The sequence below is a fragment of the Schistocerca cancellata genome, chromosome 1 (assembly GCF_023864275.1).
Source record: "Schistocerca cancellata isolate TAMUIC-IGC-003103 chromosome 1, iqSchCanc2.1, whole genome shotgun sequence".
NCBI classification, from domain to species: Eukaryota; Metazoa; Arthropoda; class Insecta; order Orthoptera; family Acrididae; genus Schistocerca; species Schistocerca cancellata.
The window spans coordinates 366217753-366289841 of NC_064626.1; the positions used below are offsets into that span (position 1 = coordinate 366217753).

At 42.3% G+C, this 72089-nt stretch overlaps 1 protein-coding gene and 1 long non-coding RNA gene across 2 annotated transcripts; one reads left to right on the plus strand and one right to left on the minus strand.

Moving 5' to 3' along the window:
- Positions 1-4944: 4944 nt before the first annotated feature.
- Positions 4945-49304, plus strand: LOC126174769 (uncharacterized PE-PGRS family protein PE_PGRS54-like). The gene is made up of 4 exons (XM_049921110.1): positions 4945-5073; positions 30823-30885; positions 43297-43554; positions 47345-49304. The coding sequence occupies exons 1-4, from the start codon at positions 4980-4982 to the stop codon at positions 48889-48891; spliced, it is 1962 nt and encodes a 653-aa protein (XP_049777067.1). The 5' UTR covers positions 4945-4979; the 3' UTR covers positions 48892-49304.
- LOC126174775 (uncharacterized) lies at positions 48999-58632 on the minus strand. The gene is made up of 2 exons (XR_007535483.1): positions 53491-58632; positions 48999-52075 (listed from the first exon to the last, which is right to left on the minus strand). It is a non-coding gene; the product is annotated as an uncharacterized LOC126174775 (long non-coding RNA).
- Between the last annotated feature and the right edge of the window lie 13457 nt (positions 58633-72089).

Consider the following 72089-nt stretch of genomic DNA (forward strand, 5'->3'; position numbering starts at 1 on the left):
CTGTTGACTGACAGAAACCGCCGACTGTTGAGGAGGGTCGTAATGTGTAATAGGCAGACATCTATCCTGACCATCACACAGGAATTCCAGACTGCATCAGGATCCACTACAAGTACTATGACAGTTAGGCACGATGTGAGAAAACTTGGATTTCATGATCGAGCGGCTGCTCATAAGCACACATCACGCTGGTAAATGCCAAACGACGCCTCGCTTGGTATAAGGAGAGTAAATATTGGACGATTGAACAGTGGGAAAACGTTGTGTGGAATGACGAATAACGGTACACAATATGATGATCCGATGGCAGGTTGTGGGAATGGTGAATGCCCGGTGAACGTCATCTGCCAGCCTGTGTAGTGCCAACAGTAAAATTTGGTGGCGGTGGTGTTATGGTTTGGTCATGTTTTTCATGGAGAGAGTTTGCACCCCTTGTTGTTTTGCGCGGCGCTATCACAGTGCAGGCCTACACTGATGTTTTAAGCACTTTCTTGCTTTCCATTCTTCAAGAGCAGTTATATGATGGTGATTGCATCTCTCAGCACGATCGAGCACCTGTACGTGATGCACGGCCTGTGGTGGAGTGGTTACACAAAATTAACATCCCTTAATGGACTGGCCTGCATAGAGTCCTGACCTGAATCCTATAGAACACCTTTGGAATTTTCTGGAACGCCGACTTCGTGCCAGACCTCACCGACCGACATCGATACCTCTCCTCAGTGCAGCACTCCATGAAGAATGGGCGTCCATTCCCCAAGAAACGTTCCAGCACCTGATTGAATGTATGCCTGCGGGAGTGGAAGCTGTCATCACGGCTAAGGGTGGGCCAACACCATATTGAATTCCAGCATTACCGATGGAGGGCGCCACGAACTTGTAAGTCATTTTCAGCCAGGTGTCCAGATACTTTTGATCACATAGTGTATTCAAGATTCGTTACGCCACTCCAATCCTCGGCAGGTGGGATGGTGGCCTCAGTCTCATGAATGTCCACCTTAAAGCTTTGTCCCTGTTCATGTAGGCGATGCTCAGAATGTGCCACTGTCGGACGAACTAATGCCATCCTCTTAAGTGCTCCCTTTGCCAGTTGGCAACATTTCGTTGATGCTTGCTCACAATGCAACGTTTCTTATAGACTACAGCTGCGTCATAGTATGTTCTAGTTAATCACAGGTGTATGACATGGGCCAGAGTGCACGTAATAAACATCGTTGATTCGTCCTTGTGCACACGTTGTGGGATTAAGGACATAGATGAACACCATTTAGTGTGTAAAAAGTCGATGGAGATTTGGACTCTGAGATGACGTGCCTGAGCATTTCTTAGCCGTACCACTTACACAGTGACCAAATCGACGATAATTTTGTACCCAGATGTGATATACTTCCGCGAAAAAAAAGAAGAAAATTATTGATCAACTGGATCGCTAGGATATGGAATAGAGGTGTTGCAATTTTGGATGCAGTTCCACGATTAAAACGAGAATATACAGAGCAGAAAGAAATATGTGCCAGTGTCTTAAGAAGAGTATTCATGGATCCTCCCAACGGTTGGGTGGCCCAGTTCTGAGAAGTTTTACTGCGTAGTTAGATTCGACTGGATACACATACGTGTACTTAGAGACTGTGGATTCCGAGAAGCTGACTGGTATTCATCTGTTCGCGACTTGGAGACTCGGGGTTCTTTCTGATCGGCATAATGTCGAAAGTCTATTATTTTCACTTATTGCATCAGTGTGTACCTGATTATTTTGTTACAATTTTGTACCTGTTACGGCATTTTTATGAGATTCCTTGTGAATTGTGTGGAATAAACTTGAAACATGTTATGCTCTGTACATATCGGGAGCCAAAATAATTTAATACTTACGGGCGCTGTATCGAACAATAGCACGGTGCCTGTTCTGTCGAATATGTCCGACAGAACATACACCACACTTCTATATACACTTTTTAATAGAATTAGAGGAACACATGCTTCAACGTCCGAAGGGTGGCCCGTGGGATCGAAAATTGCTGGATTTTCGGTCGTTTTGCTGTAGATGCCAGTGCTTGTCAATGTGTCATCAGTAGGTTGTGTACACGCTACAGGGGGACAAGTCATAACACAAGTCGAGTTGCGCAAGATCGCCGTCGCTCGTGAAGACCGATTTCTGGCCATCTGTGCGTTGCCGGCGTCACATGGATCCCACCAGAGCACTGAAAGACAATCTCAGAGGGACACTGGAGCCGCTGTGTCTAATCAGACTATAATGAATACGTTAAGAGGACGTATCTTACGACTCAGACTTTCTGTTCAAGTATTCCACTTGACACGACATCTTGCATGTCGCCTTCAGTTCTGGCAGTTCTCATGACAACTGGTAATTTCGCTGCTGGCGAAACGAGTTATTCGCGGACGAGTTCAGATATCCTCGGACGTGAGGTAATGGCCGTGTTCGTGTGCAGAGACACGTGGTGAGCGGTACCTGCCAAATGTTGAGCAGGAAATAGATAGATTTGTCCAAGCCTCTGTGATGTGGGAAGGCTTCAGTGTTGACAGCTATACGAATCTTGTTGACCATGGTCGTTTTACTGCCAGGCAGAACATCGAACAGATCCTGTTGGATCATGTGATGGCTGCTGCATACGATGGTGGCTGTGAATTCCTTGCAATGGCAGGGCCCACGTATCGGGCGTCAGCAGGGATGTCTTGCGAAGCCTGGACATTGAACTAATGGAATGGCCGGCGGCGAGTACCGACGTAGACCACATAGTGCATGCGTGGGACACTCTTGTCGGGCGTGTAGGTGGTTGTGCTGCAAGAACTCTCATATGCTCTCATTGAAGAACGGGAACAGATGCGGCAGGGTGACCTCCAAGGAGTTACACGGACCGTGCCACATAGGTATCAGGAGTGATAAATGCTCCCAGAGGGCATACACGTTACTGAAGCCCTCAAAGCCCAATGCAAATGATGGTATGAATGATTGTTTCCACTTTGGTCTCATACCTACAGGAAATAACAGGTTTTTTTATGTAAACGATCGAGGAGGCAATAATGTTTTGCTTTGTATTTAATTTGAGGTAGATAAACATATAATGTGGTAATACACCCAGTCCTCAACTATTGCTCAGTCCCGTATGACAGACACCCAGAGTCGTGTTCACGTAATATACAACTGGGCATTAAAATTGCTACACCACCACTATGACGTGCTACAGACGCTAAATTTAACCGACAGGAAGAAGATGCTGTGATATGCAAATGATTAGCTTTTCAGAGCATTCACACAAGGTTGGCGCCGGTGGTGACACCTACAGCGTGCTGACATAAGGAAAGTTTCCCACCGATTTCTCATACACAAACAGCAGTTGACCGACGTTGCCTGGTGAAACGTTGTTGTGATGCATCTTGTAAGGAGGAGAAACGCGTACTATCACGTTTCCAACTTTGATAAAGGTCGGATTGTAGCCTATCGCGATTGCGGTTTATCGTATCGCGACATTGTTGCTCGCGTTGGCCGAGATCCAATGCCTGTTAGCAGAATATGGTATCGGTAGGTTCAGGAGGGTAATGCGGAACGCCGTGCTGGATCCCAAGGGCCTCGTATCACCAGCAGTCGAGATGACAGGCATCTTATCCGCATGGTTGTAACGGATCGTGCAGCCACGTCTCGATCCCTGAGTCAGCAGATGGGGACGTTTGCAAGACAACAACCATTTGCACGAACAGTTCGACGACGTTTGCTGCAGCTTGAACTATCAGCTCGGAGACCATGGCTGCGGTTACCCTTGACGATGAATCACAGACAGGAGCACCTGCAATGGTGCACTCGACGACGAACATGGGTGCACGAATGGCAAAACGTCCATTTTATGGATGAATCCAGGTTCTGTTTACAGCATCATGATTGTCGCATCCGTGTTTGGCAAAATACCGTTGAACGCACGTTGGAAGCGTGTATTCGTCATCGCCATACTGGCGTATCTCCCGGCGTGATGGTATGGGGTGCCATTTGTTACACGTCTCGGTCACCTCTTCTTCGGATTGACGGTACTTTGAATAGTGGACGTTACATTTCAGATGTGTTACGATCCGTGACTCTACCCTTCATTCGATGACTGCGAAACCCTACATTTCAGCAGGATAATGCACGACCGCATGTTGCACGTCCTGTACGGGCCTTTCTGGACACAGAAAATGTTCGACTGCTGCCCTGGACAGCAGATTCTCCAGATCTCTCGAGAATTGAAAACGTCTGGTCAATGGTGGCCGAGCAACTGGCTCGTCACAATACGCCAGTCACTACTCTTGATGAACTGTGGTACCGTGTTGAATCTGTATGGGCAGCTGTACCTGTACACGCCATCCAAGCTCAGTTTGACTCAATGCCCTGGCGTATCAAGGCCATTATTGCGGCCAGATGTGGGTGTTCTTGGTACTAATTTCTCAGGATCTATGCACCCAAATTGCGTGAAAATGTAATCAAATGTCAGTTCTAGTACAATATATTTGTCCAATGAATACCCGTTTATCATTTGCATTTCTTCTTGGTGTAGCAATTTCAATGGCCAGTAGTGTACTTTTGAGCAGTGTTCTGTATAGGGACAAATGACCCACGTAATAAAATAAGATAAATCAGAGCTTAAAAGGAAAGATTTAGGTGCTACTAGAGACTGGAGTGGTCGAAAAATAGTTTGAAAGTAGTTTTACGAACCATTTGCCAAGTACCAAAGTGTGATTCGCAGAATAATCATGTGGATGCAGTGATGGTAAAGAAAAGTTCAAGTCTGAGAAAAGTTGTGTATGTTTACAGCCGAATGACGTGTGTGGTGCAGGCCCCCTGGCTCGTTAACCTTGGGCTGAGGACAGCCCGGTGGGCGGGAGCGGCCAGTGATCTGAGCGAGGCGTCAGCGTGCTGAGTGTTGACCGTGGTCGCCGGTATATAGCAGAGGCGGAGGAAGCGGCCGCCAGTCCAGCGGCGACAGCGCGCCATGGCGTCCACCGCCCACAGGCTGCTGGAGGCAGCCTCACCACTACTGCTGATGCTGCTGCTGCCTCTCGCTGTCGCTACAGCGAACCGACAGGGTGAGTCGGACGAATGCACTCAGCGTTTCTCTTCCGTAGCATGAACGCAGTTCCGTACTGCGGGATTTCAGTATTACGGTCCGCTCTTGTTCGAAGTGTTAGGAACATCGGAGATGGACGTAACAGTCTTCACTAGATGCTCAGTTCGAAAGAAACGTAGATAAAGAAAGACGAGTCGACACGATGTCTCTTTCCTAGTAGGCACAGATGAAGGCCTGGAAGTCATCACTGTTACAATGGCTCCAATGCATAACACGTTCTCAAAATTCAAATGGCTCTGAGCACAATGGGACTTAACTTCTGAGGTCATCAGTCCCCTAGAACTTAGAACTACTGAATCCTTATAAACCTAAGGACACCACACACACCCATGCCCGAGGCAGGATTCGAACCTGCGACCGTAGCGGTCGCGCGGTTCCAGACTGTAGCGCTTAGAACCGCTCGGCCACCCTGGCCGGCTAACACGTTCTCAGTAGTTCGTTTATTTAATGATATATTTTAAACTTCCTTCAATAAAAATAATATACCTTATAATTATAAGAGACAGACAAACGAGACTGATGGAAAAAAAAGTAAGTAAGCTGTTTCATTATCTCAAAAGTTATCGCCCTCAACTCAGGCGTGGCGTGTTTCGACCGTGGGTTCTGCTAGCGAGGCATTTTGCAGTCCTCCCGACACAGCCAATCCGCACTCACCACGGAGTGACTGGCGGGTAGTAACGCGATTGTGTCGCTCTGGGCAGAGAGTCAACGTCAGGACTGGCCGTCTGACCCCGCCGTTTCACTGTCCATGTGGAAAACTGCCTGATTGACAGCGTCAGAGTAGGCACACGAGGAAAGGGGCTTGCTAGTTAACGCGATCTCCAATCATAGGAGCTTTATAGAGCCCCTTAAGGAAATAGCATCCTGGGCTGGATAGAAGTCCAATCTACACGTGGTACATCAACCGGAGGAGGGCGACAGTCTCATCTAATACATTTATCCCACTGTGAGACAAGACAGTGAATGTCTTCATAGAAAAGTGTTTGTGGTTGCCTCTGCAATCATGATTGTACTCAGGCGTGTACCCCTTCGTCCGAAGTAAGTCGACGGCCACTAATGTCTTCCTTCGGGGCTCCAAAAACATAAAAATTGCATGGGAAGAGATCGGGACTGTACGAGGGATATGTAGGTCTTCACATGCGAACATTTTACGTTAGGCTTTACCGTGACTGTTATTGACATTAAATGAAACAACAAGTTTACTGTTACTAGTCACCGCTATGAGGAAAGGTGTGTAGAATGTGTGTTTCTTTCGGCTGTTTTGGTTCAGTTTAGGAAGTAATTCTTGCTTTATAAGATTGGCTAGTTTTTTCTTCTGTGTAGCTTTCGTTTCCTGTACGATGAACTCGGTGTACTCTTTGACTTTTTTGGTTATGGAATCATATTCTAATCTATGAAGCAACTTTCCACTAACGGATATGTAGGTACTTTCCATCGAAACTTCTGCAGTATTATGGAAACAATCTAAGATCAAAATGATCGCCCATATGTTACCAAAGTCGTTTAGAGTACGAGTGCCCTGAAGGAAGACATTCGCCGTCGTCGATTTGCTTCGGACGAAGAGGTGCACGCTTGATTCCTTAGGTAACCGAAAATATTTTTCCATGAAGGCACTGACTGTCTTATTTCACAGTGCGATAATCGTATTAACAATTACAGCGATTATTTATGAAATAATAAACAGTTTACTCACTTTTCCCATCCATTTGGTTTTCATTTGACTCACCCTTACACAAAGCCGTGCGAAACGAAGTAGAGAAACAGCACGGAAAAGATGTAAACACAAAGTTTGAGTCTAATAATCAATGATATTGATTCTCACCAAAGTACTTACAGTATATATGCTTACTACTACTGCGTGTAACGAAGAAACTGAAAGAAAGGACGATGAAATTAAAAATATAATTCATGACATTAAGGGAGACGGAAATGTAACTTTGGTTGGGAAGTGGAATGCGATAGCAGCAAAAGAAAGAAACTGAAAAATACCAAGAGAACACAGCTCGACGGAAAGGAAAATTATGCGAAGATAAGCTCAAAGCACAATTTAACATATAACACCTGACTTATAACATGCAAGACTTTTTGTACATGGAAGATAGCGAAGGGTTTCGAATTATTTATATAGTGGTAGGACAGAGACTGGAAACTCAGATTTTAATCATCAAAAGATTTCCAGGAGCAAATGTGTCAGTTATAAACCACCGTACAACTTCCATAACAACGACTTGTGCACTGTAAAAATATTAAAAACTATCAGTCGTTAATCAGGACAGTTTCTAACATATATTTAGTGCCAGTCCAATGTCCTGGAAATGAATATTCGGATACCCGTCTCCAATGCGATCCACGAAAAGAAGCCAATCCTGACTCGCACAATATCTTAACCAGTTTTTCTAGTTATCCACCAGCTTTGTTTGTCGCAGTAATTGACTATTAGCGTACCTGTAGTTTGAAAATTACACGTTCCGCCGAAGCGATTAGTATGTTGTATAAAGCACTGTTATTTGGAAAACTTCTGTCGTTTATACTAGAGTTCGTTTTAAGCTATCGTTTGATGTGATAATTTGAGATATCTCTACATATCTCGCTTTGAAACTATGGATACTGGCCCATTTTGGTTATGCTTTGGTTAGAATCATCGCGCTATCGATTAGTCAGCCCGCATCTCGTGGTCGTGCGGTAGCGTTCTCGCTTCCCACGCCCGGGTTCCCGGGTTCGATTCCCGGTGGGGTTAGGGAGTTTCTCTGCCTCGTGATGGCTGGGTGTTGTGTGATGTCCTTAGGTTAGTTAGGTTTAAGTAGTTCTAAGTTCTAGGGGACTGATGACCTAAGATGTTAAGTCCCATAGTGCTCAGAGCCATTTGAACCATTTTGATTAGTCAAACAGACACGTCAGCAGTTGGACATTACTTACAGGCAGCTTCTGCACTTCATTACATTCCACTTCTGCAGTTACCCTAGGAGACGTAGCGTATTCTACGTGTTATATGTTACCGAAAACATTCTACCAGAGTATCTGAGCGACTGCTTGAGGTGTATCATCCCCTACCAGATTAATTGAAAGTGTCGCGTGTGGTCGAATATCCGTTTCGATTATTGCGTTCCTTAGGTTTATTATTAAGTACGGGTAAATTTCACATTACGGGAATGACTGTGCTGAACGTCATCGTTTCCAAGTAAGTACCCGGACCTACGAAATATTTTTCGAGGGATAGATACTTAAGTTTTTCATGTACGTTCTTCACAAGTCACGCCGCTTTCATGCGGCTCGATTTGTAGGGGGCATTATTAGCATTTTAAAGAGCCTGATGACATCAGCTCATCTTTAGACTTGTCACAAACATAGTTCTGCGAGTCATACGGAATGACAGTGCAATTCGGTTGCGAGAAGGCAGCCCACATCAGTATCACTGGCAAAAGGAAGACATGTGGCGTAGACGAAAAGCGTTCTTCACAGTACACACCAGTTACGAAGAAGACGTACCAACCACTCAAAACCAACAACACACAGTTTTTCTTCCCTGCCAGCAACTTCTTTCATTGGAAGATTAATTAAACGCAACTTATCATGTCATTATGACTGGAAACGAGTTTTACAGAACTGCAATCTGTGTTGCTTGCTTTTTCTCAAAACTTTCAAAATTTTCCCATTCATTGAGTGCCCCACTAATACCCGTTTGTGATTTGAAGTGATTTATCCACGGGCTACCGATCTTTCACGGAACGATGCAAGCCTATTTCACGACCGCTCCTCCATGTAAATTTACAGCACCGTACTAGTGCTGCTTCTTCCTTTCAGAGACGTAGTTTATACATTGTTTGGAGCACCACGTATGTTGTTACATAGCATGTATCGGAAAGAAATGTAAATCAGTACATCATTACACTCCGTGGCTGAAGGACCATGCCGGAATTAGAGGTAACAAAATACTATTAAACTTCCTGGCAGATTAAAACTGTGTGCCCGAGTTCGAGTTGGTAGAGCACTTGCCCGCGAAAGGCAAAGGTCCCGAGTTCGAATCTCGGTGGGGCACACAGTTTTAATCTGCCAGGAAGTTTCATATCAGCGCACACTCCGCTGCAGAGTGAAAATCTCATTCTGGAATCACCCCCAGGCTGTGGCTAAGCCATGTCTCCGCAATATCCTCTCTTTCAGGAGTGCTAGTTCTGCAAGGTTCGCAGGAGAGCTTCTGTAAAGTTTGGAAGGTAGGAGACGTGGTACTGGCAGAAGTAAAGCTGTGAGTACCGGGCGTGAGTCGTGCTTCGGTAGCTCAGGTGGTAGAGCACTTGCCCGCGAAAGGCAAAGGTCCCGAGTTCGAGTCTCGGTCGGGCACACAGTTTTAATCTGCCAGGAAGTTTCATATCAGCGCACACTCCGCTGCAGAGTGAAAATCTCATTCTAAAATACTATTAGGTTAATTTCATTCCGGTCTTACCTCATAATTAAAAATTATAATTAATTAAGGCGGTGACAGCCAATGATCCCTTCAATGCAGATGCACACCAAGCTCAAACTCTTATGGGAATCAGTGAGATGCCGCGAGTAAATGAGGATAATGAGCAAGGGCGCTACATCAGTAGTGTGTGCTGTAAGTTGAGAATTATGTATGACATGAGGCGTACTAAGGATGTTCGTGTGGTTGTGGTGACCACTGCGTCTGGATGCCCTAGATTCGAATATAGCTCTGGAACAAATTTCAACTCGCCCCATTGATATAAGTCAATGCCCATTGACAGATAACGACTTTAATTTCTTTGTGTCAGAACAGAAAACATTTTTTCAGTGCAGGAAATTTCTGCTCACTGTCTTAACTGATGTCCTATCATCCTATTTCTTCTCCTTGTCAGTGTTTCCACATATCGCTTTCCTCTCCAATTCTGCGCAGAACGTACTCAAACCTTACCTCACCAGTCCACCTAATTTTCAACATTTGTCTGTAGCGCCACATCTCAATTGTTTCGATTCTCTTCTGTTTCGGTTTTCCCACAGTCCATGCTTCACTACAGTACAATGCTGTACTCAAAACATACATTCTCACAAATTTCTTTCTCAAATTCAAATGATTCAAATGGCTCTGAGCACTATGGGACTCAACTGCTGTGGTCATAAGTCCCCTAGAACTTAGAACTACTTAAACCTAACTAACCTAAGGACAGCACACAACACCCAGCCATCACGAGGCAGAGAAAATCCCTGACCCCGCCGGGAATCGAACCCGGGAACCCGGGCGTGGGAAGCGAGAACGCTACCGCACGACCACGAGATGCGGGCCTTTCTTTCTCAAATTAAAGCCAGTATTTGATACTAGTAGACTTCTCTTGGCCAGGAATGCCCTTTTCGCCAGTGCTAGTCTGCTTTTGATGTCGTCCTTCCTCCATCCGTCACTGGTTATTTTGCTGCCTAGGTAGTAGAGTTCCTTAACATCATCTACTTCGTGACCATCAATCCTGATGTTAAGTTTCTCGCTGTTCCATTTCTACTACTTCTCATTACTTTTGTCTTTCTTCGATTACTCTCAATCCATATTTTGCACTCATTAGACTGTTCACCCTATTTAGTAGATCATGTAATTCTTCGTCACTTTCACTCACGATAGCAGTGTCATCAGCGAATCGTATCATTGATATCTTTTTGCCTTGAATTTTAATTCCACACCTGAATCTCTATTTTATTTACATCATTGCTTTTTCGATATTCAGATTGAACAGTAGGGGCGAAAGAATACACCCCTGCGCTTACACTCTTTTTAATCCGAGCACTTATTTCTTACTCGTTTACTCTTATTATTCCCTCTTGGCTCTTGTACATATTATATATGACCCGTCTCTCCCTATAGCTTAACCTTGCATTTCTCAGAATTTCAAACATCTTGCACCATTTTACATTGTCGAAGTCTTTTTCCAGGTCGACAAATTCTATGAACCTGTCTTGATTTTTCTTTAGTCTTGCTTCCATTATTAACCGCAACGTCAGAATTGCCTCTCCGGTGCCTTTACCTTTCCTAAAGCCAAACTAATCGGCATCCAACACATCCTCGTTTCCTTTTCCATTCTTCTGTGTATTATTCTTGTCAGAAACTTGGGTGCATGAAATGTTAAACTGATTGTGCGATGATTCTCGCACTTTTCAGCTCTTGCAGCCTTCGGAATCGTGTGGATGATACTTTTTCGAAAGTCAGATGGTATGTCGCCAGATTCATGTATTCTACACACCAACATGAATAGTCAGTTTGTTGCCACTTCTCCCAATGAGTTTAGAAATTTCGATGGAATGTTATCTGTCCCTTCTGCCTTATTTGATTTTAAGTCCTCCAAAGCTCTCTTAAATTCCGATTCTAATACTGGATCCCCCATCTCTTCTAAATCGACTTCTGTTTCTTCTTCTATCACATTAGACAAATGTTTCCTTTCATAGAGGCTTCCAATGTACTCTTTCCACCTACTTGATCTCTCCTCTGCATTTAATAGCGGAATTACTGTTGCGCTCTTAATGTTACCACCCTTCTTCTTCTTTCTTCTTTCGATTTCGGCCATCTTTGGACCACGTTCAACAATTCACTTGCCCGGCTTTTTGATCTTTTTTTCTCTCTTCCCAATATTTCCTCATCATTTTCGAGTGGTTCCTCCTCCGCTCTTCCAACCATTTCCTGTTATTATTCTTTAGTTTCGTTTCTTCTGGAAAACACTTAATTTCGTTCACTATTTGTCTAAACTTTTCCCTGTCCCTGATTGACTCACGGGTGACATTAAAATAGGCCAAATCCTTTTTCACCATCTGTATCCATTTATTGTTGGTTTTTTCGTTCCTGTTACTATGTTCAAACACTTTTCTTCTTAGTCTGTTTCCATCCATCCTCGACAGGTGACCATAAAACGTTAGTCTGCGTTTACGCATTGCCTCACTCACTTTCTCAATAGTTTTGTATATTTCCTTATTACTCTTTAGCTTGTACTCTTCCCCAATCTTTCTCGGTCCTAATATTTTTCTCAAAATTTTCCTTTCTTTCTTTTCCATGTTTTCTATTTCCCCCTTTTTGTTAAGAGTTAGGCACTCCGATGCATACAGGCATTCTGGTCTAATGACAGTTTTATAATGTCTTAATTTAGCTTGAATCGAAATGTTTTTTTTGTTATATATGTCTTTGGTTTTTTGAAAAGCAAATTCCATTTTCCTTGCTCTCGCCTGGTTTGCACTCTTGTCTAAACCATTCACTTGAATTATTTCACCTAAATACTTAAATTTTTCTACTCTCTTTTAATTTTAGCTAAGGTTGTTTTGACTTTCCTATATACTGAGTCTATCCTTTCGCCAGTCATTTCTTTCTCGATTTCTTCACATTTTTCATGCAGCCATTTCGTCTTAGCTTCTGATTCCTCAACGACTTGTATTTCTGTATTGCTGAATTTCCCTGAACATTTTTGCACTTCCCTCTTTCGTAGGTCAACTGAGGTATTTCTTCTGTTACCCATGGTTTCTTCGCAGTTATCTTCTTTACACCTATGTTTTTCTTACCAACTTCTGTGATTGTTCTTTTAGACATGTCCATTCCTCTTCAACTGTACTGCCAACTGAGCTATTCTTTATAGCTGTGTCTATAGCTTTAGAGAATTTGAAGCGTATCTCGTCATTCCTTTGTACTTCTGTATCTCACTTCTTTGCGCATTGATTCTTGCTCACTAATTTCTTAAACTTCTGCGTGCTCTTCATCACTAATACATTTCGATCTAAGTCTATATCCGCTCCTGGGTAAGCCTTATAATCCAGCATCTGATTTCGGAATCTCTGTCTGACCATGATGTAATCTAACTGAAATCTTCCCGTATCACCCGGCCTTTTCCAAGTATACCTCCTCCTCTTGTGGTTCTTAAACAGATTATTCGCTATTACTGGCTGAAATTTGTTACAGAACTCAATTAGTCTTTCTCCTCTCTCATTCCTTGTCCCAATTCCATATTCCCCTATAACCTTTTCTTATACTTCTTCCCCTACAACAGCATTCTAGTCCCCCACGACTATTAGTTTTTCACATCTCTTTATGTACTGTATTACCCTTTCAATATCCTCATACACTTTCTCTGTCTCCTGTATACAGCTTGCGACGTATATACTTGAACTATCTCTGTCGTTGTAGTTTCGCTATCGATTCGGATAAGAACATCCCTGTCACTGAAATGTTCACAGTTATACACTCTCTGCCCTGCTTTCCTATTCATAACAAATCCTACTCCCGTTATACCAATTTCTGCAGCTGTTTGATTACCCTATACTTACCTGACCAGAAATCCAGGTCTTCTTTCCGTTTCACTTCAGTGATTCCTACTATACCTAGGTTGAGTCTTTGCAATTCCCTTTTCAGATTTTCTAGCTCACCTACCACGTTCAGACTTCTGAAATTCCACGCCCGACTCGTAGAACGTTATCCTTTCATTAGTTATTGACTCTTTTTCTCTTGTTCACCTCCCTCTTGGCAGTCCCCTCCCAGAGATCAGAATGGGGGACTATACCGTAATCTTTTGTCAATGGAGAGATCATCATGACAGTTTTTCGGTTACAGGCCACGTGTCCTGTGGATACACGTTAAGTGTCTTTAATGGAGTGATTTGCAGTGCTTTCTGCATCCTCATGTAGTAGATCATTGCTGATTCTTCCGCCTTCAGGATAGTTTCCCACCCCAAGGACAAGAGAGTGCCCTGAAGCTCTGTCCACTCCTCTGCCCTCTGTCAAGGCCGTTGGCAGAATGAGGGAGACTCCTTATGCCCTAAGTCTTCGGCCGCCAATGCTGATTATTAATCAAAATTTAAGCGAGTGCAGGTTTCGAACCCAGGACCGATATCCTTGTGGTTACTAATCAAAAACGCTACCTATAGACTATAGGTGCCACCCACAGCGGCATAATCTGATCAGAGGCACACAACAAAGAGTTTGTCCACACAGGCGACGGCAGTTGAATGGCTACACAGCCCCAGTCTCGAACTACGGACCTCCAGGGGCGTAAGCTGGCAGTAACTGAAATAGGTTCTCCAGGTGTCCCGCCGATTGGACAGCACTACGTCCACAGTGTAGGACTTGGCACCAGCAGCAAAGTCGCAGCTAGTAGTGGCAGAGTTCGGAGAGGTCGATTATTTGTGCCATATATACTTGTAGACTCATAAATTGATATATTGACTTTGGTCCGTCCTCGGAACTAATGACCGGGAGACTGTGATACATTTGGCTAAAAATGATGAGTATTTATACAGTCTTGGCACGTCCTTGCTTTGCTACAGCATTTGTGTTTACCATGTAAGTCACAAGCATGTGTCTCTGATGTGAAGTAACCAGGACTTCCGGACTATGGGGTCTTTCCGTTTCTGCTGTATCGATGTTGTTTACGCTTGTAGCCCCTCTTCTTGAAGACAACATGAGGTAACCCCCTCGACACTTTATAAGCCTACTCACCCTGTCAGCAGGTAGCCCTGGTGTAACTCTGCTCTGCCATCTGGCTTGACCAACTTCTCTGCCTTCCTGCATCAACCCAGAAAGGCGTCTTAGTGCTAACCAGCTGCACCAAGTGAATTATTAGCAGAAAACATGCCTTCCTTTTTCAGAAAATTCGTCCTCCGGTTCCTGCTCATGGGTCCTCAGAAAAAAAAAAAAAAAAAAAAAAGGTTCAAATGGCTTTGAGCGCATGGGACTTAACTTATGAGGTCATCAACCTCCTCAGAAAAATCTTGACATATGTTTACAAGTTGGAAATATATACAGCGACCTATTTTTCTACTTAAACTAGCTCACCTTAAACCAAAAGGTTCACTGTCTGTACTCCTGATTCTAAACATTATTTTCCAGATTTAGTTCATTGGACTGCCTTGCTTCACTACAGGAATATGACCCCACTGAATCATTAGTTGCAGAACAGTATAGCGCATTATCAAATTTTATCATCTTTCCAAATTCCTCAGCCAGCATTTGACAGTTTAAACAATCTGTCTCAACTGTTCATTATGTTTTGCACTACTTTTTGCTTACGAAGTAATTCTCTAGTTACTTCTTCCATAACTAATCCGTAATTTTCTAAAATTTATTGGGAGTTCATCAGGGTGAGAGTTTTCCTGCTTCAAGCAGATGTACATTACACAAAGCAAAATCAGAACCACTACAGTACTAGAAACTGGTATATGCTTATCGCAATACCCTCTTACATATTGGAATATTCGCTCAGCGGTGATTCGGCCGTCTAGTGAGGCGATAAACTCATTCAATAAGTGAATGACTTCTAGGTTTATGGTGTGGTTTAAACTAGTTAGCTTCTTGGTTGGTAGCATACCTAGTAGCTTATCCAGCAAATACACAAAGGCCGTGTCAGATTCGTTATGGCTGTTACAGTGACAGTAGCAGGAATAAATAACGTTGGACAAGCTTTGTTATAAGTCATACGATCAATTAACATCCCACTAGATCTTCATTCGAATCTCATCATTGCTTTGGGCCTTCCGCATTTGTAGCAGTTTACTATAACAATCTCTATAGTAAAGATAGAGTAAATCCAATGCATACCTGCCTTCTAACACTTCCCTCTGACGTCCTGCTGCTTTCCCCTTACCTAAGAATAACAGAATTTCACAGGCTCGTGTGTCAGTCTGAACCAACCTACATAGACTGTGCGGCTGGTCCCGGCGGAGGTTCGAGTTCTCCCTCGGGCATGGGTGTGTGTGTGTTTGTCCTTAGGATAATTTAGGTTGAGTAGTGTGTAAGCTTAGGGACTGATGACCTTAGCAGTTAAGATTTCACACACATTTGAACATTTGAACCAACCTAGTCGGACATATAGTAATCCCCTCTATTTCTCTCTGCCACAAATGTAGCTCATCTACTAACATCACTACAGACTAACATTTGTCCTTGGAGATTGACAACACTTCCTGTGTTTTCACTTGTACAAATTTGCTGATGGTTTACGACTTCTGAACTTCCATGAGGGTAACGCAACCTGAGGGAATGGAATTTGCACCATTATCATTAACATAAAGAAGCATAACAACTACGTTAAGATATTAACATAATTTCCCAGTTTTCCCCGATTTGGGTTTAATCTCTTCAAGATGTGATGGTTTCTTTCTACCATATACCACCTCAAATGGCGAAAATCCAACACTTATATGGACATTACAATAATATGTAGCTGTGATGTAAAATGAGTAAATGTCCCATTTATTGCGACAGCTGTTTAGATAATAACTTAAAATCTTGCCAAGCGTACAATGGATGCATTTCGTTCTTCTCTGAGCTAGATCTGAGCTTCCAGATCCGCAACAGATAGCATAGCTGCATAACAACATTGGACATAATGTTAGTAATCTGATTTGTAACTATAGTGCTGCAAATGCCAGACTTTAATTACCAGCTGTTTACCATGGCATGTGCCACTGTACTCGCTTGTGAGTCTGGATTGCAACCATCGTGACATAATGTGTAAAGTGTTCTGTGATGTTTAGCATGTAGAGCTACCCACCAATGCTAAACTGAATGGAAACAAAATGACCATTCCCACCACTTCAAATGGCTTGAATGCCTCCATAATCTTTGCAGCAGACTCATTGATGACTGAGATCAGCATGTTGTATGCACGGCATACAGTTCCTCACATTCTGGTTGACGTCTTACCTCCTTGTCCTTCATCAGTACTGCTCAGCTATTTGACAATCAGTTGTTCTTTTGCCTCTGTGACTTGCTGATACATGGTCATGCATTTCCCTCATCAGTTCATCCTGTAAAGTTGTAGATACCACAACACATGTTTTTTTTTAGCACTATGGGACTTAACATCTATGGTCATCAGTCCCCTAGAACTTGGAACTACTTAAACCTAACTAACCTAAGGACATCACACAACACCCAGTCATCACGAGGCAGAGAACAACACATGTTGCGTACTTCATCATCCTATAAATGAGCCCCTCGTGTACTGCAAACTGCGACTGTGTCCGAAATAAATGGCAGTCATTGTCAGCAGTCTGTGTTTCTTGACAGGGAGCAAGGCTTCTGCCAAGCACTCGCATGACCCTAATATTTACTGCTCTAGCCATCGGCAATGCTATGTTTCTTGCGGTGTTCACGTACTGTCTCATATTCGAATCCACTGAACTTTAACGCCTGATGGGTTAACCTACTCAAAGAATCTTCCAGTCCTAGTAAACATTTTGACACCATGTCAATAGTAACTGATCTTCCTACAATATATGTAATATATGTAATACCATATATCACACTTCACCTCTTTCTCCATGGTTGAGTAATTCCATTCTGCTTTATTCAACTGTCTTAGCCCGTACACTATTTGGTGTTTCTTGCTCTCTATATCCTGACTTAAAACTACATCTACATCTACATTTATACCCAACGGTGTGTGGCGGAGGGCACTTAACGTGCCACTGTCATTATCTCCCTTTCCTGTTCCAGTCGCGTATTGTTCGCGGGAAGAACGACTGTCTGAAAGCCTCTGTGCGCGCTCTAATCTCTCTAATTTTACATTCGTGATCTCCTCGGGAGGTATAAGTAGGGGGAAGCAATATATTCGATACCTCATCCAGAAACGCACCCTCTCGAAATCTGGCGAGCAATCTACACCGCGATGCAGAGCGCCTCTCTTGCAGAGTCTGCCACTTGAGTTTGTTAAACATCTCCGTAATGCTATCACGGTTACCAAATAACCCTGTGACGAAACGCGCCGCTCTTCTTTGGATCTTCTCTATCTCCTCCGTCAACCCGATCTGGTACGGATCCCACACTGATGAGCAATACTCAAGTATAGGTCGAACGAGGGTTTTGTAAGCCACCTCCTTTGTTGATGGACTACATTTTCTAAGGACTCTCCCAATGAATCTCAACCTGGTACCCGCCTTACCAACAATTAATTTTATATGATCATTCCACTTCAAATCGTTCCGCACGCATACTCCCAGATATTTTACAGAAGTAACTGCTACCAGTGTTTGTTCCGCTATCATATAATCAGTCACATTGAAACGTCCCCTTAGAACAACTTATACACGACTGTGCTGATAAACCTCTTACACTATTTGCTTTTCAAACAGCTGAGCAAAACTGAACATACTCAAACATTCACTAAAGTGACACACAATATTTTTAGCACAACGCAATCTGACTTTCAATAATCCCTACAAAACAATGGCCCTGACTAACTTTAACCTATACCTTTCACAAATCACTTACCTCACAAAAATCTTCGTTACTGGAACTACTGCAATACAGCGAGCGCCACTACTGCCAGCTAAATAAAAGATTCAAACTACTGAAGGCACTAACTACTGATAGGGATAGTTAGCAAATGAAAGATATTAATAGAGAACAAACACTGTATTTACCTCAATATTCATAATATATACAGCAGTTCATGACATTTTTCAAAACTCCGCCATCTCTCTCCCCACATCCACCACTGCTGGCGGCTCACCTCCAACTGTGCTTGTTCGTCCCAGTTCCAAATAGTATTTTTTCCAGTGAGAGAACAAAGTTTTGGTGTAACAAGAATTTGCATATCCAGAAAACGACGGTAAAAATTTACGAGACCTAGAAAACTACGGACTGAAAACTACGGCTGAATGCCTTCAGAAGAAATTATATGTCCCAAAAACTTCACCTTTGTCCTACCGAATTCAGACTTTTCCAAGTTAACTGTAATTCCAGATTCTGCAAAAATACGTAACAAACTGTTGAGGATGCGGTTGTGTTGTTCCCATGAAGCTTCTGCTATTAGAATATCGTCCACATATAAGGTGATGTGACGTTTTAAGAACTCAGGTAATGTGGAATTTAACCCACGAATGAATGCTGCCGAAGAAATGTTCAAACCAAAAGGAAGTTTCCGAAACTGATAACAAACGCCGAAACAAAGGAAAGCTGTGTATTTTCTGCATTCTGGATGAAGTTCGATCTGATAAAAGCTGGATCTGAGATCAATGGAAGACAACACTTTTACACCATTAAAATTTTGAAGAAGTTCTTCCATCGTCTGCGGCCTGTCTGTTTCAGGAATGATGATAGTATTGATTTGTCTCGAATCTAAGACAAGTCTGATCGATCCATTTTTCTTCTCAACAACATGTAACGGATTGTTGTATGAGCTTACTGCAGGCTCAATAATGCCCTCGTCAAGCATAGATTGTATTTCTGTTCTAACACGGTCCCTATAATGCGCCGGAATTACGTATGGTCTAACACAAAATTTAGTATGCTCACGAACACGAAATTGGTATTGAAATTCCTTGATTGTTCCTGTTTTGTGAGTAAAAACTGTGGAATGTGCTTGTAAAATCTCAAAAAGGTCCTGCCTATCAGTGTCATTACAATTCTCAATTGTTTGAATTTTATTCTGAATTAACTCATTAATTTCAAATATGCCGTCGATGTCATCCCTGTCAGTACTTGCAGAGTGATTGTTAGTGTCTAGTTCCGTAGAAAATTCCAAACTGTTATCTAACAGAAGGTAAAGCCGATTAATTTCCTCATCATGGTTTGAGAGCCAGTCTTCAAATTTCAAAGCTATTGACCTACCCTCTTTCTCTAAACTTATTTCAGCATCGTGAAAGCTTAAAATTGCTTTGTATTCATTCAAAAAGTCTACTCCCAGTATAATTTCCGTCGACAATAATGGAACAATAAGAAAGTTCATAGAGAAGCTGTGGCTTTGGCAAAAGAATTCTAAATTGGTTTGTTGGCGTACATCTACACTTTTTCCAAAGATTGCACCTTGTAATTTAATCTTACGTAACGGAAGTGTGGGGCAATCGTTCGATTTGTTGCATTTGCTAAAAGCTGTTTCACTAATTACTGAAATGGGACTGCCAGAGTCAAGTACTGCCGTAAATTTTACGTCATTTACAGTAATGTGAATCACAGGATATGCATTGTTGTTATGTTTTACGTCGTGTTCTTGGAGTAAGATGTCCCTAATGTCTTCCATTTTTACGTAATTACTAGCTACGGCAGCTGCGTCGTCAGTTTAATAAGTACGTATTGTGGCTGCCAGTGGAGTGAGTCATTGCCTATTTTCTCTTTGTTGGCGCGCGTCGTTATTGGGATTTGGAGACCTAACTTCTACAAATTCATCGTGACGAGAGTTCTCTGCTCTGTTTAAATTTCGCCAGTTCTGATGCAATTCAGGTCTGTCGTTACGATCATATCGTCTGTCGTCATGTCGGTAGATTCGATAGTTTCTTTCTTGTCGGTCATGTGGTGGAGAATTTCTCCCTGAATCGTAACTGCGCGCTGGACCGTTGCGTCTAAAGTTATTCTGTCTCCCTTGATAATAATTATTTTGGTTCCCATGTTGTCTGTTTCTCTGATTGTCTCTGTGTTATTATTTTGTGGCTGTTCCGCATTTCTATGTCCCTCTTCCCTTATTGGGGCGCGAGTGTCCTCTGAAATACGTAATTCTTGTATAACCTGTGTCAGCTGATCTTGTACTTCCCGCATTTCTCTTTTGTATTGCGTATTAATTTGATTCTGCTTTTGTTTGAATTTTCTTATTTGTTCATACTCTTCTGTGTCAGTTAAGGCTACGGGTCTTGTGTCATTCAGATCATCATCTACCTTTGTAAATAAGTTAGTGACCTGATCCGAAAGTTCGGCTACTTTCTCTGATAATGAACTAATTTCCTCCATGTGTCTTTCTACTGTGTCATTTAAGTTTTCCTGAGTTTTTGCAAGTTGCGTAACCGAATCGGTAGATGCAACTGAGTCCATTTTAGCTTGCAAGGTCTCATGATTTTCATGAACAATAGTTTGCAGTTCTTTTATGGCTGCTTCGTGATTCTGTAATGCATTTTCATGCCGCGAAAAAATAGGTTGAAAATGTTCACAAATTTGTGTTTTTACGTCATTACAGACCTTTTGACATTTCGATTCGATGTTATGTAACTCAGTAGTTAAATCTTCACGTGTTTGTTCAAGTGTGGTGTCTAACTTTTGAAGCTTTTGCTGTGTTTGTCTCTGATTTTGTTCCATTGTGTCTAACTTTTGCAGCTTTTGCTGTGTTTGTCTCTGATTTTGTTCCATTGTGTCTAACTTTTGAAGATTTTGTCCCATTGTGTCTAACTGTTGCTGTGTTTGTCTCTGATTTTGTTCCATTTGTTGCATTAGTTGTAATAACAATGCATTAGTGTCTGGAATCTGTTCCTCTACTCTTTTCGGCAGTGCATTTGCACCGGCAACATTCACATTTTGACAAGCTGAGAATGTGTCTTGACTTATTTGAGAAAACGGTGAGGACGCAAAACCTGAATCTACAGTATTTGCAAAATTGTGTCCTATCATTTCGGATTCCTGAGGCGAGCTGTTGCCGACCGATCGATCGATAATGCTTCCCTGTTCACTACCTGTTTGACTGTCTACGCCATTGTTTGACGCCGTGCCTTCAGTAGTTTGAATCTTTTATTTAGCTGGCAGTAGTGGCGCTCGCTGTATTGCAGTAGTTCCAGTAACGAAGATTTTTGTGAGGTAAGTGATTTGTGAAAGGTATAGGTTAAAGTTAGTCAGGGCCATTGTTTTGTAGGGATTATTGAAAGTCAGATTGCGTTGTGCTAAAAATATTGTGTGTCACTTTAGTGAATGTTTGAGTATGTTCAGTTTTGCTCAACTGTTTGAAAAGCAAATAGTGTAAGAGGTTTATCAGCACAGTCGTGTATAAGTTGTTCTAAGGGGACGTTTCAACATGATTGCCTCCACCACAGAAAAGGATAAATTATTTTTGTAATTAGGTGATATCAGACTTGAAATTACAATGAAATGAATACCCCTTGCCGAATACAGGCGTTGATATAAGTCAATGGGGACAGTTGGAAATGTGTGCCCCGACCAGGACTCGAACACGGGATCTCCTGCTCACATGGCAAACGCCCTATCCATCTGAGCCGCCGAGGACACAGAGGATAGTGCAACTGCAGTGACTTATCTCTGGCACATTACCGACATCCGCAACTTATAGTTCCACACTATTTTCATAGTGCCCCTGCCCATTATACTCATTACTTGCGGCTTTACTGTTGATTCCCGTAAGAGTTCGGGCACTCTTTGTGCATCCACACAGAAGAAGATGGTCAAATGGCAGGTGAGCCCTAACTATTTATATATGAAGATGGTATCTGTTCTTTTGGACATGCCCGAAAGAACTGATACCATCTTCATATAAATATTAGATCTGTTGTTAACAGCTCTTTCAATTTCTCAAATGTAGTCTGACAGTCATTTGACTACTGCAATATCATAGCTTTTTTCAACAAATGAGTTAATGTGCTAGCAATTTCAGCGAGTTTTCGATAAGAATTACACACTACTAAAATTAGTGAAAGTAATTTGGTTGTTTGTGGCAGCAGGTAATCTCAGACAACACATTTCAACCCTAGATCAGTCTTCATACCATTTTGGCTGATCACAAGACCTGTTTAGTTCACCTTTGTACATGTAAAGTAACATTTTTCAATACTTAATGTTAAATGTCTTGAATATAACCTCTTAAACACTTCCTTCAGTTGTTGCACATGCTTCTCTACATTCTTAGAAAATACAATAACACATAAAAATAGACCATACACTGCTGCGGTTTTAATTCCCTTAGCGCTCCATCCAAGAGCCTATGGAATGTGGCTGGTGTTGGAGGCCATACCGCATCCATCGATACTGCTAGTGACCCAAGGAATGGTAGATACAGTTTTCAGGTTGTCTTCTGGATGCACTGCCAACTGTTGATATTAACTCTTCAAGGCTATCTTGGAGAAATATTGACATTGACCTAGGCTGACTAAAATCACTTCAAGTCTCTCTTCAAGAAATTTTTTCATTGACCATGGCTGCCCAAAATATCTGTTGTCTTTGGTAAAGGATACACATTCGTGATTGTTCTTGCATTTAGGTATCGAGAATCACAACAAGATCTATATTTCTTCACTTCATCCAGTGACTTCTTTGGACCAATGGCAGTGGTTGCTTCCCATGGATTATCACTTCCTCGATAATGCTACTAAGTGATGAATTCTTCCATTACAGTTTCAAAGTGTGTGTGTTTTTCTTCCAGCTTCCTGTAAGCTGGGGAGTTATTATCAACCAGTATTTTATGCTGAGACAGGTGTGGCTCTTAATGGTCCCCTAGGATTCAAAAAATCTGCGAATCATTTGCAATGTTTACATATCTTATTTGGCTTTCCCTTTTAAATACAGATACATTGATGGTGTGAGTGTAGCAAATCATCCTCATCAAGGAGGTACATATTTGCAACCACAGAACCCTTTGGTAGATCTACTTCATCAGAACCAAAATTTGCTACACTCACTAGAAACATGTAATCTCTATGTATTGCCTGCATGAATGACATTACTTTCCGAAGCACAAAACAGTGTGAAATATGCAACTCGCCATTGTGATTCAACGGCCCTGTATAACACAAATGGCTTGGTTCAAATGGCTCGGAGCGCTACGGGACTTAACTTCTGAGGTCATCAGTCCCCTAGAACTTAGAACTACTTAAACCTAACCAACCTAAGGACATCACACACATCCATGCCCGAGGCAGGATTCGAACCTGCGACCGTAGCGGTCGTGCGGTTCCACACTGTTGCGCCTAGGACCGCTCGGCCATTCCGGCTGGCTGTATAACACACAACACGTTGTTTCGTAGGTCAGTACCCACATTTCCCCAGAGTAATTTTCACGTATCTCTTGGTACTTTATCATGCAAATCTAGCTTTAATGAACGTGTACATTGTTTATTTGATGCCACGTTCATGATCGGCGAACCTTACGCCAGTGCATCATTTTCAGAGGTCCTTCTCACTTGGAGAAACATGCCGCTGTCTTCGTTAGTATACTGCGAAAGATCAATTTTAGCATGATCTTTATTAACAAAATCTAGCACTAGGATTGCGCAGTACCTCTCACTGACACGGAGTAATACTATATATATTCCTGAAGATAGAGCATTCCTGAGTCTAATGACGACACATCACTGTCCTTTATTCCACGTAACGTATACTGTGAGGACTTCAGCCTCTTCCTTCCCAGGAGTTCAAAAATGGTTCAAATGGCTCTGAGCACTATGGGGCTCAACTGCTGGGGTCATAAGTCCCCTAGAACTTAGAACTACTTAAACCTAACTAACCTAAGGACAACACACACATCCATGCCCGAGGCAGGATTCGAACCTGCGACCGTAGCGGTCGCGCGGTTCCAGACTGTAGCGCCAGAACCGCTCGGCCACCAGCGGCCGGCTTCCCAGGAGTTCCAGACTAGTTACCGACACATGAATCCGTGCGTTCACTAAAAATATATATCCTGTTCCATTTACCTTGGCCACCAAGCAGAAATCCGCTCCGGCAAACACTTTTGCACCACATGTTTGTATTGGGAATGCCATCCGGCACTTGAGAATTCTCGTTAGCGCCTAATAAGCGCTTATTATTGTGCTGTTCACTTTCATTTCTGTTTACAGAGTCTCGTGCCCAGTGTCCCATGACCTTCCAACATCGTCATTTTCACGTTTCTGAATGCAGCCTGTACGTCCAAACCCATAGCGTTTTACCTCTGAGGAGAAAACGCTCCACTTACCCTACACTCGAGTCACTATATCCACCTCCTCTAGCTGTGTAACAACTTTAATGATAGCAGAGAAATCCTTTTTATTTTCCATTCATACTCTCCTCGACAAATCGATTGGAAGCCCCATTAAAAATGCCTCTAGTAGCCTGTGTCCCTCCTCCTGCAGGACAATTTTATCAGACTCTTCGTTTTGCGTCAGCTCATTGGACGATTTTTCTGATCCTACACAAAAAGTAGACACTCATTTTCCTGGGGCAATAGGACTTAGGCCACAGCCGTCGTGCTAGATGGCCTAAGCTGCGGCTGAGAGGTGTCTGGGGGAGAGCCCTTAACTGGAGTACGTGGTATCGGGATGGACCTTTCGTTCATGAAACTTATTTAATTACATCAAAATAATGAGCATTTTGTTTAGCCGTGTCGTCAGACAGATATACAAATTTCACTGGTAGTTGTAACCTCACTGCTTTTTCTAATGTGGCTACCCCATGGAAAGAGGAACAATCCAGAGATCTGGGAGCGAAACAATTTATCCAACACTCGAATTGTTGGGGATATTATTACTGTGAAAAAACCATTATTTTTTTTAAACATGTGAAGACAAATTTCGAGAAGTTGACTCATTGGGAAAAATTCACAATGGACTGCTACTGATTAAAGCCGTCACTGATGCATAGTTTGCAGCTTTCCTGGTATGTGAATCTCTGGGTTACATACTAGTGTCTACTGCACCACATAACAGTTTGAATATGGCTGAAGAAATCATCTTCCACGAAGACTTTACGCTTCAAACAGACGCGAAGCTACAGGTTAATTTTGAGTGACGAGGTGTACATTTTGCGTGATGCATTCAAAATGGTCCCAAATATAATAGAATAGATACAGAATGTCCGAAAGAACAGAGACAATTTTCATCCTGCAGCCATTAGAAATCAAAACATAAGGGAATTAAAGACATTATTTGCCAGTGGGCATTGATTTATACGTATTTATACGTATCGTATCAATGAAACATGTTGAAAGTTTGTGTCGGACTGGGTGTCCTGTTTACTAGGCAACTGCGCTGACCACTACGTCACCCTTACACAGTGGTCACCACAACCCCTGGGCTACCCTAGCATGCCTCGCTTAAGGCCGCTGTGGCCGAGCGGTTCTAGGCGCTTCAGTCCGGAACCGCGCTGCTGCTACTGTCGTAGGTTAGAATCCTGCCTTGGGCATGGAAGCGTGTGATGTCCTTAGGTTAGTTAGATTTAAGTAGTTCTAAGTCTATGGGACTGACGACCTCAGATATTAAGTCCCATAGTGCTTAGAGCCATTTTGAACCTCTCCTCAGACCCAAATTCTCAACTTATACATAGTGTACCTGTTCTTTAGTTTCATTACTCGCGGCATCTCGCAAATTATCGCAAGAGTTCGTGCATCTGCATCTGCACTGAAGGGATCATTGCACTCCATCGCCTGAATTATGCTTATGGTGCCTGTTCTTTCGGGCGTCATCAGTGCAAATGCGCACCAAGCTCGAATTCGCGTAAGAATCGGCGAGATGCTGCGAGTAACGTGGCTAATGAGCAGGGACACAATACCAGTAGTGTGTGGTATAAGTTGAGACTTTGGGTCTGGCGGGTGTAGTGGTCAGTGCGTCTGCTTAGTAAGTAGGAGATCGTGGCTCGAATCCCAGTCCGGCCTAAAGTCATGGGAAGAAATTGGGACGTGAATCGGTGATTCCGTTGCTGAAGCTATACGTTATATTTATCTCCGTACAATTCTGGTGGAGACGGTTCCTTGACGCCTTACATTCAAGTCGGCGGCAGTCTGCCGAACACTACACCCAGGCGACGTGACGTTGCGCCAGTTTTCGCGTGTGTAAACACTGTCTCTGCGATGTTCAAGACACGCCCTAGACGCCGTTGATATTGGAATCCCGAATTCTTGTGCAATATTCAGTGTGCTGCGACACATCCGTCTTGCACCCTCTACCACCCAACTCGCGAAATACCGCCACGTTCACTACACAGTACCTGTAACGGACTGACCAACCGTCGTGTCTACACTGAAGCCATACGCAGCATGTATTCGCAACGTTAGAGCCTAACTGACGGCACATCTCCAAGTCGGACAAACCTCTCCGTGACTTTTGGCCATTCAGTTTATATTTATCGAGACGAGAGTTGCAAACACGCATCGAAGTTGCCGCACTGTATATACGAGGTACGTTCAATAAGTAATGCAACACGTTATTTCGTAAAGCAATTTTGTTTTTATTCGGGATTCCAGTACACCACATATTTCTCACTTTTCTGGCTGCAAAACCCTATTTTTCAATGTAATCTACGTTGAATGCGGCGGCATTACACCACCTAACTAGGAAGGCCGTAATGCCCGCATGCTGCCGCTCTACTGGTCGACGTCAGAGATAACATCTTGCTGCAGCTGTAAGCTCCCCATCATCCACATACTGCTTTCCTTCGAGAGCCTCCTTCATTTGCCAAACAGATGTAAGTCGGAACGTGCGAGATGTGGGCTGTAAAGTGGATGAGGAAGAATAGCCCAATGAAGTCTCAGGTGCTACGGTTGCAGTTTCGAATCCTGCTTCTGGCATGGATGTGTGTGATGTTCTTAGGTTAGTTATGTGTAAGTAGTTCTAAGTCTAGGGCACTCAGACCTCAGATTTTAAGTCCCATAGTGCTCAGAGCCATTTGAACCATTTGAAGTCTCAGGTGTGCAGAATTGTTTGCGGCCTTGCGTTCCCATGGAGAAGTTCGTTTGTATTTTTGTGACAACTTATTGCTCAAGTCTATTTTGAATTTCCTGAGGGTAGCGCAATACATTTCGAGTTGATCGTCGCACTGTGAGGGGAACGAGTGTGTCACCACTGCCAACGAAGACGTCCAGTCGTGCAGCGAGCTGTTTGATTGTGATACGTAGATCACATCGAATGAGACTGACCGCGTGTTCCAGCACTGTAGGAGTCACAACTGTGTGCAGCTTGTCGGCGTGCAGGAGATCGGACAGGTTTGCGCCACCTCAACGACTCACTGTGCCTTTGTTCACTGCCAGGTCTCTGTAGACATTCTGCAAGCGCCTTTGAATATCTGTGATGCTCTGGTTTCCCGACACAAGAAACTCAATGACTGTTCTCTGCTCGGGACACGCCTTCGTTACAGACGCCGTCTTAGAGGCTACACATAGCGCCACCACCTATCGGAACTCATGAAACCATAGCGGCTGAAGCGGGAATATACCACCATGTCCCACAACAAATTTCGCATTTTTCTCAACCGAAATTGGCCGAGAAAAAATATGCCACATTGTTTATTGACCACCTCGTACAGATGGAATCTGCAGTTGCAAGGCAGCAGAAAGGATGAGCAAAGACCATTTCGTGGTCAACGAATATGTTAATAATATTCCATGCGTCTAACAAATCATTCGCCTCCCCTGCTCTGTAGTCGATGTTGTTAACGCCTGCTTATGTGGAAGCACAGAAATCCAAATTTTCATTGGCAGTATATGGCAAGCAAGGGGAAGTGAGGAAGGTAGCGAAAGGTTCCTTATTATTGTCTTTGTTTCAATGTATTACGGTAAATTTCTCTTCCACTCTGTGTCTCTTGAAGGTTTTTCTTAGTGATCCGTTTGCCGAAAGGAAACGATAAGCACGGTGCCCTTTTCTTTCGTCTAGAAAAGTATGCTATGAGTCGACACAGATTTCATTCTCTTCCTCTTTTCTCCCCCGCATCAAATCAGTCAGAAGACTGACAACTCAAAAATTAATTGTAACGTATTTCTCGACAAATAGACCAATTACTTTCGATAAGCCATACATGTAACTCTCACACTGGACGAAGTGCCTTGTTTGATACTGTAATATTATAGAGTAGTTACTTCCCAAATCTGCTTCAATGTATCCGTTTCACTCCAACTGCAGTCCTCATGCACCAAATACGTAATTCTGACTGCTTGTGCACAAGGTGTAACCAAATTTCCTTTACAGACTTTGAGGACTTGTAGTGGGGATCAAGACGGTTAAGTTTAGCGTAAGTTCTCATGTCCAGGGAAGTACCGTTTGCCACCACACGCAAAATAGTGCAATATACGTTGTTCTCTGACTACTGCAGCTTGTCGTCTCGGTCCACTTACTAGTAGGCCTCGATGTGGTGATCACCGCCGTCATCGCTGATACTTCCGTATCATGTTCCAGCACGCAAGATCACCAATTCCTCGTCCACTATTCTCTGCCGCCGTAATAATAAGCACTAGTAGGTCTACCTCGGATGTCACAGGGCTCTTATAAATAAAGTATTTCATGTGACTCAACTGTTTTGATATAGTGGATTCAAATCGGAAGGATGTGCAAACCAAGCAATAGTGTCATCACGACCTATCCACTGTTGCTCAGACGATCAGGGCCAGCACATGAAATTGAGGTGGTGTGCTGTTCTGTTGGAACCACATGTTTCGACTTACTTGCAGTGCCACATTTTCCAAGAGCCCATGCAGTATCCCATCAAGGAATCGCAAATTCATGGCACCTTCTGATGTGGAGGAAGAAGGTACGGCGCAGCCACACATCCATCCAGGATCCCTGCCCAGATGTTCAGACAATGTCGTCCTGAAACCCATGGGGCGTGCGGCATGCGGGTTTTATCAGCTTGCACAGGACTATTGTAGGAATCGAGAACACATTTCCTGGTGAACTTGGCTCCATCCGTGAAAACAACTGGCCATAGCACAATGGGCTCGTCTACACAACGGTGCAAGAACCACCTAGAGAAATTGGCTCCTGACGAAAAAATCCTGTAGCTGCATTGCCAATACCTTTCAGAGGGGAGAGGGGGTTGTTACTGGTATAGTTGCTGCCATCCAGAACACGGCGGACAGTTGGTCGTTCCACATTCAGTCTACTTGCTATGTTTCTGGTACTCGTCGTCGCATTCCCTTCAACTGCATTGAGTACAACCTCCTCAAATTCGGTTGTGCGGTACCGCTATGATGCACAGCAATCGGCCAGTCAGCTCTACTGGTGGAGAACATACCCGTCTCCGAGGCCTGCTGGTATTTCGTAGTAAAGAGGCAGTGAGAATGTGTCTGGCGGTGTGGAAAACGCTCCGTACACAACTGACGAGCAACTCTCCCAATGCACCGAGATTCTCCGTTCTATACCATAATGTCGGTATTCCACAAACGTGTAGTTCACCATGGTCACCAGCAACACACTAAAAATGAAATGTTGGCACCGCTTGCATTCTGTACTGCAGTGAGTGATTACTACTGTACAGTAGGAACAAACATCACAAGTACAACAGCAGGTAAAAACCTCCATGGGCAGATCGCAAACTCAGTTGAATGGCGTGTAAATAAACCTGTGGTGAGCATGGGGCATCAAGTCATCGGTGAAGGATGTTGTAATAACCTTGTCAGCGGCGCCAGAAATTTGGGATATAAGAACGTGTGTTGTGGTATTTTGCGTGCAACGGGAAAACGGTACGTTTCCAAATATGAGTTCCTACGGAAAGCTTAATCATCCTGCTACACAATACAAGTCCTCAACGTTAGTGAAGGAAATTTAGCTACACCCTGCACTGAGGAAAGAAGTGCTGCACCGCTTCGAGTAGACTTTCTCGTAAGGACAAATGACTGAGCCGTTCTAGGTCTTCGCGTCCATAATCGAAGACTAAAATTTAGCAAATGCACAAAGTGAGTCGCCCACACTATCACAATAAACATCGCTTTCAGTGTAGTACGTGAGTTAATCGCAAAGCAAAGCGGCCTTATTGTGTGGAAATGAGGATACAGCTAACACGTAGTTGCTATTGAGAGATAAAATTCATCGCAAATTGCTAAATTTAACAACTGTATTGTACTATTCGAGTGCAGAATACGTCTGTATATGCTTACTGTAGAAGCACTGCATGTTTCCTGGACTGATGAACGAAACGTGATGCGACTAGTCACGATCAGTTCTCTTCTGCAAAGCGCAACGCTGGTATTCGACGAATGAAGTCATGAAGTGTGACGTCATGCAGTGGTCTTACAGCAAGACCGAGCTCGCAGAGCGAGCGCCACTGCATGCGCATGATGACGCAAAGGGCAATTGTTGACGTTGTTGTTATGTTGTTCTAGGTGGCGTCAAGGGCTGGGACGTATTGGGAGAACACTTTGGAGCTGTGCCCTTCGTTTCTGATAGTAAGTATATGTACTTTGTTTTCCACTGGAAAGTAGCAGAATTCTATTTTTAAAATGTTCAAATGTGTGTGAATTTCTAAGGGACCAAACTGCTGAGGTCATCGGTCCCTAGTCTTACATACTAATTAAACCAACTTATGCTAAGAAAAAAAAAACCACACACACACACGCACACACACACACACACACACACAAACACACACACACACACACACACACACACATGCGCGAGGGAGGACTCGAACCTCCGGCGGGATGGTTCTATTTTTCCATCCACAGCTGCGGAGAGGAACTGTGAACGGTACATAGAACCTATTTTTTTCTTTAACTTTGTACCACCGTAGCTCTACCATAACTTCCTATGCTCCCGTTAGAGAAGGACATGACACTTTGCATCCTTTTCTCCAATTGGAGCGATACGATGCTAATCATACATCACGATTTGTTTGTATACTTCTCCAGCGTTTAATAGTATACAGTCGTGAAGTTTTATCTCCCTAATTTATTTGCTTATGCATGTACGTACCATCCAGAAATCGACCTTGATTTGAGTCTCATTAATTCAACTCATCTCGCTTTCTAAGGTTTTCGATAACTTGTGCGGTCTGGTAAGTGAGAATTAATGATTAACTGAAACGTTGTAGTGGTCAGTGAGAAGTTTCCAGACAACTCAAGTGATAAGTGCACAGTACAAAAGAGAGTTCCTGAGTTGACCTGAGATACAATGTCAGTTTCTATCAGATTCGAAAGATCGGTGAGTAATCGTATATATCCCCCTCGTGGACTTCACACCTTTAACCCAAAACTGATCAATCGAATTAATTAGCTCAATTCGATATGTCCTCCTTTTCTTCTAGTTCTGTACTCCCTCGATGCCCGCTAAAGAAGAGATGTGACTAAGGCCTGTAAATGAGGATTTAAGAGAACAATTCAAGGCACACAGCTGATTGTCCCAGTCGGGAGTCATTATCAGACTGAGAACGCACTTTCGATATGGCCACAGAAAGATGCTGCCGCAGCTTCGCAAATAACGTTATTATCTTCAGTAGTGTTAGATAAACATGGAGCACGAGTATTCAATAAATATTAACATTATTTCAATCTCGTCCGATGTTTGCTGAATGGTCTAAACATAGAGAAACATAGCTTTATACCCCTGAGAATCGTAAATATTTTTTCAGCACTATCCACATTTTATGACATGCGAATAACACACACATATGGGCTACAGAGTGCGTGCCCAAATTGGTTGAATAATGAATACAAGAGACAGCCTCAGGATTAGTGAGAGATAGGACACTGTCCGTGCAGCAAGCAGCCGTTGCAACTTACGTACCAGCCACACAGAAACTCTAATCAAGCGGGAACGTTCCGATCCAGACTGAACTGACACGTGGCTTCATAAACCACAGAGAGCCTCGCGAATTTTCTTACGTTTCTACTCCTACAGGAGAGTGAAAAATATGAATTGACAAAAGCTCTAAGGAAGATGACAATCATTTTACAAAAATCTATTTATTTTTTCGTATTAAAAAAGCAAAAAGTGCTCTCTAATCTCAGCGGTATATTTAAGAGTAAATTAAGTACAAATCGCACTGTGGCACACAAACAGTGGATCATCTTGAGGGTCTGAAGCTCACTACTTCGTTTTGTAATAACAAGCACATTTAAAATAATTTCCTAAAATAATTCACCGATAACAACACATAGTATATGTGGTTGTAAACGCAGATGAAGAAACTATGTTCTACTAGCATCGTTGATCTCAAGAAAATATTTTGTTTGTAAACGGTCATCAGCCGGCCGGAGTGGCTGTGCGGTTCTAGGCGCTATAGTCTGGAGCCGAGCGACCGCTACGGTCGCAGGTTCGAATCCTGCCTCGGGCATGGATGTGTGTGATGTCATTAGGTAATTAGGTTTAATTAGTTCTAAGTTCCAGGCGACTGATGACCTCAGAAGTTAAGTCGCGTAGTGCTCAGATCCATTTGAACCATTTTTTTAAACAGTCATCATCTCATTTTACAGTCATGAATAAACATTAAATTTATAGTGTATAAAGAATGTGCTCTCTGCTATGCGCTTCCAGATCGGTGAGCAGTAAGCTTTGTATTTAATTTACCCCGCGCGGTATGGCGGGGGTACGAGTCCTCCCTCGGGTATGGGTGTGTGTGTTTGTCCTTAGGATAATTTAGATTAAGTAGTGTGTAAGCTTAGGGACTGCTGACCTTAGCAGTTAAGTCCCATAAGATTTCACACACATTTGACATTTTTGAACATTTAATTTACCTTACTAGTGTCTGACTCTAATAATACAGTGATTTTCCACAGTCTCGCTTTCGAGAAGGCATGTATAACTTGCAGCAGACTCGAATCTTCTTTCGTTGTTCGAATACTCGTGAAACTGTTTTAATAAAATCTGCAAGACTCACTTTCATCTGCGAGACGAGTTACAAGTCTCTTACTTCACTGGCTTGATGCCTGCTTCTGTCTGAATTGAAAACTGTCCACCACTAACACTCTCACCTTGCCTCCCGAATTATTCCTGGAATATAAGAAAAGAAGAGAGTCGAAGTGATACTGAAAACTGTTCAGAGTTAAGTAATGAAAGCTCACTTACGTTCTGATGGCACCAATGTAATTTATTCACACTTGTACAAACTTAACTAAGTCAGTTCCTCAACAACTACTCCAGTTTTCTACGAGCCCTAAGACGCGTCACATGGTTACCGCGGAACAAGCACACTAAAGTAGAGCCCTCAATCTAAAAAATCGGAAGGGTCAAAATCATATCCACTCCTTCGTGGCGAGCACAGGGTCTCAAGCTTCTGCAGCACCTTCTTCCTGTCCTGTAATGCTATCTGTCATCTCTGATTATCTATGCTTCTCTTGCTCTCTTTCTCTTGGAGGCAACCATTTATGTTGACCCAGCTATTCTTTAGGTTCTGCCTTCCTCTCTTGGAATGTTCTTTCATTCACCATTATTCGGCTAAAGTAATTTGTGCTCCTCTTCTGAGTTTGATCTTCATTTTCCAAATCTTTCTGTAGAGAATACCGACTGAGGAAGAACACCTTAAACAGTCTGTTACCACCCTTCTTTCTCTGTCAGATTCCATCGATCAAGTTGTGCAAGATGTGTCCAACGCTATCATCCACGCTGCTTGAACTGCTATTGCCGTTTCCGCTGGTCATCTACACCGCTGGCTAATGTCATGGTGAACCAATGGCACTGCAGTAGCTGTTTAATGTTGGTGAAGAGCCCTACAACATTTCAAGCGACATCCTTTGCAGACTAACGATATGATTTTTAAGTGATTTCATTGTAAGGCTCGCTATCTAATTAAACATAGCATGAAGAAATGGTGGGAGCATTGTGTCTATTCCCTGCAAACGAACGCCTTTTCATTCCAGGTGTGGACGAGGCTCCATAGTCTTCTGGGCTGCCAACGACCAACAACTGTTGTGGATCTTGTTCTGGGGGCGGTCTTTGTACTGATACATCAGTTCTTGGTGAACAACGTCTGACCAACTTTGCGAAAGCATCAGCGTCCCTTCTTATCCAGCTGCCTTTCCACTGCAGAAACGACACCGAACTGAATCATACAATGAAATTTTCGCTGACTGGGAACTGTTTCAGGCTCTTGGCTCATTCAGTTCACAATCAGACGAACAAACATCTTCTACGGGATCTTCGACAGTATTTGGTTCGAATGACGAGATAGTATGGTCGTCCCAAGTCAGGCAATAACCCATCATATCTCGAAAGCTACCGACTGACTAGCCGCGCCAACATGATCTGCAAACAACTAGAAACGATGGTTGCCCATACATTACGCTGGGCTCTCGACCCATCAGTGTAGCTTCTGGGAGCGATGATACATAACCAACCATCTGGTGCGTTGAAAACCGCGATCCGGCCCTTCACTTCACTGTAGCTTTTTATCTACATAAGCCATAAGAAAATTGAGAATTTTTTAGATGACGATCAGTTTGGCTTTAGGAAAGGTAAAGGCACCAGATAGGCAGTTCTGACGTTGCGGTTTAATAATGGAAGCAAGACTAAAGAAAAATCAAAAGACGTTCATAGAATTTGTCGACCTGGAAAAAGCAATCGACAATGTAAAACGATGCAAGATGTTCGAAATTCTGTAAAAGATAGGGGTAAGCTATAGGGAGAGACCGGCAATATACAATATGCACAATAGCCAAGACGGAATAATAAGAGTGGACGATCAAGAACAAGGTGTTCGGGTAAAAACGGGTGTTTGACAGGGATGTAGTCTTTCGCCCATACTGTTCAGTCTGTACATCGAAGAAGCAATGATGAAAATAATGAGGAGCGGAATTAAAATTCAAGGTGAAAGGCTATCACAGATACGATTCGCTAACATTGCTATCCTGAGTGAAGGAGAAGGAGAATTACGTGATCTGCTGAATGAAATGAATAGTATAATGAGTACAGAATAGGGATTGAGAGTAAATCAGAAAAAAATGTAACTAATGAGAAATAGCAGAAATGAGACCAGCGAGAAACTCTACACCCGGATGGATGATGAAGAAGTACATGATGTTGAGGAGTTCTGCTGCCAATGCAGATAAATTAACAATGACTGACGGAGTAAGGAGGACATCAAAAGCAATCTAGCACTGGCGAAAAGGGAATTCCTGGCCAGCAGAAGTCTATTAGTATCAAACATAGGCATTAACTTGAGGAAGAAATTTCTGAGAATGTACCTTTGGAGCACAGCATTGATAAAATGGTAGCGAAACCTGGACTGTGGGAAAACCGGAAAGAGAGGGAATAGAAACATTTGAGATGTGGTGCTACCGATGAAATGTTAAAAATTAGTTGGAGTGATAAGGTAAGGAATGAGGTGGTTCTGCGCAGAACTGGAGAGGAAAGGATGAGGGACAGGATGATAGGACCTGATAAGACGTCAGGGAAAGGCTTCCATGATACTAAAGGGAGCAGTAGAGGGCAAAAACTGTAGAGGAAGACAGAAAGTGGAATACATCCTGCAGATAACTGAGGACTTACGTTGCACATGCCACTTTGAGATGAAGAGGTTGACACAGGAGAGGAATTGGGCCGCATAAAACCAGCCAGAAGACTGATGACACCCAAAAAAAAAAAAGAAAAAAATAGCCAATTAACACCGCTTGTCACCACCACATGTTATTTAACCGCCATGCCTGGGGCTTTGAAGGGTCCTTGCCGATATTTGCTCGTCAACTTTTATTTCACCAGCTGTTCTGGGTTCAAGTTGATACTTCATACAGCTCTTCATGGATCCAAGAGAACAGCTCTCACTGGGCTCCATCCTGAGTGTCGCACTATTCCTCATCGCCATCAATCAGCTAGTGACCTCTGTCTGGAATTTGTTCACGTCTGCAGTGTATGTGGACTACTTTTGCATTTGGTACATATCCCAGCCTCAGCTGAACGTCAGCTCCAAAGTGGCATTTAATGGGACTCTGCATAGACCGTTTCACATGGTCTCCAATTCTCGACTGCTAAACGTGGCTTATCAATTTCTGTCGTTGCACTAGGGTCCATCCTGCCCCTGAAGCCTGCTCAGAACCGAACTCTCGGAAGTTGTTGCACACACCCGTTTTTTAGACCTCCTTTTTGATAAAACTGACTTGTCTGTCCCATATCCGTCTTATAAAGACTGGTTGTATCCAGAAGCTTAACACTTTCTACTTCTTCACCCACACCTATTGCAGTGCAGAACATGCTACTCTTCTCCATATTTACTGGGCTCTTGACTCATCCAGACCGCATTACAGTTGCCAGGTTTATGGATCAAGGACACCTTCGGCTTTGAAATTGTTAGACCCAGTCTATCATTGTTGAGTTCGTCTGGCCACTGGCGCCTTCTAGACTAGTCCTCTAGACAGTCTCCTTGTCGTAGTGGGGATCTTATCTCTTCAATTTTGATGGTACCAACTCTTTGTCCCCTATACATTTGCCCTCCACAATTCCCTCATCATCCAACGTATCCCATACTTTTTGCACAAGAGGAGCGTCAACCTCCTGAAACTCACATTCAGATGGAATTACCAGTTCGAATATGCCTCACAGCCTTCTATCAGAATCTCCACATCTTCTAATGTGCTCCTGTGTTTTCTCATGCAACCCCACTCCCCTCCCCACAATTGGTTGGTACCCAAACGATGAGGTAGGACCGATATATTTCAAGGTCCTAAAGTCTCAGTCATACCTATGGCCTTTCAGCGTCCATTATATTCAGTCTTGACACAGTGGAGCTGATAGCCATTAACAGAGTCCTCCATTTTATTAGGCCTCCGTTTACTGTGTTTTAATACGTAGTAGCTCAATTTAGGCTACTGGCCGTTGTTACTTTTACCACACTGTGATCTCTGATATTTATGACCATCTCGATGAGCTTAGTCTTAATAACTGCTTGGTTGTCTTTCTCTGTGTTCCAAGTCATATGGGTATCCCAAGGAATGGAGGACCATTTACCTATAAGAGCGATTACTCATATCCCATTCGCTTTGCTAGACCCACATGCAGATTTGTGTGAGCAAAGCACATTACTGCTCATCAGAAATGAGGTGACATCTGGTTGGCTATTCCGCACTCTAATGGAGATTATTGCTTCATGGAGCTCTTCCTTCCGTTTCTCTTGAAAGGAATCTACTCTTTTATGTCGTTCTCACATAAGTCATTCCAAGATAACCCATAACTTTATTTGATTTAACGAGCCATCCACTCATTGCAGTCGTGAAGGCTCACAGACAGTAGCTAATATCCCAGTGGAAGCCCCCTTTTTTCTGGCTCTCCATGCCAAGAATAGCCATATAGCCATCCAAATTCTTTGTCGTCACGCAGTACCTAGATGGTTGGGTTTTAACCGACCTCCCTACCAAAAGTCTTCTAACGCCAGATTAGTACCTTTCTTTTGTAATACGGCCATGTGCCGGTTCTGAGATACCTTCGGGCATTGCAGACGTCATCGCTCTGTTAATTATATTTGCTTAGAGGATGCTTGCGTCTCAAAATTTGCAATTGCTGACGCTGTTTAATTGGGTTTGGCAGCCCGGTTTTCTTTCAGGCGTTTTGCCGTCGTTGTAGAGGCGACATCTTGCAGTGATTCAGGTACACCGTTTGGTTAGTTATTGTTGCTTTCACGTAATTAACCTTGCTGTGTTAATATTTCTTTTACCAGTCTGTACCCAACGAAAGGAAGAGCAGTCCTCTCGTTGTACACTTTCTTGGCCTTCCTATTTGGTAGTCTTGAGCCCTTGCGTATAAAAAAATGGTTCAAATGGCTCTGAGCACTATGGGACTTTATATCTGAGGTGATCAGTCCCCTAGAACTTCGAACTACTTAAACCTAACTAATCTAAGGACAACACACACATCCATGCCCGAGGCAGGATTCGAACCTGCGACCGTAGCGGTCACGCGGTTCCAAACTGTAGCGCATAGAACCGCTCGGCCACTCCCTTGGGTATAAGCTTTTTGGTCCACCCCTTGTGAGGGGGCAATTCAAACTCTTGACTACTTAACCGAAGCAGATATTCATGAACGGCTGACTGTTGTCTATTTGGTAGTCTTACTTAACTGAAGATGTTATTAAAGAAATACCGCCTGTTGGTATTTGCTAATTTTACTTAACTGAAGCTGTTATTATTGAAGGCCTGCCTGTTGGAATTGGTAATTTTACGTAACTGAAGGTGTTATTATTGAAGGTCTTCCTGTTTGCTATTTGGTAATTTTACATAAATGAAGCTTTTATTGTTGAAGGCCTGCCTCTTTGCATTTGGTAATTTTGCTTAACTAAAGTTATTATCATTGGAGGCCTGCCTATTTTCTGTTTTTTTATTTAACTGAACCTCTTATTAGTGAAGGCCTGCCTGTTGGTATTTGGTAATTTTACTTAACTGAAGCTGTTTCTAAAGAAGACCTGCCTCTTTTCCATTTGGTTATTTTACGTAACTAAGGCTGTTATTATTGAAGGCCTGCCTGTTGCCTTTTAATAAAATTAAGAGCTATTTGTAATTTGGGTTAGTTGGAATACTTATTAATCAAGGCCTGCCTGTTTTTATTGCCTTATTATTGAGATCTCATATCTTACTCAATCTGTGTTGTAATTAACTGAAACTGTGATTGCCTAAGGCCTACCTGTTTCAGAGGCATTTATGTCAATAAGGTAGTAGCAGGAAATGACACATGATGTTATATGGGCCCTAACCTTTCGCCTTACATTCCTTTATACATAATAGTAAGTTTCAATTGGTACTTCGTGAACTATATTCTGTCGTGTTATTTATGAAAATGAGGTACATAAAAATGACCATTTGTTCCGAAACAGTCTTGCTTTTTGGCGTATGTTACAATTCTTGCAATAGTAGAAAGAGCTGTTTCGTTTTATCTAGCAGACAGTGACGAAATAGACGTAACCAAATCGAGAAACTATATCAGTCTTGGGTACTATTCGTGCTAACAACTTTTTCAGTATTAGACAACGACACTTTGAGTTTTCATGTAGCAAAACGTTTGACGAACTTGGACGAGGTAACAGATTCTTTCGCAGAAAGGAATGCACGCCTTGTAAAGCTGTATCAAGAGTAGAGGGGAAAAATGCTGGGACCTAATGATTGAAGAAATGTGTATTGTCTTGATTGTCTCTTGTCTTTACTGGTTTGATGTTTCTATATTTAATGTAATGTCACACAAAAGAGAAAGTTATTAGTAAACAGGCAATAAAGAGTGCAAATTTTTTGAAAAGTTTCTTATTCTCCCTGTCACAAATAACCCCACCCAGCATTAATTCTAAGGTTCTTTTTTTTCTTTCTAGGCTGTAGGATCTCAAACCTGCCGATTGCCGACTGATAGCAGGAGAGGAACAACAGGACACTTTAATTTGCACTGTTCTGAATATAGCCTCGATGTCTTCCATTACAATTTACAAAGTATATCTGTCTGAATGTCACACTGCGAAATACAGTGACGTGCAGTAGAAGAACGCTGTGTGAAGACGTGTGGTACTGTGCTTGAGCACACTTAAAACCAAATAACGTCCTACATTACCTCGAACATATGTGTTTTACATATCAAGCACTTCAGAAATATGTGCGCTGCAAAATTAAGATATTTTTAAAAAATCGTTTTTTTTTATATTTTTGGCATCCTATCTCGAACGCTCCAGGCGTGGGGGTTGGGGGAGGATGTCAGGCACCACTATAATGTTTCTGCCCCCGTTCGGAAATGTCTTAGATCCGGGAGTGCTCCTGCCTTTCATATTTCTCTCCTCTTGTTTTTGTTATTGATGATCCAAGCAATGTCCAATACATTTTTAGCCTGCTCTGATTTTTCCAGCTAAAAGATATTCTCTGCCATGTAACTGTCTTTGTCCTACATCGGGCTGGCAGGGGTTGGATACATGGTGGAGCCAGTGGATGAACCCTGGGAGACCCTTCATCTGCTCTGACTTACTTACTGCCCCAATCCATATACTTCTCCTTAAATTCTTTCACAGTTCTGTCATCGGTATGGTCTTCAATACCTTCGCATTACTGCTCCTACATAGTTTAATCATCAAAACACTACCTTCATGGGCTTCACTAACTCTGGATGAGCTATCCCTGGAACGAGAGACTGATGATCTTCCTGTTTAGTCCCTTAACCCCCTATCAGCCAACCAATCATCTCCAGTCCACATCATACAACTAAGCTACCACTCTGTTAAGATCCATGACTGACTCTCTGGTATGTCGAGTTCAATGCAACTCTCAAAAATTAATTTACATTTGACCTATCAGGCAACTAACCCTGCGTTCAAAACTCAAATGCTTTTATCTTAGTGAAGGAGATTCTCATATCTTCTGCTCCCTCGTAACAGATGTAATCTCAAGAAGCATCCACCCAAGCTATCTTAGTCAGATGAACTACAGAAATGCTTGCCACGGTTTCAGTAACAAAAAATCGTGTTTGTTCCACAATAATATCTTGCGCCACTTTTAATGCAAGTAGACTTTTAAAAAAAAATGTCTACCTCAAAGGGCAGATGGGGCTGTTTGAGATCCAGTCCATTGAACAGATCAGTTCATTTCAGGCAACTCCCAGGAAGCTGGAACTTCAGTAAAGAGTTCCTAGTTAAGCGTTCTGTGAGGGACGTACCAGCTTCGGCATCTGCCTCATAGTCAAGGACACCACATGAAAATCATGATCAGAACCGGAGGATATGAGCTCTTCGTGCAATGTAGAATTTTGGGTCCGACGTCTTCAATTAAAACTTCCGCGCTGTTTGCCGTGGTAGACGCATAAATCTGCTTGTTAAGATTTCGTCTCCAGCTACAGCAGTCATCTTCTGAGGTAAAACAGATACTGCCACTAAGGCTAGAAGGCCTATCACGTTTATAGAGCGCATAGAGGGCACAAACGTACGACACGTGAGTCGCCTGTGTGCAATCTCTGGCTGGCATCGCCATTTGCGAGTAAAAATAATCGGTTCTCATTCTTTTGGCGCGAAGTCAACATCCATATTTTATCTTACTTCAAACCTCCTTCTTCTCTATTAAAATTATGATGCGATGTCCTTGCTAAAACGCTCGTCTCTCTGAATTTCATTTCGTGGTTCTCTTCTCGAAAGACATGCTCTACTGCGGCCGATTTTTCGGTTGTCCCAGATGCTCTATAAATGCTACAGCCATTGAAGCCTGGGTGGCAATGTCTCCCGAAGCTGAAGACGAAACGTCAGGAAGCAGTTTTATACATCGACCACGGCCTCTCACCCCGGAAATTTTAACTGAACAATATGTGCTATGTTTTATATATTTCTAAGATAAAATATACTAATCCAAAATATTATGGTATAGCGTATTTTCTCAAAAGAGAGATGAGTTTATGACTTGTTCGACATGTGCAATGTATGCAGTTTTTTAATACATGTGTTTTATTCCCCATCCCAAAGGTCTATTCTTTTTAGTCAAATTCCAGCCGAGCTTATAGCGGCACAGAAAGAGTTCCAGCTGGGAACATTTGGAGGGGATTTCAAATTTCGGAATTATCCTTAAGACTAAGAGAAACCCACCGCTAACACAGGATGGAATTACAGAATTTGATCTAGTTTTACTTGTTTCTTGGACAATACTTCCAGACCTAATAACAAAGTCCCGTGTGTGTTCGGATATCTGTACATGTGTAAGAGAGTTAAGACGATAACTGGCGCGTTTTGTGCAGTCTTTTGTCCTCCAATGTCAACAGAAACTTCCTCTAGATTAAAACCTGGATCAGACAAAAAATGTCTCTGAGCACTATGGGACTTCTGCTGGGGTCATCAGTCCCCTAGAACTTGTTGTTGTTGTTGTTGTGGTCTTCAGTCCTGAGACTGGTTTGTTGCAGCGCTCCATGCTAATCTATCCTGTGCAAGCTTTTTCATCTCCCAGTACCTACTGCAACCTACATCCTTCTGAATCTGCTTAGTGTATTCATCTCTTGGTCTCCCTCTACGATTTTTACCCTCCACGCTGCCCTCCAATACTAAATTGGTGATCCCTTGATGCCTCAGGACATGTCCTACCAACCGATCCCTTCTCCTAGTCAAGTTGTGCCACAAACTTCTCTTCTCCCCAATCCTATTCAATACCTCCTCATTAGTTGCGTGATCTACCCACCTAATCTTCAACATTCTTCTGTAGCACCACATTTCGAAAGGTTCTATTCTCTTCTTGTCCAAACTTTTTATTGCCCATGTTTCACTTCCATACATGGCTACACTCCATACAAATACTTTCAGAAACGACTTCCTGACACTAAAATCTATACTCGATGTTAACAAATTTCTCTTCTTCAGAAACGCTTTCCTTGCCATTGCCAGTCTACATCTTACATCCTCTCTACTTCGACCATCATCAGTTATTTTGCTCGCCAAATAGCAAAACTCCTTTACTACTTTAAATGTCTCATTTCCTAATCTAATTCCCTCAGCATCACCCGACTCAATTCGACTACATTCCATTATCCTCGTTTTGCTTTTGTTGATGTTCATCTTATATCCTCGTTTCAAGACACTGTCCATTCCTTTCCACTGCTCTTCCAAGTCCTTTGCTGTCTCTGACAGAAGTACAATGTCATCGGCGAACCTTAAAGTTTTTATTTCTTCTCCATTGGATTTTAATACCTACTCCGAACTTTTCTTTTGTTTCCTTTACTGCTTGCTCAATGCACAGATTGAACAACATCGGGGAGAGGCTACAACCCTGTCTCACTCCCTTCCCAACCACTGCTTCCCTTTCACGTCCATCGACTCTTATAACTGCCATCTGGTTTCTGTACAAATTGTAAATAACCTTTCGCTCCCTGTATTTTACCCCTGCCTCCTTCAGAATTGATACTAATTTACTTTAGCTGCTGATAGTGTATATTTCTTGTCTGCACAGCCTTAAATCCCGGATTTGGCAACTTTGGTACGGGCTCGGGCAGCTTCTCCAAATCCTCGTCATCCTCTTGGTCGTCGTCCAGCAGTGGCTCTGGAAGCGGCAGCCAGTCGGGCAGCAGCTCTTCCTCCTACGGCGCTGGAGGCTCGGGCTCAGGCTCCAGCAGCTACTCTGCGTCCTCTTCCTCCGCCGGCTCCCTGGGAGGCCCTGGCGGCTCAGCGTCTGGAAGCCACAGCGCCAGCCAGGCAGGATACGGAGCAGGTGAGAGCACACACCAGTACAGTGGCTCGTCGTTACCGCTTTAGGTCGTGTTACGCGGCGAGCATATTAATGACAGAATACGTGATGATAGTGTGCCTCGTGGTGTAGGCTCTTCTAAGGCTCTGCTTAGCTACTGGAACGTTTTCCCATAAAGTATGCTGCCCTTACTGAGTCTATACTATTGTTCAGGTTTTTTCATAGGGTAAAATAAGCTTTACACATTGCTCCAGCTGCAATTGAAACCTGCACCAACTTCCCATAGTATTTCAAAAGCGTTTTTGGTGACCCTTAATATAAAGAATCCATAGCTCCCACAGTCACAGAGGCTTATGATGTAATGTACCAGATATATCTTCTCGTCTCGAAATGAAATATATTGGTTGATATATCTCACGAAATAAGCATCAAACGAAAAAACTACAAAGAACGAAACTCGTCTAGCTTGAAGGGGGAAACCAGATGGCGCTATGTTTGGCCCGCTAGATGGCACTGCCATAGGTCAAACGGATATCAACTACGTTTTTTAAAATAGAAACCCCCATTTTATTAGATATTCGTGTAGTACGTAAAGAAATATGAATGTTTTAGTTGGACCACTTTTTTCTCTTTGTGATAGATGGCGCTGTAACAGTCACAAACGTATAAGTACGTGGTATCACGTAACATTCCGCCAATGCGGACGGTATTTACTTCGTGATACATTACCCGTGTTAAAATGGACCGTTTACCAATTGCGGAAAAGGTCGATATCGTGTTGATGTATGGCTATTGTGATCGAAATGTCCAACAGGCATGTGCTGCTCGACATCCTGGACGACATCATCCAAGTGTCCGGACCGTTCGCTGGATAGTTACGTTATTTGAGGAAACAGGAAGTGTTCAGCCACATGTGAAACGTCAATCACGACCTGCAACAAATGGGGATGCCCAAGTAGGTGTTTTAGCTGCTGTGACGGCTAATCCGCACATCAGTTGCAGACAAATTGCGCGAGAATCTGGAATCTCATAAACGTCGGTGTTGAGAATCCTACATCAACATCGAATGCACCCGTACCATATTTCTGTGCACCAGGAATTGCATAGCGACGACTTTGAACGTCGTGTACAGTTCTGCCACTGGGCACAAGAGAAATTACGGGACGATGACAGATTTTTGCACGCGTTCTATTTAGCGAAGAAGCATCAATCACCAACAGCGGTAACGTAAACCGGCATAATACACGCTATTTGGCAACAAAAAATCTACGATGGCTGCGACAAGTGGAACATCAGCGACCTTGGCGGGTTAATGTATGGTGCGGAATTATGGGAGGAAGGATAATTGGCCCCCATTTTATCGATGGCAATCTAAATTGTGCAATGTATGGTGATTTCCTGCGTAATGTTTTACCGATGTTACTACAAGATGTTTCACTGCATTACAGAATGGCGATGTACTTCCAACGTGATGGACGTCCGGCACATAGCTCGCGCGGTTGAAGCGGTATTGAATAGCATGTTTCATGACAGGTGGATTGGTCGTCGTAGCACCATACCATGGCCCGCACGTTAACCGGATATGACGTCCCCGGATTTCTTTCTGCGGGGAAAGCTGAAGGATATTTGCTATCGTGATCCTCCGACAACGCCTGACAACATGCGTAGGCGCATTGTCCATGCATGTGCCAACATTACGGAAGGCGAACTACTCGCTGTTGAGAGGAATGTCGTTACACGCATTACCAAATGCATTGAGGTTGACAGACATCATTTTGAGCATTTATTACATTAATGTGGCATTTACAGGTAATCACACTGTAACAGCATGCGTTCTCAGAAATGATAAGTTCACAAAAGGTACATGTATCACATTGGAAGAACGGAAATAAAATGTTCAAACGTACATTCGTTCTGTATTTTAATTTAAAAAACCTACCTGTAACCAACTGTTGGTCTAAAATTGTGAGCCACATGTTTCTGACTATTACAGCGCCATCTATCACAAAGCGAAAAAAGTGGTCCAACCAAAACGTTCATATTTCTTTACGTACTACATGAATATGCAATAAAAATGGGGTTTCCTATTTTTAAAAAACGCAGTTGGTATATGTTTGACCTATGGCAGCGCCATCTAGCGGGACAACCATAGCGCCATCTGGTTTCCCCCTTCAAGCTAGACAAGTTTCGTTCTTTATAGTTTTTTCGTTTGACGCTTATTTCGTGAGATAGTGGGCCCGGTCACGATCATTGGATAACCCTGTAGACCACAAGTGAGATGAAATTCATGTTCATCCCTTCTTAATTACTGTCCAAATCATTGTGATGAGTCACTTTCAGAGGAAACCAACCACAAATTTTTCTGCAAAATTTACAGTGTGTTTAATAATATTTTTGTATCAATCGTCAGGTGAATTAAAATACTGGTTGCTTCTTATGAATCTGACTTTTCAGTAACGAATGACAGTATCACTGTGATGTTTGAATGACACTTAGGTCAATAATGAAATCGACGTACCAACAGTAATTCAGTTCACCTTATGATGGAGGCATAAATGATCGAAACTTATTGTGAGAATCATATGAGACAGTCAGCGACACCTTTGGGTCTGGTTTTAAACTTCATACTCAATAATACTTTATGAGCAGTCAACAAACTCCTAACGCAAGACGTTTTCCTCATGTTCTTATGTTCTTACAACTTCGTGGAAGTATTTGATCAAAACATCAAGTAAAAAGACCGAAATGTAGAACAACACCTCATGAATTATTGCAGACTCTCCAACTTGTAAAAACATTGGTGTAGGGCTCTTGTTGCTATAGCGCCATTTAAATGACAGGGACAACTGGGAAATATACCTTAACTCTTCCGAGGTTGCACAGTAGTTACGGCACCAGACTCGCATTAAGGATGTTTCAGAGTTCATGTCTCTGTGCGCCCTTCCAGATTTAGGTTTCCCCTGTTTCTCATACTAAAACACAAATATGGTTCCTTTGAAAGAGGACACAGCCAATTCCCTTCCCTCCCTTGACCCACGTGAGCTAATGATCCCGCTGTTCGCTGGGTGTCAAAAACTTATGATCCTTTATTATGGGTAACTCAAGATTGGATAAGAAAGTTGTGAAACGATAGTAATTTAGAAAATCCACACCAAACTTGAACAGGAATCTGGAATGGAACTGAAGCTCCTCCTCTCAAAAAAGGTTCTAGCGTCTAAAATATGTGTCCACCTCTCTCAATAAACAACTGAAATCTTATAAACTACGATTATCATATGACCATATAAGGTAAAGAGCAGTAATGGCATAATTGGTTCTATAATTGTCCACTATGTTTAATGTACCTCTATACACGTTTGAAAGTTTTTATAATTTCTAATTTATTTGTCTTTAGTAACGATCACGATCTACATGTCTATCTCCACAACGTAAAACATTTGTTTAACACGTATCTTACAGCAGTTGGATTGATTTCAGCCATTGCTCAATTTACAAATAATATCACCACATAGGGGAATAGCTCTCTCTTTGGCACACATTTGAACTTTAATTTTATTTTATCCATTCCTTATATATGGGTGTTGTGGTGAATATATATTTTAGGTATGATGCAAAAGATATTGAGTATATCGCTGAACAAATGACCTAAAAAAATATTTTGATGTGATATTTCAATTACATTTATTCAACTTTCATTTACTTCAACCACAAAACAAATAAAAAATTAATGCTATGAAAAGAAATACATTTTTTCTTGTTTCAATCTTTATTTCGTGTTGAAATCAGTTGTCTAACTCTGCAATTGTCTCAACAGGTGGCAGCAGCTCAGGGTCTAGTTCAGAGTCAGCATCAGGGTATTTGGGAGCACCGTTCCCTGGAGCTGGATCACATGGAATAGGAGCTGGTGGGCATGGTGGATTCATTAGCGAAATTGGAAGACAGGGAACAGGATACAGACACTACACAGATGGTGTGGGAGCCATTGGAAGTGGTCTTGGAGCTGAATCTGGTGGTATAGGACGTGGTGTACTGGGACTAGGTGGTGTAGGAGCCAACCCTACAACAGGAGGAACTGAATTTGTGCAAACTGTTCTTGGAGAAAGTGCATTTGGAGGAAATAGCGGACATGGAGGAATAGCAGGTGAACATGGTGATGTGGCACGTCAGTATTGGGGTATAGCTGATCGAGGCTTAGGTGGTGAATCTGTAGGAATAACTGGTGGACATGGAGGCTTAGTTGGTGGACCCACAGTAATAGGTGGTGGACATGAAATTGTATCTGACAGCCGTTTATTTGGCAGTGGACCTTGGGGCTCTCGCCCAAGCGTCACTGGAATTGAAGGCTCAGGTTCTTCTGTTGGTATCTCAGGAGGCTATGGAGGAGTTGGCGGTATTGGAGGTGGACCAAAATTTGGCGGAATTGGTCACAGTGGCGCTGGTGGAGTAGGAGGTTTGTTAGACCACAATGGTTCTAGTGGTACAGCACATGGTGTGGGAGCTGGTGAAGCAGGTGATACTGTTGGGGCTAAAGGAGGATACTCTGGAGGCTCTCATGGTTTCTCATCTGGATCTGCTGGTATGAGATTTGTTGGAGGATATTTGGGTCATAGTGGATCTGATGGAGGAGGTTTTGGGCAAGAGATAGATAGACCTATCGGCGGAACAGGAGTTAGTGGTATAGCCAGCCCTGGTATTGGTAGCTTCCAACGTCATGACTCTACAAATAGCCATTGGGGACCTGGAAGTGGTGGTGGAACTGGAATAGTGGGAGTTGGTTATGGAGTTCCTGGTCCTGGCCTGGTTGGTGGAGCTGGAGGCTACAATGGACTTTACAGAGGTGCTGGACATGCAGGTCGTGGAGATGGTCCTATTGGACATGTAGGCAGTTCTGACATTGACTCTGGTTCCTTAGTTAACAGTGGAGCAGGATATCCAAGAATTGGCTATTCATCTGGCAGCTCAGTTGATTACACTTTTGGAAGGCATCCTGTGAGTTTTGGTGGTTTTGGAGGCAGCCCTGGCAGCTCCGGCAGCTCTGGGAGCTCTGGGAGCTCTGGCAGCTCTGGCAGCTCTGGCAGCTCTGGTAGTTCTGGTAGTTCTGGTAGTTCTGGTAGTTCTGGTAGCTCCGGTAGCTCTGGTAGCTCCGGTAGCTCTGACAGCTCCGGTTGCTCTGACTGTGATAGTAGCTCTGGTAGTTCTGGTAGCTCTGGTAGCTCTGACAGCTCCGGTTGCTCTGACTGCGATAGTAGCTCTGGTAGTTCTGGTAGCTCCGGTAGCTCTGATGGTGGGTTTGTCCGGGATATAGCGGAGCTGGTCATCAAGGGCTTTGGCCGTAAAGTTCTCAAGGGTGGCTACCACTAGAGGTTCTCTTTCCCTTTCAGTGCATGCCTCAGAATGCTTTCTATTTTGAGCAACAAAGAAACAGATGTGTAAAACTACTCGCTAGAACAGACATTTTCTGATATCACTTTATAAATCCATTCCCCATAGATACGCTTCCAGCCATTACATTTCAAAAAATACTCCAACTGTTTCAACTGTAAAATGCAAAGATTGATATGAAAAACAAAACAAAAAATCGAGGAATTTTTATAGTTACATCATCTGGATTTATTGGTCAGCGAATTCACTGAACCCAAATTACTGTCAGTTAACATTGGTTGTGTACAATACTGATGTATGAATGCCATTTGTGAGAATTTAAACTTGCAGGTCACTGCTGAAAGTATGATTTCGTTCAATCATGTTATTCTAAAATAAATTTTTTACAGTTACGGCTGTTTTTATTTTATGGTCAATACTAAACTTTGAAGACACCTAGTATGGATGACTCCTTTTAATATCACTTTGTTGTAATACTCAATCATGATTTCAGTTATATAACATAACCTTCCAAAATAATTAGTCTGTGATCAACGTCACATTCTGTTCTTTTAATGAAATAACATAACATATAATAAAAATGTGATAGAAAACACGTAAAACACATTCGATAAATAAAAGTATAGGACACCTATTCAGTATGAACATACAATATAAGCATTTCATCATGTAAATGATGGATGTCCCATGTTCAAGAGTTGATATAGATAGGTATCTGCAATTTAGGTTCACACAACTAATTATAGGACTCGTACAGCTGAACAATAAACGTTCTGAGTAATTTCAAGCAGATGTACTTGAAATTGAAAGGACACAAACAGAGTTAAGTCTTAAACCATCGTTGAAATATAGGAGGTTGTTCAGGGATATTTTCTGAGTATTTTGGTATTGGGGACACGGGTCTCAAATGGTTCTTTACAGAGTAATAATATAATTATGAGAGCCCACTTTACCAAAATTTCCTTCGTGTGTGCCTGAGTCATATGTGGTAAAATCACTGATGTATTGGCTGCTATTGTAGGCAACTTTCATCATAGTGTCTACTTGCAGCTTCACATTTCTTATTTGAAGATATGGCGTACTATGTTTTGATTGGGTGACAGAATCAAGGGCTAGGGGTTTTAGCTGCTGTTACTGGGAAATTTTATGTGAGTTTTTATTGATTGTCATTGGCGAATAGGGCGAAAGCTACCGTCGTGATGTGGTGCTTCTTACGTAATGGTCTGTGGTGCCTGCAATTCTTCAGTGTTCGCAGTTGCCTGTAGTGTAACGTTAACTGGGCGATTCTGCTAGCACAGTCAGCTCACTGGCTTGTAAGTATTGTCAGCCAAGACAGCGAGTATGTGTACACCTTGTCACAGTTCATATCGGATGGCTCCTAAACTATCTTGAAAGCATCACTCATTTCTCGCTTAGTGTTAGACAGCGGTATATTTAAAACAAGAGCTTGTTTGATTGTATTGGCGTATCACACTTGTTCTTCCACAGGCGTTTTAGTATGCCAACCAAGCCATATGCATCTCCTACTCTCTGCAAGATGTGTGTTGATGCAGTACTCCATCTCACTTATACAAGCCAGTCCTTTATCGTAGCTAAGCTCGTGCACTCCTGGAGTGATAGCTTTCCTTACGGTACATTCACTACTGTCATTTTCCCGAAAATGTTTCATAGCTTGCTTACTTCACCCCCCCCCCCCCCCCCCCAGGCTATCAGCGCCATTGATTCAGTGGGGTCTTGTGATTGTTGTATAAACTGCGGAATTTCTTTGTTTTGTCTGATACGATATTGCAATGCCTGTGTTATTCTGAATTATGCATGCATGTGCAAATACTGATGGTTGCCCAAGTTCCCAACTGCCAATACTGCAATATCGTATTTATCTGCCCACACCGACAAGCGACATTCAAGTAAAATATCTCGCCTGTACGGGAATGTACATAATGAGTGTACGAGTACAGATTGTAGATGGATGGTTGACAACATACGAAAGTTTGAGTCAGGCTGTGGCTCCTGCACAGATAGCCAAATGGTAAGGCGACTGCCCGCGGTAAGCGAGCCCCAGTCCGGCACAAATTTTCACTGCTGCCATTCCATTACGCAGCTGATGGTTGTCCATATTCACAATTCCGAATACATTTAAGGTATATTTTGTTTTGAGTGGCGGCAGGATATGGTGTTCAGGTACCTGTCCACTACTTATCCGCCACATGAACTCTGTGTATGAGCTTACTTTTATGTTTCGTATAGACCTTAACAGTGAGAAAATGTACAAGTAGATTACTTCCTTTTAGATTTCCACCGTGAACTGTATTTTGTCTTGTTATTGGTTTAAATGCTGGTGGAAACGGCGAAGCTCGATTTCTCCATCTGTCCTGACGACGAATGTGTCATCCACATATGTGGCGTTCACAGCACAAGGGAATCAAGTGCATTTTTGGTCATCTTCTAAGTACTGTTTATAAAGCTGTTTTCTTAGTATAAAAGCTTCAAATCCACGTATTTTAAATAACATCAATAGGAGTGACAGCAATGCTGAGCATGGAGGGAAGAAGTCTTTTGTTTAGAGCACATTCCCATTCTAACAGTTTCTATGGCTTGGTTTGTCAGTATGTAAGTTCTAACTGAAGCGGACTGATGATTACGAATGAAGAGCAAATGCATTTGCTGTCTTCTAGAAACTGATTACAATTGGAAAAACCTCTATCTTCAGTAACTTGTCATATGTCTGACCTTTGTATTTGCACAGTGAGTGTACTAATGTGCGCAAACTTAGCTTACCACTTAGCGCACAAATGGACAAAACAGCTGAACTGTATTCTGAAGCCCAGGGTGTCAAACAGACATTCTAAATAAATATGACCCTGGCCCTGTAAGGCAGCTATTATCAGGTGCAGATCGTAAAAAAAATCGTTAGAAATGCTGCTGTCACGTACCTACAATGCATGAATTAATAAAAGTGAAAGTTTGGGGTCTATTCTAGAAAAACAACACAGCTTGAGCGGACGATTTGGATGGGATTCGGTTAATGAAAACGGGACATACAATTCAAGGTTTATTTCCCCAAAACAACGAATTAATTGTAATAAATTAGACTGTGGCTTACAAATTACAGTGACACAAACAAATCAAGCTGCTTACAATATGAGGTAATAAACATACACTCCTGGAAATTGAAATAAGAACACCGTGAATTCATTGTCCCAGGAAGGGGAAACTTTATTGACACATTCCTGGGGTCAGATACATCACATGATCACACTGACAGAACCACAGGCACATAGACACAGGCAACAGAGCATGCATAATGTCGGCACTAGTACAGTGTATATCCACATTTCGCAGCAATGCAGGCTGCTATTCTCCCATGGAGACGATCGTAGAGATGCTGGATGTAGTCCTGTGGAACGGCTTGCCATGCCATTTTCATCTGGCGCCTCAGTTGGACCAGCGTTCGTGCTGGACGTGCAGACCGCGTGAGACGACGCTTCATCCAGTCCCAAACATGCTCAATGGGGGACAGATCCGGAGATCTCGCTGGCCAGGGTAGTTGACTTACACCTTCTAGAGCACGTTGGGTGGCACGGGATACATGCGGACGTGCATTGTCCTGTTGGAACAGCAAGTTCTCTTGCCGGTCTAGGAATGGTAGAACGATGGGTTCGATGGCGGTTTGGATGTACCGTGCACTATTCAGTGTCTCCTCGACGATCACCAGTGGTGTACGGCCAGTGTAGGAGATCGCTCCCCACACCATGATGCCGGGTGTTGGCCCTGTGTGCCTCGGTCGTATGCAGTCCTGATTGTGGCGCTCACCTGCACGGCGCCAAACACGCATACGACCATCATTGGCACCAAGGCAGAAGCGACTCTCATCGCTGAAGACGACACGTCTCCATTCGTCCCTCCATTCACGCCTGTCGCGACACCACTGGAGGCGGGCTGCACGATATTGGGGCGTGAGCGGAACACGGCCTAACGGTGTGCGGGACCGTAGCCCAGCTTCATGGAGACGGTTGCGAATGGTCCTCGCCGATACCCCAGGAGCAACAGTGTCCCTGATTTGCTGGGAAGTGGCGGTGAGGTCCCCTACGGCACTGCGTAGGATCCTACGGTCTTGGCGTGCATCCGTGCGTCGCTGCGGTCCGGTCCCAGGTCAACGGGCACGTGCACCTTCCGCCGACCACTGGCGACAACATCGATGTACTGTGGAGACCTCACGCCCCACGTGTTGAGCAATTCGGCGGTACGTCCACCCGTCCTCCCGCATGTCCACTATACACCCTCGCTCAAAGTCCGTCAACTGCACATACGGTTCACGTCCACGCTGTCGCGGCAGGCTACCAGTGTTAAAGACTGCGATGGAGCTCCGGCAAACTGGCTGACACTGACGGCGGCGGTGCACAAATGCTGCGCAGCTAGCGCCATTCGACGGCCAACACCGCGGTTCCTGGTGTGTCCGCTGTGCCGTGCGTGTGATCATTGCTTGTACAGCCCTCTCGCAGTGTCCGGAGGAAGTATGGTGGGTCTGACACACCGGTGTCAATGTGTTCTTTTTTCCATTTCCAGGAGTGTATATACCACAGGTAAACAGAGAAACTTCAAAACTGTTTACAATTTGATACATTAACAAATAATCGTTGTGCATTAAACTACATACTTTCACCTAAAATTTTTAAATGTGAAGCCCAAATGTATAATTTACGATTAAATTTTCAGTTGAAGTTACTCCTTCCTATGCCTTCTTTAAAAGAGTGATAAAATTTTCAAGGGTATCTCAGTTAAAAATGTCCTAAAATCCTTAACACAACAATACGTACATGACTAAATATATGTACGGCAAGGCCCAACATCAACAGCGCAAAACACATTCAAACTTTCGCCAACATGGGCCGCTTGCCGGTCAAACATGTTACGACTACAGCAGCAGGCAAACTTACATAGGTAATAGCAATCTTGCCAGAATCAGTTTACACGAAGGAGTAAGAAGGGGGGGAGGGGTAAACACAATAAATACCATACGCAAGTGCACTTGCCAAACCTACTACTAAAAATACAGTATAAAAAAGCTCTCAATTAATGACAAATCCGGGATAGACCCAGAAATATTGCACCTGAGCGCTAGTAGCCAAAATAAGGTAGACAGATACCAAGGTCTGACATCATCTTAGAGCTAACTGGCACAACAAATAAATAAGAGTAAAATAACAAGCAAATGCCAATGCCCAAGACTTTAAATAGGATTAAGTACACACGAGGCTAAAATCAAAAACACTCCAGAGGGCAGCTGCTGCCTCAGCGCCTGCGCAGGCCGAACCAGACGGAAACAGAAATACTAGTCGCTATCGTTGGTGCCGGATACGCAACGCGCCAGAGAAATGGCACACAGCTATTCCCTTCTTTTTTTATTCTATATATTATTTATCAACTGTTGCTTTCAGGGGCAATTGATAAACAACAATCATGTTCAATTACTTTTGACACTCAATAACAAAACATTTAATTCTTTGACATATTGAAATGACGATTAATAAAATCGTTATCTCTGCACATGAAAATTTTTTATCACAGGAAAGAAGGATCACTAAAAATCCTCATCAGCTCATTTACATCTGCGTTGTTGTAGCTGGTCATGCACTGAGTTGGTGGAGAATAAATTTACTTTTTTAACCAATGAAAAAAATTCTTATATACTCAATGTGAGGGTACGTTAGTATCCTAGCTTTTGATATTCAATGGTCAAAGCGTATGCAAGTTGGAGTGAGCAAAATCTAGACTCAACATTTACTGTGGTCTAATGCACAATGGTACTGTGGCATCTGCAACGCTGTTGTTTCCATGATGGATCTGAAACACTAATACGCTACTCTGGCCTTGACTGAATTCACTCAGTCGCAACTATCCTGCATACAATAGAACACTAATCTTTTCCTAGTCAAAATAATGGCTATTTCATACTCGCTATGGGTCGGAGTGATGTGCACAATTTCTTTGCCTGCAGTAATTCCGCAGGATTAATTACTACCACTTTGATATCTGTTGCCACAATACATGAAGCATATCGTACTAACTTCTCAGAAAGCAAAGATCTCAACATCCTCGCTTATTTCGACACACTTGTGTGGTGTACCATGAGATGAAAGAGAGAGACAGAGAGCCTTAAGGTCTCAAAATGCTTTTATATAACGGAGATCTGCCCATTGTGTCCCACCTGCATCGCCAAGTATGTCTTCAGCCAACCACCATCTCGCTAGAGGTGAATACATTTTTATTTTTCTTGCTGGGTCGCAGCCTAGCCCTGTTAATGACATGCAGCCACTTACCCTCGGTCTCGGCCTTATTTACATTAAAAGGAATAATGTATTCTTCTGGCGTTATCCCTTTCTGCGCTGAAGCTCGCTGTTATCTTGCTAATGGGGAGTTTTATAATATCATTAACCACCTGCTCAGTTCGTCTACAAAATGCGTTTCATTTTAACTTGTTTGTTCATGCCAGTCCGTATATGGTAGATATGGTTTTGTTAGTTTTCAGTAGATGAGATTAACTGCAATTGCCTTTTATGATATAATAAAATTATTATTTTCTGAGGAACTGACACTGTATCGTCCTGTCGTTACGGATCAAGCTCATGTAAGGTCCAACTTACAAACTTGTTAACTCAGGTCCAATTATAAGGCCTCAGAAAAGTGTTGGTCCCGGAAATCCTAAGGACATTAGCTTCATATATCTCTTACGGATTGGTGTGAGATCTGTAAGAGTATCTAACCTCTACAAAAATTAAAATAATCTTACATTTAGACTATTTTACCGGCAAAAACAGGAACATTAAAATTTAGTTGTCTTTCATGAAGTTATATCAAGATCCGAATGTGAAGCCTCAGCCACTGATAACAAATTATTGGTTTCAAGACATTCTCACTTACCCAGCACTTCTGATTTTGGTTTAGTGAAGAATGCCAATGGAAAATACTGTTAGATCAGCAAAGTATGATATGAGACCATTGAAATGAAATTCTCAGACTTCATACACACTGGGAACTTGGAGAATTCGGTAACGAACAGAAAAAAATGGTTGTTTATTACGTCATGAACTGGCTGACTATGAGATGGTTACAGCATGAAACACAATCTCCTTATAACTTGATATGTAATCTGAGAAAAATGACTTAATGGACAACCCCAGCCATCCCATTACATAATTTTATAGCAAACAGCAGGGCCCTCCTAACGTCGACAGCAACAAACGTGAAGGGAAGGACATGGAGCGTTTATATATTGCGGCTGTGTGTCACCATTTTTTCAAAATCCTATTCTGTGACATTACCACAGGAGTATCCTCGGCTTCTCAAGAGCAAGCAGATGAAAGCGAATACATTTTTCTTTGAGTCTATAGTGTATAACTTGAAACTTCTTCTTTGAAAAATTAATGAATTACTGTGCTGATAAATCTCTTACGTTATTTGATTTTCAAACAGCTGAGCAAAACTGAATGTACTCAGACATTACTGCCAGCTAAGTAAAGGATTCTAACGACTGATGGCACTAACTACTGATAGGTATAGTTAGCAAATGAAAAATTTTGATAGAGAACAAACAATGAATTTACCTGAATAGTGTTCAAAAGTCATAATATATATATCATTTCATGACATCCAGTCTTACAAATTTCGTTTTTCTGACAGACTCATGTCCAGATCGTTCGCTCTCAAAACTCTGCTATCTCTCTTCCCACATCCACCACTGCTGGCGGCTCACCTCCAACTGCGCAACGCTACACTCTGTTCACATCCAACTGCCCAACACTATAATAGCAAAAAATCCAACAATGCAAACCAGCCATAGACTGCACAAAGCACAGTGAGTGATTTTCATACAGAGCGCTACGTGGCGTTACCAACATAAAAACCTAAACAGCCTACTTACATAGCCCCCATGCTCCCCACAAAAAATTTTACAAATTGTTTTGGGCAGTGAGCAATAATGATCTGATAAAATTTTACATAGTTACAATAAAAAATATCAAATGCACACACTTATTAATGCAATGTTGGTCAAAAGCAAAAATTGTTCTAATAAAGACAGTCCTGATCATTCATCACAATAGTAATTACAGTTTTATTTTTTTTCTCAAAGTCTGAGTATTAAAAGAAAATGCACATGGAAGTAATGGATTTCCATGCAGTCTTGAAGAAGTAGTGTTGTCCTTCCAAAGGAAAGACAGTACTGTCTGTTGACATGCAGACAGGTAATTGGCCACAACAGGGCAAACCCACAGCAGAGTCAGTCGAAGGTTCGAAGAATATTGGTAGGTATGTCATCGCAGAGCAGACCAACTATATTCCTGGTAGAGATTATGATATTGGTGGGCCACCAGAGATGCAGACCCACTGCAGTCCTTGTAGAGACGGCCAGTAGCCATCTGTTGCGAATGTGCAGGTGCACAGCCACCATCGGACCATAAAGCAAGTCTATAAATCACCACTTGTGCACTCACAAACTTTTTGGTGTCCTTAGAACCAGCAATGCTGTTAACCAGTCCCTTGCTGAATTATCAACACACGTGTGAGCAGTAACAGTCTCTTTTTTTCACATATTGTGCATATACTATGACCAACAGAAATGTGTGCAGTGAAATGAAACTTAATTTGAAGAACTGGTGTGTATACAACTATAAATTTACAACATAAGGATACAATTACAAAGGTACAAAATACATCATCAAAGAACATAACAATACAGATAACATTTATAGTAGTACAGGCTTTACAAAAGAATAGAAATAAACATATACATCAGTGTTACAGGAATTATGACATAAGTAAATACGTAAAAGATTAGAAAATCTTTCGAAAATAATGTCTAAATATCTTTACAAAGTAAATAATATATTATAAATGCAAATTATATTTGAGGATAACAGTATTCCTCATAATAGTGACTGTAGCGAGTAATAGAAAAATTCTACAACATAACTCTTATTAGCTAAACACATAAATACAGGAAGAACACAAATACACAACGGTACACAAACACATAGCGGAATAACACAAAAGGAAAGGACAGGCTTTGTTTTACTGCAGTATTTTGCAAACAAAACTTTCTTTACTTCTTGGAGATCTCCCTTTGTTCATCATTATTCCCAAAAAGTCCTATCTATACCTGCTTTCTGTATTCTATTCATATCCTCTTTCAAAATAATTATTCTTCATTGTACAGTACCTTTGTTTACAAACTTTTTTTGTATAAGTTCTCAATGCATTTCTTCCAATTCATTGCAACTCATTCTCTTATATAGCCTACCCCCTCTTAAGCTAACTTAAATCTACTGAGCTCAGATGCATAAATGAAGGGATGAGGCAATGCAGCAGCACAAAACAATTAACACAAACAGCAATGACAAAAAATGCAAATTGGCAAAGCAAGCAGCAGTATATCTAAATTAGCAAAGCAAATACAATATTACAACTAATATAAGGCAATGTGCAGCAAACAAGGAAAAAAATCAGTAGTAAAACTGGCTTAATAGAGTAATACAAGATGAAACTCTCTAGTACTATGCCTGGCAAACAGCAGCAGCAAATGCAATAACTTATATCTGAACATGACAAACCCCCAAGCAGAAAAAATAGTACACTAAAGACAACAATGCAGATAAAGGAAATGTCTATTCACATCTTAATGTCTATGTCATTAAAGTGGCACACAACAACAACTTATAGTACAAAAAAGTTACCAAGTACTTGAAAAGAAAATGATGTATGCAGTTACTGTTATTAGTCCCTTCTTATTGTTCTTTCCTTTCCAAGTGCTCCTTTTTTTGAAGAATGTGGATCAGAAAATTATTATTTAACAGATCTGTAGACAGAAAGTGTTCAAATTAGCAAATGCATTTAATTTTATTTTATAAAACCAATGCTGCAGCACAGCTGGAAACCAGACATGAAATGAAATAAGTAACTATGAACAAAGCAAAGCATAAAAACATCATTCAATAGCCATGTGGCATTTCATAAGTCAGTAGAAATTCTCTCAACTCTCGTAGAAAGACACTTGTCATAATCAGGTGTGCAGATGTAAGAATATTTCCCATCAATTCATAAGCATTTCTGTAAGTAGCACAAACTGCGAGTTCCACTGTATAATCATATGTTTCCAAGTAGTAGCGTGTCATATTTCCGATGCTTTCTACAAAGGAATGTCAATAGCGATGTTAATGGCCTCTTTTTTCTCCACCTAATGGCTTTTTCTCCAGGCGATGGCGCAGCTGGGCGCCCACAACACAATACGTCAAGGTCACTTACCTTTCTTACCCAAAAATTTATGACAGCAGTATCTGCTACAGTGACAGTTTGATACCAATAAAGTTTCACAGGTCGAAAAATTACAGTAGAAATGTGTAGAAACGAAATTTCATGAATAGCAGTGTTGTGCACGGACACACAAGTCATAACTCTTAAAGTACGATTCTTGGTTTCCGACATCCTTTTTCAGAAACCAGAGTCCCTAACTTCTATTCATTATTCATACACATATAACCACATAATCACATTTCTCATTACGGTAGCATCAGCTTATTGATCATAAACATACCTCAACAGCATAATACACATTGTCTTCATAATAATAACATCATAAAACCTCAGCCAAACCTCAAAAACGTCGTAACTTGCCCTTAGAAAAATTAATGAATTACTGTGCTGATAAATCTCTTACGTTATTTGATTTTCAAACAGCTGAGCAAACTGAACGTACTCAGACATTTCTCTCTTTACTTATTCTGATCATCACTAAACTGACACACAATATTTGTTTAGCGCAACGTAATCTGACTTTCAATAATCCCTACAAAAGAATGGCCGTGACAAACAATAACCTACACCTTCCATGAATCACTTACCTCACAAAAATCTTCGTTGCACGAACTACTACAATACAGCGAGCACCAATACTGCCAGCTAAATAAAGGATTCTAACTACTGAAGGCACTAACTACTGATAGGCATAGTTAGCAAATGCAAAATTTTGATAGAGAACAAACAATGTATTTACCTTAATAATGTTCAAAAGTCATAATATATATATATATTAGTTCATGACATCCAGTCTTACAAATTTCGTTTTTCTGACGTACACATGTCCAGATCGTTCGCTCTCAAAACTCCGCCATCCCTCTTCCCACATCCACCACTGCTGGCGGCTTACCTCCAACTTCGCAATGCTATGCTCTGTTCACATACAACTGCCCAACACTACAATAGCAAAAATTCCAACAATGCAAACCAGCCATAGACTGCACACAGCACAGTGAGTGATTTTCATACAGAGCGCTATGTGGAGTTACCAACATAAAAACCTAAACAGCCTACTTACAAACTCTGTTAATTTTATTTCCTATGTCTACTTGTAACAACAAGTAAACATAGGAAATAAAATTATAACTATATATTTCAGGGATGTATTTGCTGTACTATTTTCTTAATAAAACCTGAAGACTAGAATAAAGAGGTGACAAAAGTAATGGGATAGCTCCTAATATCGTGCCGGACCTCCTTTTACCAGTTGCGCTTGAGCAACTCGACGTGGCATGGACTCAACAAGTCGCTGAAGGATCACTGTAGCTATAGAGATAGCTGTCCGTAATTGCTAAGGTGTTGCAGGTGTAAGATCTTGTGCATGAACTGACCTCTCGACTGTGTCCCGTAAATGTTCGATTTTTATGATGTTGGGAGATCTGGGTGGCCAAATCATTCCCTCGAACTGTCCAGAATGTTCTTCAAACCAATAGCGAACATCTGTCGCCCTGTGATATGGTGAACTGTAATCCATAAATATTCCATATTTTTTGGCTGCTAATGGTCTTTAAGTTGCCAAACAGAATCATTTACAGTCAATGGTTAGTTGATTTGAATCAGAGGACCTAGTCCATTCCATGTGAAAATGGCCCACACCGTTATGGAGTCACCACCAGCTGGACTGCGTCTTGTTGGGCACTTGAAACCATGGCTTCGTGGGGTCTGCACTACACACGAACCCTACCATCCCCCCTTACCAGCTGAAATTGGGACTCATCTGACCAGGCCACGGTTTCCAATCGTCGAGCGTCTATCCGATATGGCTGCTAGCCAAGAGGACGCGCTGCAGGTGCTGCATGCTGTTAGAAAAGGCACTCATGTCGGTCGTCTGCTACCATAGCCCACTAACGAAAAATTTCGCCGCACTGCCCTAATTGATATGTTCGTCGTATTTACCAAATTGACTTCACGCAGCATTGTTAGTTTCTTAGCAGTGACAACTCCGCTCAAACGCGACTGCTCTCGGTCGTTAAGTGAAGGCCATCGGCCACTGCGTTGTCTGTGATGAAAGGTAATGCCTAAAATCTGGTATTCTCGGCACACTCTTGATGCAGTGCATCTTGAAATATTGCATCCCTAACGATTTCCGAAATGGAATGTCATATGAGTCTAGGTCCTGCTACCATTTTGCCTTCAATGTCTGTTAATTCCCGTCGTGCGGCCATAATCACATCGGAGATGTTTCCACATGAAGCACCTGAACACAAATGACAGCTCCGCCAATTCACTGTTCCTTTATACCTTGTGCACCCGACTCGACAGCCATCTGTATATGTGCATACCGCTATCCCTTGACTTTTGCCACCTCAGAGTACACACAGTACACAAAATAATCAAGTCTAAAATTTTACATTTCTGTTCAAGGTAGTATATAACAGCAGTTAAATTTACCCTTCTTCATCATGAGAACACATTACACAAAAAACATTCTGTCACTCAAGCAGTTCATATTGGTGTAAACTTTTTCCTGTAATGAGTTATTCAGAAAAAGCTTTAAGTCAGTTTTTCTCAGATCTTTCTTATAGTGACTTGATTCCCTTGTGCACTCAACGCCCCACATCGGGAACATCATTTAGAAATTTGGAAATTTGTGGTAAGATCCTATGTGAGCAAACTGCTGAGGTCATCGGTCCCTAAGCTTACGCACTACTTAACCTAACTTAAACTAACTTACACTAAGGGAAACACACACACCCATGCCCGAGGGAGGATTCGAACCTCCGATAGGTGAGCCGCGCGAACCGTGCGAAGGCGCCTGAGACCGCGCAGCTAACCCGCGCGGCCAGCATTTAGAGTGCATGGTAGTGTAGAGCGGTGCAGTAAACCGAAAGCTTCTACAAACAGGTCAGCTGCTGTTGGCGGCTGGTATACTTGTCTTCTTGAAAGTTTCATTTTAAATTCAGTTTTTTCTTGCCCTATTAACACTGGTAATTCGTCCTCATGTAACTGACGCTTTGTTATCGATTTAATTAGGGTGACAATCACTAATTCAACAGCTTTCTGTATCCAGTAGCGACCTTGACTTCTTGTTAAAATTTGCCTTTATGTATCGATACACCGAAGCAGTACACCTGTAAGCATGAGACGAAAGATATACCAGCCGTAGGTTAAATCTTGAGCAAGGTTAGCTACTGATGGTTTGGTCCACCAGTTGCCGTGAGAATGCATCATGTTGCGTCTAACTAGTTTTGTGAATAGTATCAGAAAACAAAAGGCGAAGAAGATAATAAAAAACACTTTGATTCACGTTCATTGTAACGTGCGTTGGGCACGTTATTCGTTTGTAAAAGTTTATAAAGATGCTGCAGATTGTCAGCGTAGAAACTGTGATGATCGAGTGTTGCATTATACTTTCCTCAGTAAGTAAAGCATTTGCAACTTATACACATGCTCTTGTCCCATAAGCACAGTAGTTATACAATTCAACTGTCTATAAAATGAAGAGATAATGACGGGAAAATTTTCGCAGTTTCGGAAAATCGGAATAATTCTGGGTGGCAGAAACAACATGGACATCTCGGGTGTCTGAGATGGAACTGCCCCTTGGTTCAGCTAAAGGCCCGAATAAAGAACGTACCTATTATGTAAATAGAAGGTGGGGGAAGGAGAAAAGAAAGGAACAGAAAGGAACTCATGATGTCTGCTACATCGGGACCTCATGCGGAGTCATCAGCGCCGACTGAAAATGTGTATAAAACTAGGATTCCAACCAAGGGCCTCTTGCTCGTTAGGGAGTTACGTTAACCTCTTCGCCACCCAGACGCAGGTTTATCATAATTGTGCAAACTATCCCAGTACGCCCCTCGGTTGACCCACATTCCAACGTAGCGCCATCTATAAATATCTGCAGCCCCCTTGCATGTCATCCATGCTCCCTACTTTGAGAATCCCGTTGCAAGACGAACGTGTTCGTGCATTTTCACTGAAGGTGGTGGATTCATAGCCCATCAAGGCGGACGTGTCCGAAAGAACAGACAGACACCACGCATTAATATAAAAAAAAGTACCGCCAATTCGGTGGCGAGTGCCATTTTGAACCACTGTGGCTGTAGGTGCACTATGGACAGAACTTAAAAATGATGATTTTCGTAAGTTCGTCACTGAAATTATGGCATTTTATTTTCCTAGTCATGTGAGCAAAGCTTCTTCACAGCTACTTTTATGCTAAGTAAATTATGCTCTAGATATAATGGCAGTATAGATAGATAGTTTGAACTAGAGATTTGGGAACTGCAGACGCTATTGAAACAAAAGAGCATACTTCTGTCTACATGTTAACATCTTTATGTTTCTTTACAGATGCTCTACAGATTACAAGTTGCTTACCATTTATATAACAGCCAACTTAACTTAATTAGCCAAAAAATATAAGAATTAAATTATCTGCCTTCTGACGGCCTCTTAAAATAACCTTACTGCATTTATCTTGCCTATACTTTTCCTACCACATCTTGTAGTGGCACACATCTCTAGCTGACGGTAATATTTCCTCAAAAGAATATACAACGTTTTGCCAGGAGTACATATACAATTTTCCCTGACAGAGTAACAAGACGAAATACTCAAATGGTTCAAATGGATCTGAGCACTATGGGACTTAACTTCTGAGGTCATCAGTCCCCTAGAACTTAGAACTACTTAAACCTAACTAACCTAAGGACATCACACGCATCCATGTCCGAGGCAGGATTCGAACCTGCGACCGTAGCGGTCGATGGTTCCAGAGTGTAGCGCCTAGAACCGCTCGGCCACTCCGGCCGGTGACGGAATACTGTCAAGGAGTTCGTGGACTGCTTTCCATGCATCTCCCTTCAGTACTTGAATTGACATCTTCGAGACCAAAATCTGTTTTTCATTGATACAAAAACCTTTTTCTGCTGTTTGGTTAATGTTAAAAGCTTACTCCAAAATACGTTTTTCACTGACACATAAAACGTTTATTGCTAGTTGGATAATGTTAACCGCTGCTTCCAATACTCTTTCTAAACTGCCGTCGGAAGTGTAGCTTTTGAGCTAGGTTAACATAGGTATTCTTTCTCATTCATACTGCTGTCTAGCTGAAGGTGGTACATGGAATACATCACATAACATATATTTCTGCTAAACTTGTTTTACGGTTATCGTGACTAGATAATGCAGAGACTATATTATCTCACATACATCTGCGTTCTGTGTGGTGACTGCAACAGCGACTGGGACGAAACTACTGTGACGTAGCAATAAGCCGTAGAATTGTCTTCAACCTATTGGAATATGGAACTGAATTATTTGCTCGGACTATAATGAAAATGTTTTCCAGGGCATCTTGTGAAAGCCTACACAGTAAAACACAGTGGAAAACTCTTTCATTCAGAAGAAATTCTGACTGCCAACTGCTGCCAAGTACTTGTCAGAACTACTCCTGTTTTTCAGGATTTCTTTTCCCGATTCTCAAACAGCTTAACAACATTCGTGGGGCATTGCACAGCATCACAGCGTATGTCTTCAACAGCTGTACTCCTTCCAGTTTTTCTGTTTCTCGAGGACATTAATGTAAATTGCCTATAAAATATGCACCTGACGCAACAGAAAAAGTATTTTCTGTTGTACTGCACACTTCACTGCTGTTAAAAAACTATGACTTAAAATTGCATAAGCAGAACAAACTTTCATTTTATCGTAATGTCCTGTTTTATTAGATTTTCTCGTAGCGCCCAGGCAATTTTTGATTTTTACTGTTTGGAAAGATCGTACAATTTTACAGCAGGATCAAAAGAGACAAATGGAACTGGCAAGCTATTGTCATCAACGACTTCTCTGGGACAATAATGTGGCCGGAAATTGTTAAAGAGTTTCCTGATCCTTCAGAATATGAGCTTCAACAGGCATGAAATATAGTTTAACGTCATCCTTGCAGTCATCTCAGATCGATAGGGTGTAAAATGAAAATAGATATTGAAGTGTACTATCATATGAAATTTTAATGTTTTACGCAACTGTATTAAGAGTAAAATAAACTTTAGAACACAGTAATGCGAAGCGAAGAAAACAAGAGGAAGAAAATATTTCGAGTGATTGAGAATATGCCCTGTGTATTTTGTATTTGATATACGTTGGTCAGCCAGAGCATTATAACAACCGACCTATTATCGATATAACCTCTTAAGTCCCGATGATAAAATAAGTGAGGAAAATTGTTTTAGTGTTATTTTTATTAGTCTTGGACATAATTACATTCAGGATTACATTATTTGTATTTTTACTTTTTGTACAGTCAAAAATATTTGAAGTAGTCGTATGTGAACTTCAGGTCTTAACAGGTAAATAAATAATACACTGAAAAACATATTATAACTGTTTTTATTCATACATAAATAAGCATTACACTTCTTGCACAAGTTTCTTGTGCGGGATTTGTAACCTTCATAGCGACATTTAGAAGAACTTTTTGCCTCTACGTATTGGGGAAGATGATCAATCTGGTCACACCAAGTTGGCTTCCTTGGAATCGAAACAACTTTTCTACTTTTGGATTTATTGTCATCGTCTTCTCCTGAACTGTCAGTGATCTCTTGTTCATCCAAGGTTATTTCTTTGGCGAGTTGTGAGGAACTTCTGACATGAGAACACTTTATCAGTACATTAGCCAAATTCAGTCTGATATTTATTAGGGACAGTCTGTTACACTTTGGTGCGTCTTCTTTTGCACAGGTTCTTCTGTAGATAATCCAACAATTAATAGTAGCTAAATCAGTAAAATGGTTAAACAGTCCGATTTTCCATTTTCTTGTTCTGGTATTTCACCTGTAGAAGGCCATAAATCTGTCACATAGGTCAAAACCACCCATGAATCAATTGTAACTCTTGGAATAGCTGGTTGTGGTACATCGATAATTCTTTATTGAGCCTTTGACCATCGCTTACAAGTAACTAGCGGCTCAATCCCGACTCAAGATGATACCAAAATAAGAGACTTATCATCTTTCCATTTAAGTGCACACACCTTTTTGTCTTCCCTCATATATTTATTCCATTCACTTCTGTTTAGATCACAATCAGTTTTGAATTTTGAAGCCACGTCAGAAATTCTGTTTTACTTTACAGTTCCTGTTTGATATACGTTGTTGCCTAAGAGAAGCTCAATTGACTTAGTGCCTGTAAAAAATCTGTCACTGTATATTACATGCTGTTCATTTTTTTGGAATTGTCACAATCAAAAGCTTAAGTACACTCGCACCTAAACCTATTTCTTTTAATTCAGTGTCAGGCATTCTTCCTTTGGCAGTATATATTATGAAGTCAAGAACTAAACCATCTGAAATTTCCAAAATAAAGTTAGGCTTAGTTGGCACGTAAGTTCTCATCGCACATCTGCCAGAGAATGGAATCATCTGCTCATCAACTGAGAGATGTTTAGATCGTGGCAAGGAGAGACACTTATTCCTCAAAAAATTAACCATAGGCCTCACTTTCCAAAGTTTATCAGTCCTATCATGATCATGTAAATTATTTACGAAATGTAAGTTATTTCGTAACTTGAAACACCTGTCCCGAGTCATAGTATCACTGATGAGAGGCAGGCCAGGTTGCCTACTCCAGTAAATCTTGGTTTGTGACTGCTTGAGGGTACCCATTAGAATTTCAACCCCAACAAAGGAAATTCTCGCTATTACTTTGCACATGATACAGATTTGATTCTTCTGCATCAACATTCCGAAAATTCTTATCATAATATTCAAAAAGGTATTCAGCAAGATCCCTTAACACACCATCCGTCAGATTTGCGAAATTATCTTCACCTGGTTCCCTGCTTTTCATTTTTGAGCAAGTCCATTGTAACTTATGTTCACGTCCACTGCCCTGCGACCTTTCAGTGGTAGGGTCTTCTATTTCGATTTCTGCGTGTTCAGTAGCGACAGCAGATTCAGGGAAAGCCTCCTCATCCGAAAACTGTTGACTCTCATCGTCTGAAAGTGAACTGAAGTCACTCTCCTCCAGTATCCACAGTATTTCTTCAATGTTAATTACTGAAAATAACGCCATAAATTGATTGTTGATGTTTAAACAATCGAGATGGTAAGAATTATATAACATTCTGCCTCAACCGTAGGATAATTATGAGTATTTCCAGAAACAATTTCATAACTATTAAAACTTCACAATGAATAAGATAAACAGAAAAACTTTAAGGTTGAGACCTGAAGTACACGTATGTGTACTTCGACTTTCGATGTCCACTGTATTCGCAATAAGAGATAATTTTGGAGAAAACATATATCAATCACATTTGTGACTATTTTTACAATGCAAAGCAAAAAAGAAAGTAAATTTAGGATATACCATAAGGTATCATTTTGAATTACCTTCAGAGCGCGCGCCGTGTGTAGCCATTTCGCCGACCGTATCTTCAAAACACCAGAGTGGGTACTGCAAGCAGGTTGTGGTGCAATCTAGTGGCATGGACTGAATCTATGAAACTTCCACAAACGTGTACCAGAGGTCTTAAGTCGATAGAAACTGTTCATAAGCTTTGCGAAATAAAACCGTGAAGTCCAGGTATGTGGACCCACGGACTGAGGATGATAAACCCATCCAGGCTGTAGCAGCGTCACCTGGCGAGGAATGACTGCTAGTCAGACACACGCATGGTGCATGTACAGGGTGTTTCAAAAATGACCGGTATATTTGAAACGGCAATAAAATCTAAACGAGCAGCGAAAGAAATACACCGTTTGTTGCAATATGCTTGGGACAGCAGTACATTTTCAAGCGGACAAACTTTCGAAATTACAGTAGTTACAATTTTCAACAACAGATGGCGCTGCAAATGATGTGAAAGATATAGAAGTCTGTGGGTGCGCCATTCTGTACGTCGTCTTTCTGCTGTAAGCGTGTGCTGTTCACAACGTGCAAGTGTGCTGTAGACAACATGGTTTATTCCTTAGAACAGAGGATTTTTCTGGTGTTGGAATTCCACCGCCTAGAACACAGTGTTGTTGCAACTAGACGAAGTTTTCAACGGCGGTTTAATGTAACCAAAGGACCGAAAAGCGATACAATAAAGGATCTGTTTGAAAAATTTCAACGGACTGGGAACGTGACGGATGAACGTGCTGGAAAGGTAGGGCGACCGCGCACGGCAACCACAGAGGGCAACGCGCAGCTAGTGCAGCAGGTGATCCAACAGCGGCCTCGGGTTTCCGTTCGCCGTGTTGCAGCTGCGGTCCAAATGACGCCAACGTCCACGTATCGTCTCATGCGCCAGAGTTTACACCTCTATCCATACAAAATTCAAATGCGGCAACCCCTCAGCGCCGCTACCATTGCAGCACGGGAGACATTCGCTAACGATATAGTGCACAGGATTGATAACGGCGATATGCATGTGGGCAGCATTTGGTTTACTGACGAAGCTTATTTTTACCTGGACGGCTTCGTCAATAAACAGAACTGGCGCATATGGGGAACCGAAAAGCCCCATGTTGCAGTTCCATCGTCCCTGCATCCTCAAAAAGTACTGGTCTGGGCCGCCATTTCTTCCAAAGGAATCATTGGCCCATTTTTCAGATCCGAAACGATTACTGCATCACGCTATCTGGACATTCTTCGTGAATTTGTGGCGGTACAAACTGCCTTAGACGACACTGCGAACACCTCGTGGTTCATGCAAGATGGTGCCCGGCCACATCGCACGGCCGACGTCTTTAATTTCCTGAATGAATATTTCCATGATCGTGTGATTGCTTTGGGCTATCCGAAACATACAGGAGGCGGCGTGGATTGGCCTCCCTATTCGCCAGACATGAACCCCTGTGACTTCTTTCTGTGGGGACACTTGAAAGACCAGGTGTACCGCCAGAATCCAGAAACAATTGAACAGCTGAAGCAGTACATCTCATCTGCATGTGAAGCCATTCCGCCAGACACGTTGTCAAAGGTTTCGGGTAATTTCATTCAGAGACTACGCCATATTTTTGCTACGCATGGTGGATATGTGGAAAATATCGTACTATAGAGTTTCCCAGACCGCAGCGCCATCTGTTGTTGAAAATTGTAACTACTGTAATTTCGAAAGTTTGTCTGCCTGAAAATGTACTGTTGTCCCAAGCATATTGCAACAAACGGTGTATTTCTATCGCTGCTCGTTTAGTTTTTATTGCCGTTTCAAATATACCGGTCATTTTTGAAACACCCTGTAGTATCAGTGAGCGTGCTGTCCTTGTGTAGAATGGGGAAGGCGTGCGATCTGTATGAGTCTGAACAAGGGCAGACTGTGATGACCTGGAGGCTCTGAAAAAATATTTCGGAAACTGCACGACTTGTCGGGTGTTGAGGGAGTTCTGTGGCGAGCGTCTTCAACACGTGGCGAAACCAAGATGAAACCACATCCAGATGTCGTCGGGTTGGGCAGCCACCACTCATTGCAGATGTCGGACATCGGACGCTGGTCACGCTGGTAAAAGAGCACAGGTGGCGAACTGTGGCGGAACTAACATCAGAGTGTAGTGATGGACAGAGTACAAGTGTGTCTGAACGCACAGTGCACCGAACGCTCCTAACGATGGACTTCTACAGCCGACGGTCCATGCATGTGCCAATGTTAACACCACGACTTCGGCAACTACGACTGAAATGGGCACGTGATCATCGGCGCTAGACGTTAGTGCGCTGGCAGAGTGTTGCATGTCTGATGAATCTCGATACCTTCTTCATCAAGGCAGTGGGAGGACGCAAACGTGTCGTTTTACAGCGGAACAGCTCCTTGACACCTGTACTGCAGGACGGAGACAAGCTGGTGGTTTTTTGTTTTGGGGACATTCACATGGGCATCCATGGGTTCAGTGGAACTCGTGCAAGGTATCGTACACTGGTTGCGTATCACATACACCTCTTCTATATCTACATCTACATGGTTATTCTGAAATTCACACTTAAGCGCCTGGCAAAGGGTTCATCGATTTAATACCACTTCTCTACCATTCCACTCTCGAACGGTATGTGGGAAAAAGGAACACCTAAATCTTTCCGTTCGAGCTCTTATTTCTCTTATTTTATTATGATAATCATTTCTACCTACATAGGTGGGTGTCAACAAAATATTTACGCATTCAGAAGAGAAAGTTGGTGATTGAAATGTCGTAAATAGATCTCGCCGGAAAGAAAACCGCCTTTGTTTCAGTGACTGCCACCCCTACTCGCGTATCATATCACTAACACTCTCACCCCTATTGCGCGGTAACACGAAACGAGCTGCCCTTCTTTGTAGTTTTTCGGTGTCCTCCGTAAATCCTACCTGGTAAGGATCCCATACTGCGCAGCAACGTTGCAGCAGAGGACGGACAAGTGTAATGTAGGCTGTCTCTTTAGTGGGTTTGTCGCCTCTTCTAAGTGTTCTGCCAACAAACTGCAGTCTTTGTTTCGGCTTCCCCACAATATTACTTATGTAGTCTTTCCAATTTAAGTTGCTCCTAATTGTAATTCCTAGGTATTTAGTCGAACTGACAGCCCATAGATTTTTACGAATCATCATATACCCAAAATTTATCGGATTTCTTTTAGTACCCATGTGGATGACCTCGCACTTTTCTTTGTTTAGTGCTAATTGCCACTTTTCGCACCATACAGAAATTCTCTCTAGATCATTTTGTAATTGGAATTGATCGTCAGATGATTTTACTAGACGGTAAATTACAGCTTCATCTGTAAACAATCTAAGGGGACTGCCCAGATTATCACCTAGATCATTTATATAAATCAGGAACAGCAGAGGGCCTATGCTACTACCTTGCGGAACACCAGATATCACTTCTGTTCTACTCGTTGATTTGCCGTCTATCACTACGTACTGTGACCTCTCTGGGAGGAAATCACGAATCCAGTCACACAACTGAGACGATACTCCATACACACGAAGTTTGATTACTAGTCGCTTGTGAGGAATGGCATCAAAAGCCTTCTGGAAATCTAAGAATATGGAATCTATCTGAGATCCCATGTCGAGAGCACTCATTACTTCATAGGATTAAAGAGCTAGCTGTGTCGCACAAGAACGATATTTTCTGAAGCCTTGTTGGTTATGTATCAGTAAGTCATTTTCTTCAAGGTGATTCATAACGTTCCAGTACAGTATATGCTCCAAAATCCTACTGCAAATTGAGGTCAGTGATATGGGTCTGTAATTCAATGGGTTACTCCTATTTCCTTTCTTGAATATTGATGTGACCTGTGCTACTTTCCAGTCTTTAGGAACAGATCTTTCGTCAAGTTGTGTATGATTGCTAAGAAACATGACGATCATGTTTCCCACAGCAGTGGCATTTTTCAACAGGATATAATGCGAGCCGGCCGCTGTGGCCGTGCGGTTCTAGGCGCTACAGCCTGGAGCCGAGCGACCGCTACGGTCGCAGGTTCGAATCCTGCCTTAGGCATGGATGTGTGTGATGTCCTTAGGTTAGATTTAATTAGTTCTAAGTTCTGATGACCTCAGAAGCTAAGTCGCTTAGTGCTCAAAGCCATTTGAACTAAGCCATATAATGCGCCACATCACAAAGCCAGGGGGGATGTGATTCAAAGTGACGTCAGAGCTCATCGCCTCCTCCCCGAAATTTACGGGAATTAGGTGACTTGCGTGTGTGCAGATGTGGTACCAACTCTCTTCGGCGACCTACCATGCCTCATTGCTTCGCCACTGTTATCTGTGCCAAAAGTAGTCATACCGGTCATTAGGTAGGTGGTCATAATCTTCTGACTGACCAGTGTATGTATGCTCAATGTTAAGTAATCTCCAATGAGAGAAATATTTATACATTTAAAATTGTTTAGCAGACTCTTGTGGAAATATATCTTTC

What these genes read in the sequence shown, in the direction of transcription:
- LOC126174769 (XM_049921110.1), top strand. Translation starts at nt 4,980, where the DNA reads ATGGCGTCCACCGCCCACAGGCTGCTGGAGGCAGCCTCACCACTACTG. An exon ending in CGCTACAGCGAACCGACAGG is followed by an intron (nt 5,074 to 30,822) that starts GTGAGTCGGACG and finishes ATGTTGTTCTAG; the next exon opens with GTGGCGTCAAGGGCTGGGAC. An exon ending in TGTGCCCTTCGTTTCTGATA is followed by an intron (nt 30,886 to 43,296) that starts GTAAGTATATGT and finishes TTGTCTGCACAG; the next exon opens with CCTTAAATCCCGGATTTGGC.